The sequence below is a fragment of the Schistocerca serialis genome, chromosome 5 (assembly GCF_023864345.2).
Source record: "Schistocerca serialis cubense isolate TAMUIC-IGC-003099 chromosome 5, iqSchSeri2.2, whole genome shotgun sequence".
Taxonomy (NCBI): Eukaryota; Metazoa; Arthropoda; class Insecta; order Orthoptera; family Acrididae; genus Schistocerca; species Schistocerca serialis.
In genome coordinates, this window is record NC_064642.1 from 464,452,782 (window position 1) to 464,524,870 (window position 72,089).

Sequence of the window (72,089 nt, forward strand, 5' to 3'; positions counted from 1 at the left end):
ACAACTAATATAAAATTTAAAATGAAATATAAAATGAAAAATTACTTCGACACTTCTATATAGTGGGACGGTGCATTTACTTCTTATAAGAGGAGTGTGATAAAATACAACAGTCCTCGAGAATGAAAATGTATCACAAGTATGGTGGCAAACGGCTTTTGACAGTTCTTGATGAACAAAATAATGTGTGGTACAAAGGAAGCGATGTTGCGAAAATACTGCATTTTAAACGACCAACACAAGCAGTTAGAAAGAATGTTAACAAAGAAGATCAACAGTCATTAAAAACCCTCAATATTTCTAAGAATATGAACTTAAAAGGAATTCATAAATCGATAAAATTCATCAATAAAAGGGGACTGACATCTTTACTGTTGAAACATAGAACAGTATCTTCAGAAAAAGTTGTTGATCAGATTAGAAAAGATTTCCAGTTAAATATAGATTTACCGAATAGAACTAAAGAACAAAGATGCATTGGCGAAATAATTGAACGTTTTCCAAACGAAAATGTTGAACGGCAGTTTTATGTAAAACCATACAGGATCGACTTGTATTTAAAAAAATATAGAATTGCTGTTGAATGTGATGAAAATGGTCACAAATATCGGAATAAAGAAAAAGAATTTCAAAGACAAAAATTCATCGAAACCAAGTTAAAATGTGTGTTTATTCGCTTTAATCCAGACGACCAAAACTTTGACATTAAAGATGTTATATGTAATATAGAAACAGCAATAAAACAAACAATTCTTGACTGAAAGGGGAAAGGGGGAAAGCAACAGTCGTACACAATTTACCCTCCACCTCAAATTATGTACTGGCTTATGGAGTATAGATACGTAATCGCTAGGTTTACGTGAGTTACAGAGTCATTATTTTTAAAACATCACCTACACCTAAGCTACAGGTAAGGTAAAGCCGATTTTGCTCATTGCTAAAGAGCTACTCTAATATCGGAAAGCGTCGGCATTACTGATGCAATTTTGGAAGGTGAATTGCTATGGGCTGTAGAGAGAATCGAACGTTTGCTCGTGAACAGAGTGTTATTAGGACCATGTTATTTGGCGGCAGTCGGCTATTTCAGTTGTGGTGTAACAGCTACCGCGTTAGTCTCCCGAGCAGAAGACCCGCGTTCGAAACTCGCCATAGGCGAAATTTTAATTGAATGTTCCAACCTCCATAAATCTCGTAGATACAGGTAAGACTCAATATGTCTCAGGAACAACTACTGTATATGATTAATGCGTTGGTGATAGTGTACAACTTTCTGAATAGTGAAATAGCCTCTGGAAAGTGATAAGTCAACTCCCCAACGAACGTAAAAGTGAGTTATTTGAAAAAACGGGAACACTGTTAATGAATAAAAGAAAAAGTCGAGCTCAGTGAAACAAAACAACTAATATAAAATTTAAAATGAAATATAAAATGAAAAATTACTTCGACACTTCTATATAGTGGGATGGTGCATTTACTTCTTATAAGAGGAGTGTGATAAAATACAACAGTCCTCGAGAATGAAAATGTATCACAAGTATGGTGGCAAACGGCTTTTGACAGTTCTTGATGAACAAAATAATGTATGGTACAAAGGAAGCGATGTTGCGAAAATACTGCATTTTAAACGACCAACACAAGCAGTTAGAAAGAATGTTAACAAAGAAGATCAACAGTCATTAAAAACCCTCAATATTTCTAAGAATATGAACCTAAAAGGAATTCATAAATCGACAAAATTCATCAATAAAAGGGGACTGACATCTTTACTGTTGAAACATAGAACAGTATCTTCAGAAAAAGTTGTAGATCAGATTAGAAAAGATTTCCAGTTAAATATAGATTTACCGAAAAGAACTAAAGAACAAAGATGCATTGGCGAAATAATTGAACGTTTTCCAAACGAAAATGTTGAACGGCAGTTTTATGTAAAACCATACAGGATCGACTTGTATTTAAAAAAATATAGAATTGCTGTTGAATGTGATGAAATGGTCACAAATATCGGAATAAAGAAAAAGAATTTCAAAGACAAAAATTCATCGAAACCAAGTTAAAATGTGTGTTTATTCGCTTTAATCCAGACGACCAAAACTTTGACATGAAAGATGTTATATGTAATATAGAAACAGCAATAAAACAAACTATTCTTGACTGAAAGGGGAAAGGGGGAAAGCAACAGTCGTACACAATTTACCCTCCACCTCAAATTATATAGTGGCTTATGGAGTATAGATACGTAATCGCTAGGTTTACGTGAGTTACAGAGTCATTATTTTTAAAACATCACCTACACCTAAGCTACAGGTAAGGTAAAGCCGATTTTGCTCATTGCTAAAGAGCTACTCTAATATCGGAAAGCGTCGGCATTACTGATGCAATTTTGGAAGGTGAATTGCTATGGGCTGTAGAGAGAATCGAACGTTTGCTCGTGAACAGAGTGTTATTAGTACCATGTTAAATGGCGGCAGTCGGCTATTTCAGTTGTGGTGTAACAGCTACCGCGTTAGTCTCCCGAGCAGAAGACCCGCGTTCGAAACTCGCCATAGGCGAAATTTTAATTGAATGTTCCAACCTCCATAAATCTCGTAGATACAGGTAAGACTCAATATGTCTCAGGAACAACTACTGTATATGATTAATGCGTTGGTGATAGTGTACAACTTTCTGAATAGTGAAATAGCCTCTGGAAAGTGATCAGTCAACTCCCCAACGAACGTAAAAGTGAGTTATTTGAAAAAACGGGAACACTGTTAATGAATAAAAGAAAAAGTCGAGCTCAGAGAAACAAAACAACTAATATAAAATTTAAAATGAAATATAAAATGAAAAATTACTTCGACACTTCCATATAGTGGGACGGTGCATTTACTTCTTATAAGAGGAGTGTGATAAAATACAACAGTCCTCGAGAATGAAAATGTATCACAAGTATGGTGGCAAACGGCTTTTGACAGTTCTTGATGAACAAAATAATGTATGGTACAAAGGAAGCGATGTTGCGAAAATACTGCATTTTAAACGACCAACACAAGCAGTTAGAAAGAATGTTAACAAAGAAGATCAACAGTCATTAAAAACCCTCAATATTTCTAAGAATATGAACTTAAAACGAATTCATAAATCGACAAAATTCATCAATAAAAGGGGACTGACATCTTTACTGTTGAAACATAGAACAGTATCTTCAGAAAAAGTTGTAGATCAGATTAGAAAAGATTTCCAGTTAAGTATAGATTTACCGAAAAGAACTAAAGAACAAAGATGCATTGGCGAAATAATTGAACGTTTTCCAAACGAAAATGTTGAACGGCAGTTTTATGTAAAACCATACAGGATCGACTTGTATTTAAAAAAATATAGAATTGCTGTTGAATGTGATGAAAATGGTCACAAATATCGGAATAAAGAAAAAGAATTTCAAAGACAAAAATTCATCGAAACCAAGTTAAAATGTGTGTTTATTCGCTTTAATCCAGACGACCAAAACTTTGACATTAAAGATGTTATATGTAATATAGAAACAGCAATAAAACAAACTATTCTTGACTGAAAGGGGAAAGGGGGAAAGCAACAGTCATACACAATTTACCCTCCACCTCAAATTATATACTGGCTTATGGAGTATAGATACGTAATCGCTAGGTTTACGTGAGTTACAGAGTCATTATTTTTAAAACATCACCTACACCTAAGCTACAGGTAAGGTAAAGCCGATTTTGCTCATTGCTAAAGAGCTACTCTAATATCGGAAAGCGTCGGCATACCTGATGCAATTTTGGAAGGTGAATTGCTATGGGCTGTAGAGAGAATCGAACGTTTGCTCGTGAACAGAGTGGTATTAGTACCATGTAATTTGGCGGCAGTCGGCTATTTCAGTTGTGGTGTAACAGCTACCGCGTTAGTCTCCCGAGCAGAAGACCTGCGTTCGAAACTCGCCATAGGCGAAATTTTAATTGAATGTTCCAACCTCCATAAATCTCGTAGATACAGGTAAGACTCAATATGTCTCAGGAACAACTACTGTATATGATTAATGCGTTGGTGATAGTGTACAACTTTCTGAATAGTGAAATAGCCTCTGGAAAGTGATCAGTCAACTCCCCAACGAACGTAAAAGTGAGTTATTTGAAAAAACGGGAACACTGTTAATGAATAAAAGAAAAAGTCGAGCTCAGAGAAACAAAACAACTAATATAAAATTTAAAATGAAATATAAAATGAAAAATTACTTCGACACTTCTATATAGTGGGACGGTGCATTTACTTCTTATAAGAGGAGTGTGATAAAATACAACAGTCCTCGAGAATGAAAATGTATCACAAGTATGGTGGCAAACGGCTTTTGACAGTTCTTGATGAACAAAATAATGTGTGGTACAAAGGAAGCGATGTTGCGAAAATACTGCATTTTAAACGACCAACACAAGCAGTTAGAAAGAATGTTAACAAAGAAGATCAACAGTCATTAAAAACCCTCAATATTTCTAAGAATATGAACTTAAAAGGAATTCATAAATCGATAAAATTCATCAATAAAAGGGGACTGACATCTTTACTGTTGAAACATAGAACAGTATCTTCAGAAAAAGTTGTTGATCAGATTAGAAAAGATTTCCAGTTAAATATAGATTTACCGAAAAGAACTAAAGAACAAAGATGCATTGGCGAAATAATTGAACGTTTTCCAAACGAAAATGTTGAACGGCAGTTTTATGTAAAACCATACAGGATCGACTTGTATTTAAAAAAATATAGAATTGCTGTTGAATGTGATGAAAATGGTCACAAATATCGGAATAAAGAAAAAGAATTTCAAAGACAAAAATTCATCGAAACCAAGTTAAAATGTGTGTTTATTCGCTTTAATCCAGACGACCAAAACTTTGACATTAAAGATGTTATATGTAATATAGAAACAGCAATAAAACAAACAATTCTTGACTGAAAGGGGAAAGGGGGAAAGCAACAGTCGTACACAATTTACCCTCCACCTCAAATTATATACTGGCTTATGGAGTATAGATACGTAATCGCTAGGTTTACGTGAGTTACAGAGTCATTATTTTTAAAACATCACCTACACCTAAGCTACAGGTAAGGTAAAGCCGATTTTGCTCATTGCTAAAGAGCTACTCTAATATCGGAAAGCGTCGGCATTACTGATGCAATTTTGGAAGGTGAATTGCTATGGGCTGTAGAGAGAATCGAACGTTTGCTCGTGAACAGAGTGTTATTAGGACCATGTTATTTGGCGGCAGTCGGCTATTTCAGTTGTGGTGTAACAGCTACCGCGTTAGTCTCCCGAGCAGAAGACCCGCGTTCGAAACTCGCCATAGGCGAAATTTTAATTGAATGTTCCAACCTCCATAAATCTCGTAGATACAGGTAAGACTCAATATGTCTCAGGAACAACTACTGTATATGATTAATGCGTTGGTGATAGTGTACAACTTTCTGAATAGTGAAATAGCCTCTGGAAAGTGATAAGTCAACTCCCCAACGAACGTAAAAGTGAGTTATTTGAAAAAACGGGAACACTGTTAATGAATAAAAGAAAAAGTCGAGCTCAGTGAAACAAAACAACTAATATAAAATTTAAAATGAAATATAAAATGAAAAATTACTTCGACACTTCTATATAGTGGGATGGTGCATTTACTTCTTATAAGAGGAGTGTGATAAAATACAACAGTCCTCGAGAATGAAAATGTATCACAAGTATGGTGGCAAACGGCTTTTGACAGTTCTTGATGAACAAAATAATGTATGGTACAAAGGAAGCGATGTTGCGAAAATACTGCATTTTAAACGACCAACACAAGCAGTTAGAAAGAATGTTAACAAAGAAGATCAACAGTCATTAAAAACCCTCAATATTTCTAAGAATATGAACTTAAAAGGAATTCATAAATCGACAAAATTCATCAATAAAAGGGGACTGACATCTTTACTGTTGAAACATAGAACAGTATCTTCAGAAAAAGTTGTAGATCAGATTAGAAAAGATTTCCAGTTAAATATAGATTTACCGAAAAGAACTAAAGAACAAAGATGCATTGGCGAAATAATTGAACGTTTTCCAAACGAAAATGTTGAACGGCAGTTTTATGTAAAACCATACAGGATCGACTTGTATTTAAAAAAATATAGAATTGCTGTTGAATGTGATGAAATGGTCACAAATATCGGAATAAAGAAAAAGAATTTCAAAGACAAAAATTCATCGAAACCAAGTTAAAATGTGTGTTTATTCGCTTTAATCCAGACGACCAAAACTTTGACATGAAAGATGTTATATGTAATATAGAAACAGCAATAAAACAAACTATTCTTGACTGAAAGGGGAAAGGGGGAAAGCAACAGTCGTACACAATTTACCCTCCACCTCAAATTATATAGTGGCTTATGGAGTATAGATACGTAATCGCTAGGTTTACGTGAGTTACAGAGTCATTATTTTTAAAACATCACCTACACCTAAGCTACAGGTAAGGTAAAGCCGATTTTGCTCATTGCTAAAGAGCTACTCTAATATCGGAAAGCGTCGGCATTACTGATGCAATTTTGGAAGGTGAATTGCTATGGGCTGTAGAGAGAATCGAACGTTTGCTCGTGAACAGAGTGTTATTAGTACCATGTTAAATGGCGGCAGTCGGCTATTTCAGTTGTGGTGTAACAGCTACCGCGTTAGTCTCCCGAGCAGAAGACCCGCGTTCGAAACTCGCCATAGGTGAAATTTTAATTGAATGTTCCAACCTCCATAAATCTCGTAGATACAGGTAAGACTCAATATGTCTCAGGAACAACTACTGTATATGATTAATGCGTTGGTGATAGTGTACAACTTTCTGAATAGTGAAATAGCCTCTGGAAAGTGATCAGTCAACTCCCCAACGAACGTAAAAGTGAGTTATTTGAAAAAACGGGAACACTGTTAATGAATAAAAGAAAAAGTCGAGCTCAGAGAAACAAAACAACTAATATAAAATTTAAAATGAAATATAAAATGAAAAATTACTTCGACACTTCCATATAGTGGGACGGTGCATTTACTTCTTATAAGAGGAGTGTGATAAAATACAACAGTCCTCGAGAATGAAAATGTATCACAAGTATGGTGGCAAACGGCTTTTGACAGTTCTTGATGAACAAAATAATGTATGGTACAAAGGAAGCGATGTTGCGAAAATACTGCATTTTAAACGACCAACACAAGCAGTTAGAAAGAATGTTAACAAAGAAGATCAACAGTCATTAAAAACCCTCAATATTTCTAAGAATATGAACTTAAAAGGAATTCATAAATCGACAAAATTCATCAATAAAAGGGGACTGACATCTTTACTGTTGAAACATAGAACAGTATCTTCAGAAAAAGTTGTAGATCAGATTAGAAAAGATTTCCAGTTAAATATAGATTTACCGAAAAGAACTAAAGAACAAAGATGCATTGGCGAAATAATTGAACGTTTTCCAAACGAAAATGTTGAACGGCAGTTTTATGTAAAACCATACAGGATCGACTTGTATTTTAAAAAATATAGAATTGCTGTTGAATGTGATGAAAATGGTCACAAATATCGGAATATAGAAAAAGAATTTCAAAGACGAAAATTCATCGAAACCAAGTTAAAATGTGTGTTTATTCGCTTTAATCCAGACGACCAAAACTTTGACATGAAAGATGTTATATGTAATATAGAAACAGCAATAAAACAAACTATTCTTGACTGAAAGGGGAAAGGGGGAAAGCAACAGTCGTACACAATTTACCCTCCACCTCAAATTATATAGTGGCTTATGGAGTATAGATACGTAATCGCTAGGTTTACGTGAGTTACAGAGTCATTATTTTTAAAACATCACTTACACCTAAGCTACAGGTAAGGTAAAGCCGATTTTGCTCATTGCTAAAGAGCTACTCTAATATCGGAAAGCGTCGGCATTACTGATGCAATTTTGGAAGGTGAATTGCTATGGGCTGTAGAGAGAATCGAACGTTTGCTCGTGAACAGAGTGTTATTAGTACCATGATATTTGGCGGTAGTCGGCTATTTCACTTGTGGTGTAACAGCTACCGCGTTAGTCTTCCGAGCAGAAGACCCGCGTTCGAAACTCGCCATAGGCGAAATTTTAATTGAATGTTCCAACCTCCATAAATCTCGTAGATACAGGTAAGACTCAATATGTCTCAGGAACAACTACTGTATATGATTAATGCGTTGGTGATAGTGTACAACTTTCTGAATAGTGAAATAGCCTCTGGAAAGTGATCAGTCAACTCCCCAACGAACGTAAAAGTGAGTTATTTGAAAAAACGGGAACACTGTTAATGAATAATAGAAAAAGTCGAGCTCAGAGAAACAAAACAACTAATATAAAATTTAAAATGAAATATAAAATGAAAAATTACTTCGACACTTCCATATAGTGGGACGGTGCATTTACTTCTTATAAGAGGAGTGTGATAAAATACAACAGTCCTCGAGAATGAAAATGTATCACAAGTATGGTGGCAAACGGCTTTTGACAGTTCTTGATGAACAAAATAATGTATGGTACAAAGGAAGCGATGTTGCGAAAATACTGCATTTTAAACGACCAACACAAGCAGTTAGAAAGAATGTTAACAAAGAAGATCAACAGTCATTAAAAACCCTCAATATTTCTAAGAATATGAACTTAAAAGGAATTCATAAATCGACAAAATTCATCAATAAAAGGGGACTGACATCTTTACTGTTGAAACATAGAACAGTATCTTCAGAAAAAGTTGTAGATCAGATTAGAAAAGATTTCCAGTTAAATATAGATTTACCGAAAAGAACTAAAGAACAAAGATGCATTGGCGAAATAATTGAACGTTTTCCAAACGAAAATGTTGAACGGCAGTTTTATGTAAAACCATACAGGATCGACTTGTATTTTAAAAAATATAGAATTGCTGTTGGGTGTGATGAAAATGGTCACAAATATCGGAATAAAGAAAAAGAATTTCAAAGACAAAAATTCATCGAAACCAAGTTAAAATGTGTGTTTATTCGCTTTAATCCAGACGACCAAAACTTTGACATTAAAGATGTTATATGTAATATAGAAACAGCAATAAAACAAACTATTCTTGACTGAAAGGGGAAAGGGGGAAAGCAACAGTCGTACACAATTTACCCTCCACCTCAAATTATATACTGGCTTATGGAGTATAGATACGTAATCGCTAGGTTTACGTGAGTTACAGAGTCATTATTTTTAAAACATCACCTGCACCTAAGCTACAGGTAAGGTAAAGCCGATTTTGCTCATTGCTAAAGAGCTACTCTAATATCGGAAAGCGTCGGCATTACTGATGCAATTTTGGAAGGTGAATTGCTATGGGCTGTAGAGAGAATCGAACGTTTGCTCGTGAACAGAGTGTTATTAGTACCATGTAATTTGGCGGCAGTCGGCTATTTCAGTTGTGGTGTAACAGCTACCGCGTTAGTCTCCCGAGCAGAAGACCCGCGTTCGAAACTCGCCATAGACGAAATTTTAATTGAATGTTCCAACCTCCATAAATCTCGTAGATACAGGTAAGACTCAATATGTCTCAGGAACAACTACTGTATATGATTAATGCGTTGGTGATAGTGTACAACTTTCTGAATAGTGAAATAGCCTCTGGAAAGTGATCAGTCAACTCCCCAACGAACGTAAAAGTGAGTTATTTGAAAAAACGGGAACACTGTTAATGAATAAAAGAAAAAGTCGAGCTCAGAGAAACAAAACAACTAATATAAAATTTAAAATGAAATATAAAATGAAAAATTACTTCGACACTTCTATATAGTGGGACGGTGCATTTACTTCTTATAAGAGGAGTGTGATAAAATACAACAGTCCTCGAGAATGAAAATGTATCACAAGTATGGTGGCAAACGGCTTTTGACAGTTCTTGATGAACAAAATAATGTGTGGTACAAAGGAAGCGATGTTGCGAAAATACTGCATTTTAAACGACCAACACAAGCAGTTAGAAAGAATGTTAACAAAGAAGATCAACAGTCATTAAAAACCCTCAATATTTCTAAGAATATGAACTTAAAAGGAATTCATAAATCGATAAAATTCATCAATAAAAGGGGACTGACATCTTTACTGTTGAAACATAGAACAGTATCTTCAGAAAAAGTTGTTGATCAGATTAGAAAAGATTTCCAGTTAAATATAGATTTACCGAAAAGAACTAAAGAACAAAGATGCATTGGCGAAATAATTGAACGTTTTCCAAACGAAAATGTTGAACGGCAGTTTTATGTAAAACCATACAGGATCGACTTGTATTTAAAAAAATATAGAATTGCTGTTGAATGTGATGAAAATGGTCACAAATATCGGAATAAAGAAAAAGAATTTCAAAGACAAAAATTCATCGAAACCAAGTTAAAATGTGTGTTTATTCGCTTTAATCCAGACGACCAAAACTTTGACATTAAAGATGTTATATGTAATATAGAAACAGCAATAAAACAAACAATTCTTGACTGAAAGGGGAAAGGGGGAAAGCAACAGTCGTACACAATTTACCCTCCACCTCAAATTATATACTGGCTTATGGAGTATAGATACGTAATCGCTAGGTTTACGTGAGTTACAGAGTCATTATTTTTAAAACATCACCTACACCTAAGCTACAGGTAAGGTAAAGCCGATTTTGCTCATTGCTAAAGAGCTACTCTAATATCGGAAAGCGTCGGCATTACTGATGCAATTTTGGAAGGTGAATTGCTATGGGCTGTAGAGAGAATCGAACGTTTGCTCGTGAACAGAGTGTTATTAGGACCATGTTATTTGGCGGCAGTCGGCTATTTCAGTTGTGGTGTAACAGCTACCGCGTTAGTCTCCCGAGCAGAAGACCCGCGTTCGAAACTCGCCATAGGCGAAATTTTAATTGAATGTTCCAACCTCCATAAATCTCGTAGATACAGGTAAGACTCAATATGTCTCAGGAACAACTACTGTATATGATTAATGCGTTGGTGATAGTGTACAACTTTCTGAATAGTGAAATAGCCTCTGGAAAGTGATAAGTCAACTCCCCAACGAACGTAAAAGTGAGTTATTTGAAAAAACGGGAACACTGTTAATGAATAAAAGAAAAAGTCGAGCTCAGTGAAACAAAACAACTAATATAAAATTTAAAATGAAATATAAAATGAAAAATTACTTCGACACTTCTATATAGTGGGATGGTGCATTTACTTCTTATAAGAGGAGTGTGATAAAATACAACAGTCCTCGAGAATGAAAATGTATCACAAGTATGGTGGCAAACGGCTTTTGACAGTTCTTGATGAACAAAATAATGTATGGTACAAAGGAAGCGATGTTGCGAAAATACTGCATTTTAAACGACCAACACAAGCAGTTAGAAAGAATGTTAACAAAGAAGATCAACAGTCATTAAAAACCCTCAATATTTCTAAGAATATGAACTTAAAAGGAATTCATAAATCGACAAAATTCATCAATAAAAGGGGACTGACATCTTTACTGTTGAAACATAGAACAGTATCTTCAGAAAAAGTAGTAGATCAGATTAGAAAAGATTTCCAGTTAAATATAGATTTACCGAAAAGAACTAAAGAACAAAGATGCATTGGCGAAATAATTGAACGTTTTCCAAACGAAAATGTTGAACGGCAGTTTTATGTAAAACCATACAGGATCGACTTGTATTTAAAAAAATATAGAATTGCTGTTGAATGTGATGAAATGGTCACAAATATCGGAATAAAGAAAAAGAATTTCAAAGACAAAAATTCATCGAAACCAAGTTAAAATGTGTGTTTATTCGCTTTAATCCAGACGACCAAAACTTTGACATGAAAGATGTTATATGTAATATAGAAACAGCAATAAAACAAACTATTCTTGACTGAAAGGGGAAAGGGGGAAAGCAACAGTCGTACACAATTTACCCTCCACCTCAAATTATATAGTGGCTTATGGAGTATAGATACGTAATCGCTAGGTTTACGTGAGTTACAGAGTCATTATTTTTAAAACATCACCTACACCTAAGCTACAGGTAAGGTAAAGCCGATTTTGCTCATTGCTAAAGAGCTACTCTAATATCGGAAAGCGTCGGCATTACTGATGCAATTTTGGAAGGTGAATTGCTATGGGCTGTAGAGAGAATCGAACGTTTGCTCGTGAACAGAGTGTTATTAGTACCATGTTAAATGGCGGCAGTCGGCTATTTCAGTTGTGGTGTAACAGCTACCGCGTTAGTCTCCCGAGCAGAAGACCCGCGTTCGAAACTCGCCATAGGCGAAATTTTAATTGAATGTTCCAACCTCCATAAATCTCGTAGATACAGGTAAGACTCAATATGTCTCAGGAACAACTACTGTATATGATTAATGCGTTGGTGATAGTGTACAACTTTCTGAATAGTGAAATAGCCTCTGGAAAGTGATCAGTCAACTCCCCAACGAACGTAAAAGTGAGTTATTTGAAAAAACGGGAACACTGTTAATGAATAAAAGAAAAAGTCGAGCTCAGAGAAACAAAACAACTAATATAAAATTTAAAATGAAATATAAAATGAAAAATTACTTCGACACTTCCATATAGTGGGACGGTGCATTTACTTCTTATAAGAGGAGTGTGATAAAATACAACAGTCCTCGAGAATGAAAATGTATCACAAGTATGGTGGCAAACGGCTTTTGACAGTTCTTGATGAACAAAATAATGTATGGTACAAAGGAAGCGATGTTGCGAAAATACTGCATTTTAAACGACCAACACAAGCAGTTAGAAAGAATGTTAACAAAGAAGATCAACAGTCATTAAAAACCCTCAATATTTCTAAGAATATGAACTTAAAAGGAATTCATAAATCGACAAAATTCATCAATAAAAGGGGACTGACATCTTTACTGTTGAAACATAGAACAGTATCTTCAGAAAAAGTTGTAGATCAGATTAGAAAAGATTTCCAGTTAAATATAGATTTACCGAAAAGAACTAAAGAACAAAGATGCATTGGCGAAATAATTGAACGTTTTCCAAACGAAAATGTTGAACGGCAGTTTTATGTAAAACCATACAGGATCGACTTGTATTTAAAAAAATATAGAATTGCTGTTGAATGTGATGAAATGGTCACAAATATCGGAATAAAGAAAAAGAATTTCAAAGACAAAAATTCATCGAAACCAAGTTAAAATGTGTGTTTATTCGCTTTAATCCAGACGACCAAAACTTTGACATGAAAGATGTTATATGTAATATAGAAACAGCAATAAAACAAACTATTCTTGACTGAAAGGGGAAAGGGGGAAAGCAACAGTCGTACACAATTTACCCTCCACCTCAAATTATATAGTGGCTTATGGAGTATAGATACGTAATCGCTAGGTTTACGTGAGTTACAGAGTCATTATTTTTAAAACATCACCTACACCTAAGCTACAGGTAAGGTAAAGCCGATTTTGCTCATTGCTAAAGAGCTACTCTAATATCGGAAAGCGTCGGCATTACTGATGCAATTTTGGAAGGTGAATTGCTATGGGCTGTAGAGAGAATCGAACGTTTGCTCGTGAACAGAGTGTTATTAGTACCATGTAATTTGGCGGCAGTCGGCTATTTCAGTTGTGGTGTAACAGCTACCGCGTTAGTCTCCCGAGCAGAAGACCCGCGTTCGAAACTCGCCATAGGCGAAATTTTAATTGAATGTTCCAACCTCCATAAATCTCGTAGATACAGGTAAGACTCAATATGTCTCAGGAACAACTACTGTATATGATTAATGCGTTGGTGATAGTGTACAACTTTCTGAATAGTGAAATAGCCTCTGGAAAGTGATCAGTCAACTCCCCAACGAACGTAAAAGTGAGTTATTTGAAAAAACGGGAACACTGTTAATGAATAAAAGAAAAAGTCGAGCTCAGAGAAACAAAACAACTAATATAAAATTTAAAATGAAATATAAAATGAAAAATTACTTCGACACTTCTATATAGTGGGACGGTGCATTTACTTCTTATAAGAGGAGTGTGATAAAATACAACAGTCCTCGAGAATGAAAATGTATCACAAGTATGGTGGCAAACGGCTTTTGACAGTTCTTGATGAACAAAATAATGTATGGTACAAAGGAAGCGATGTTGCGAAAATACTGCATTTTAAACGACCAACACAAGCAGTTAGAAAGAATGTTAACAAAGAAGATCAACAGTCATTAAAAACCCTCAATATTTCTAAGAATATGAACTTAAAAGGAATTCATAAATCGACAAAATTCATCAATAAAAGGGGACTGACATCTTTACTGTTGAAACATAGAACAGTATCTTCAGAAAAAGTTGTTGATCAGATTAGAAAAGATTTCCAGTTAAATATAGATTTACCGAAAAGAACTAAAGAACAAAGATGCATTGGCGAAATAATTGAACGTTTTCCAAACGAAAATGTTGAACGGCAGTTTTATGTAAAACCATACAGGATCGACTTGTATTTAAAAAAATATAGAATTGCTGTTGAATGTGATGAAAATGGTCACAAATATCGGAATAAAGAAAAAGAATTTCAAAGACAAAAATTCATCGAAACCAAGTTAAAATGTGTGTTTATTCGCTTTAATCCAGACGACCAAAACTTTGACATGAAAGATGTTATATGTAATATAGAAACAGCAATAAAACAAACTATTCTTGACTGAAAGGGGAAAGGGGGAAAGCAACAGTCGTACACAATTTACCCTCCACCTCAAATTATATAGTGGCTTATGGAGTATAGATACGTAATCGCTAGGTTTACGTGAGTTACAGAGTCATTATTTTTAAAACATCACCTACACCTAAGCTACAGGTAAGGTAAAGCCGATTTTGCTCATTGCTAAAGAGCTACTCTAATATCGGAAAGCGTCGGCATACCTGATGCAATTTTGGAAGGTGAATTGCTATGGGCTGTAGAGAGAATCGAACGTTTGCTCGTGAACAGAGTGGTATTAGTACCATGTAATTTGGCGGCAGTCGGCTATTTCAGTTGTGGTGTAACAGCTACCGCGTTAGTCTCCCGAGCAGAAGACCTGCGTTCGAAACTCGCCATAGGCGAAATTTTAATTGAATGTTCCAACCTCCATAAATCTCGTAGATACAGGTAAGACTCAATATGTCTCAGGAACAACTACTGTATATGATTAATGCGTTGGTGATAGTGTACAACTTTCTGAATAGTGAAATAGCCTCTGGAAAGTGATCAGTCAACTCCCCAACGAACGTAAAAGTGAGTTATTTGAAAAAACGGGAACACTGTTAATGAATAAAAGAAAAAGTCGAGCTCAGAGAAACAAAACAACTAATATAAAATTTAAAATGAAATATAAAATGAAAAATTACTTCGACACTTCTATATAGTGGGACGGTGCATTTACTTCTTATAAGAGGAGTGTGATAAAATACAACAGTCCTCGAGAATGAAAATGTATCACAAGTATGGTGGCAAACGGCTTTTGACAGTTCTTGATGAACAAAATAATGTGTGGTACAAAGGAAGCGATGTTGCGAAAATACTGCATTTTAAACGACCAACACAAGCAGTTAGAAAGAATGTTAACAAAGAAGATCAACAGTCATTAAAAACCCTCAATATTTCTAAGAATATGAACTTAAAAGGAATTCATAAATCGATAAAATTCATCAATAAAAGGGGACTGACATCTTTACTGTTGAAACATAGAACAGTATCTTCAGAAAAAGTTGTTGATCAGATTAGAACAGATTTCCAGTTAAATATAGATTTACCGAAAAGAACTAAAGAACAAAGATGCATTGGCGAAATAATTGAACGTTTTCCAAACGAAAATGTTGAAAGGCAGTTTTATGTAAAACCATACAGGATCGACTTGTATTTTAAAAAATATAGAATTGCTGTTGAATGTGATGAAAATGGTCACAAATATCGGAATAAAGAAAAAGAATTTCAAAGACAAAAATTCATCGAAACCAAGTTAAAATGTGTGTTTATTCGCTTTAATCCAGACGACCAAAACTTTGACATGAAAGATGTTATATGTAATATAGAAACAGCAATAAAACAAACTATTCTTGACTGAAAGGGGAAAGGGGGAAAGCAACAGTCGTACACAATTTACCCTCCACCTCAAATTATATACTGGCTTATGGAGTATAGATACGTAATCGCTAGGTTTACGTGAGTTACAGAGTCATTATTTTTAAAACATCACCTGCACCTAAGCTACAGGTAAGGTAAAGCCGATTTTGCTCATTGCTAAAGAGCTACTCTAATATCGGAAAGCGTCGGCATTACTGATGCAATTTTGGAAGGTGAATTGCTATGGGCTGTAGAGAGAATCGAACGTTTGCTCGTGAACAGAGTGTTATTAGTACCATGTAATTTGGCGGCAGTCGGCTATTTCAGTTGTGGTGTAACAGCTACCGCGTTAGTCTCCCGAGCAGAAGACCCGCGTTCGAAACTCGCCATAGACGAAATTTTAATTGAATGTTCCAACCTCCATAAATCTCGTAGATACAGGTAAGACTCAATATGTCTCAGGAACAACTACTGTATATGATTAATGCGTTGGTGATAGTGTACAACTTTCTGAATAGTGAAATAGCCTCTGGAAAGTGATCAGTCAACTCCCCAACGAACGTAAAAGTGAGTTATTTGAAAAAACGGGAACACTGTTAATGAATAAAAGAAAAAGTCGAGCTCAGAGAAACAAAACAACTAATATAAAATTTAAAATGAAATATAAAATGAAAAATTACTTCGACACTTCTATATAGTGGGATGGTGCATTTACTTCTTATAAGAGGAGTGTGATAAAATACAACAGTCCTCGAGAATGATAATGTATCACAAGTATGGTGGCAAACGGCTTTTGACAGTTCTTGATGAACAAAATAATGTATGGTACAAAGGAAGCGATGTTGCGAAAATACTGCATTTTAAACGACCAACACAAGCAGTTAGAAAGAATGTTAACAAAGAAGATCAACAGTCATTAAAAACCCTCAATATTTCTAAGAATATGAACTTAAAAGGAATTCATAAATCGACAAAATTCATCAATAAAAGGGGACTGACATCTTTACTGTTGAAACATAGAACAGTATCTTCAGAAAAAGTTGTTGATCAGATTAGAAAAGATTTCCAGTTAAATATAGATTTACCGAAAAGAACTAAAGAACAAAGATGCATTGGCGAAATAATTGAACGTTTTCCAAACGAAAATGTTGAACGGCAGTTTTATGTAAAACCATACAGGATCGACTTGTATTTAAAAAAATATAGAATTGCTGTTGAATGTGATGAAATGGTCACAAATATCGGAATAAAGAAAAAGAATTTCAAAGACAAAAATTCATCAAAACCAAGTTAAAATGTGTGTTTATTCGCTTTAATCCAGACGACCAAAACTTTGACATGAAAGATGTTATATGTAATATAGAAACAGCAATAAAACAAACTATTCTTGACTGAAAGGGGAAAGGGGGAAAGCAACAGTCGTACACAATTTACCCTCCACCTCAAATTATATAGTGGCTTATGGAGTATAGATACGTAATCGCTAGGTTTACGTGAGTTACAGAGTCATTATTTTTAAAACATCACCTACACCTAAGCTACAGGTAAGGTAAAGCCGATTTTGCTCATTGCTAAAGAGCTACTCTAATATCGGAAAGCGTCGGCATTACTGATGCAATTTTGGAAGGTGAATTGCTATGGGCTGTAGAGAGAATCGAACGTTTGCTCGTGAACAGAGTGTTATTAGTACCATGTTAAATGGCGGCAGTCGGCTATTTCAGTTGTGGTGTAACAGCTACCGCGTTAGTCTCCCGAGCAGAAGACCCGCGTTCGAAACTCGCCATAGGCGAAATTTTAATTGAATGTTCCAACCTCCATAAATCTCGTAGATACAGGTAAGACTCAATATGTCTCAGGAACAACTACTGTATATGATTAATGCGTTGGTGATAGTGTACAACTTTCTGAATAGTGAAATAGCCTCTGGAAAGTGATCAGTCAAATCCCCAACGAACGTAAAAGTGAGTTATTTGAAAAAACGGGAACACTGTTAATGAATAAAAGAAAAAGTCGAGCTCAGAGAAACAAAACAACTAATATAAAATTTAAAATGAAATATAAAATGAAAAATTACTTCGACACTTCTATATAGTGGGACGGTGCATTTACTTCTTATAAGAGGAGTGTGATAAAATACAACAGTCCTCGAGAATGAAAATGTATCACAAGTATGGTGGCAAACGGCTTTTGACAGTTCTTGATGAACAAAATAATGTATGGTACAAAGGAAGCGATGTTGCGAAAATACTGCATTTTAAACGACCAACACAAGCAGTTAGAAAGAATGTTAACAAAGAAGATCAACAGTCATTAAAAACCCTCAATATTTCTAAGAATATGAACTTAAAAGGAATTCATAAATCGACAACATTCATCAATAAAAGGGGACTGACATCTTTACTGTTGAAACATAGAACAGTATCTTCAGAAAAAGTTGTTGATCAGATTAGAAAAGATTTCCAGTTAAATATAGATTTACCGAAAAGAACTAAAGAACAAAGATGCATTGGCGAAATAATTGAACGTTTTCCAAACGAAAATGTTGAACGGCAGTTTTATGTAAAACCATACAGGATCGACTTGTATTTTAAAAAATATAGAATTGCTGTTGAATGTGATGAAAATGGTCACAAATATCGGAATAAAGAAAAAGAATTTCAAAGACAAAAATTCATCGAAACCAAGTTAAAATGTGTGTTTATTCGCTTTAATCCAGACGACCAAAACTTTGACATTAAAGATGTTATATGTAATATAGAAACAGCAATAAAACAAACTATTCTTGACTGAAAGGGGAAAGGGGGAAAGCAACAGTCGTACACAATTTACCCTCCACCTCAAATTATATACTGGCTTATGGAGTATAGATACGTAATCGCTAGGTTTACGTGAGTTACAGAGTCATTATTTTTAAAACATCACCTGCACCTAAGCTACAGGTAAGGTAAAGCCGATTTTGCTCATTGCTAAAGAGCTACTCTAATATCGGAAAGCGTCGGCATTACTGATGCAATTTTGGAAGGTGAATTGCTATGGGCTGTAGAGAGAATCGAACGTTTGCTCGTGAACAGAGTGTTGATAGGACCATGTTATTTGGCGGCAGTCGGCTATTTCAGTTGTGGTGTAACAGCTACCGCGTTAGTCTCCCGAGCAGAAGACCCGCGTTCGAAACTCGCCATAGACGAAATTTTAATTGAATGTTCCAACCTCCATAAATCTCGTAGATACAGGTAAGACTCAATATGTCTCAGGAACAACTACTGTATATGATTAATGCGTTGGTGATAGTGTACAACTTTCTGAATAGTGAAATAGCCTCTGGAAAGTGATCAGTCAAATCCCCAACGAACGTAAAAGTGAGTTATTTGAAAAAACGGGAACACTGTTAATGAATAAAAGAAAAAGTCGAGCTCAGAGAAACAAAACAACTAATATAAAATTTAAAATGAAATATAAAATGAAAAATTACTTCGACACTTCTATATAGTGGGACGGTGCATTTACTTCTTATAAGAGGAGTGTGATAAAATACAACAGTCCTCGAGAATGAAAATGTATCACAAGTATGGTGGCAAACGGCTTTTGACAGTTCTTGATGAACAAAATAATGTATGGTACAAAGGAAGCGATGTTGCGAAAATACTGCATTTTAAACGACCAACACAAGCAGTTAGAAAGAATGTTAACAAAGAAGATCAACAGTCATTAAAAACCCTCAATATTTCTAAGAATATGAACTTAAAAGGAATTCATAAATCGATAAAATTCATCAATAAAAGGGGACTGACATCTTTACTGTTGAAACATAGAACAGTATCTTCAGAAAAAGTTGTTGATCAGATTAGAAAAGATTTCCAGTTAAATATAGATTTACCGAAAAGAACTAAAGAACAAAGATGCATTGGCGAAATAACTGAACGTTTTCCAAACGAAAATGTTGAACGGCAGTTTTATGTAAAACCATACAGGATCGACTTGTATTTTAAAAAATATAGAATTGCTGTTGAATGTGATGAAAATGGTCACAAATATCGGAATAAAGAAAAAGAATTTCAAAGACAAAAATTCATCGAAACCAAGTTAAAATGTGTGTTTATTCGCTTTAATCCAGACGACCAAAACTTTGACATTAAAGATGTTATATGTAATATAGAAACAGCAATAAAACAAACTATTCTTGACTGAAAGGGGAAAGGGGGAAAGCAACAGTCGTACACAATTTACCCTCCACCTCAAATTATATAGTGGCTTATGGAGTATAGATACGTAATCGCTAGGTTTACGTGAGTTACAGAGTCATTATTTTTAAAACATCACCTACACCTAAGCTACAGGTAAGGTAAAGCCGATTTTGCTCATTGCTAAAGAGCTACTCTAATATCGGAAAGCGTCGGCATTACTGATGCAATTTTGGAAGGTGAATTGCTATGGGCTGTAGAGAGAATCGAACGTTTGCTCGTGAACAGAGTGTTATTATTACCATGTTATTTGGCGGCAGTCGGCTATTTCAGTTGTGGTGTAACAGCTACCGCGTTAGTCTCCCGAGCAGAAGACCCGCGTTCGAAACTCGCCATAGGCGAAATTTTAATTGAATGTTCCAACCTCCATAAATCTCGTAGATACAGGTAAGACTCAATATGTCTCAGGAACAACTACTGTATATGATTAATGCGTTGTGTGATAGTGTACAACTTTCTGAATAGTGAAATAGCCTCTGGAAAGTGATCAGTCAACTCCCCAACGAACGTAAAAGTGAGTTATTTGAAAAAACGGGAACACTGTTAATGAATAAAAGAAAAAGTCGAGCTCAGAGAAACAAAACAACTAATATAAAATTTAAAATGAAATATAAAATGAAAAATTACTTCAACACTTCTATATAGTGGGACGGTGCATTTACTTTTTATAAGAGGAGTGTGATAAAATACAACAGTCCTCGAGAATGAAAATGCATCACAGGTATGGGGGTAAACGGCTTTTGGTAGTTCTTGGTGCACGGCTAGCGGCCGCTCTGTTGGCATCGCCGCGTAGCGTTCCGCTGTCGAGTTTCTCATTTTTGCGAGTTTTTTTTTGCGTAGTTGTTAAGTAACGGTTTGAAAATGGAAAACGTAAACAGATCGAACACATTGAACGTTATTTTCGACAAGGAAGCTGTACGCCCTACGGCATACGAGGCTCACGACTGGATAATTGACGAACTCGGTCTTACCGACACCGAAACGTACGGAGTCCAGTGGGACTTTATTACCGGAACCCTGTTTATGAAATTCAATGATCCGGAAATGTGCGAAAAGATCGTACAGGAAAACGGTGGAAAACGCAAGTTTAAATATCGTGACGGAAGCGTTTGCGACGTGACCGTGTGCCACGCGGGTTACGGTATTCGTCAAGTTCGTATTTTCAATCTTCCCTTTGAAATACCTACGCAAATGATCGCTCGTGGTCTCATGCCGTATGGGAATGTGCTTTCAGTGACGAATGAGAAATGGGGTAGTGGTTTCCGACTACAAGTTTACAACGTAGTAAGAAGTGTTCTTATAGAACTGAAACAGCACATCCCGTCCTTTCTAGTCATAGGCGGCTACAGGGCCTTTATATCGTACAATGGACAGCCACAGACGTGCTCGTACTGCAATGCAACCGATCACTTTCGACAAAATTGTCCGAACAGACGTCGCCCTGTGCAGCTCCCGCTCGGCGGTGATAGCGCACAAACGCAGAAAAACTCGTATGCGTCTGTAGCGTTGGGTGTTGCTCCGATTCGACCCTCGTCACTCCCTGTGACAGAGGCTGCGTGCGAATCGGCAGCGACCCCGGCAAACACGGACAATGTCATGGACATAACAGAAATTGATGAAAAAGCCGTCATTCCAGAAAATTCTCTCCGCAATAATGCGACAAACGTTACGGTTGTGGCTGACGTTCACCCAGAGCCGCCAAAAAGTGACGATACTGAATCAGAAACTTTTCCGACCAACACGCAAAATTCAGAGAGTGGACGCAGCCCTGCTGCTGTCCCCTCAGAAAAGCGTGTTTCACGTAAAGACCCCAGTCCATCCCCGAGTAGGAGATCGGTGAGCCATTCACCGAATAAATCTTCGAAAAGAAAACATCGACGCGGACGTGGAAACGGAATTTCGGATGTAAGTTCTAAATCCGATCAACAATGCCCTGTGACTGTCGCCCCTGTTGCGTCGCATGAAACAGAAGCAGATCGCCGGCGCGACGCAACTGTTCGACATCTAAGGGAATTTCTAAATAAGCAAGAGAAAGAAATCAGCGTACAACCGCTCGCAACTGAGGCTGTATTATCAGCGCCAATTAAAAGAAAGGCAGAGGAAATGCACGAATGTCGTGCTCGGCACACAGCCCACGTTCCGACGGACGACATTCGTGCCGTCCATGCCATGCAAATCGATTCGCCACATACGCACGTACCGATGGAAACCAACAATGATCCTCCCCGCTCAGATCAACAACGCAGTACTGTTTGGTCCGAAGATGTTTGAGTATAAACTCGGTTGAAAATTAGTTGCAATACTCCTCACATACAAAACAAACCATTCGCAGAATGAAATTATCTCCATTTATACCCTGTCTCCCGTAGCTAATGTTTCTCTGTTTCTTTCCCCATTTCCAATGCCGGACTGTTATACGCAAATAAAAGATTTATCTATTCTTACCTTAAATATAAATGGGATTTCTGCAGCTCACAAAATTTTATCCCTAGTTGATTTTGTACATTACAGTCGTTTTGACGTAATATTCCTTCAGGAAGTTACCGCAAACATCCTCAATAACATAAATGGATATGATGTCATTTATAACATTAACAATAATATAAAATGCGGTACCGCAATTCTATACAAAAATTCCCTACAGCCAGACAATGTCCAAACGTTGCCAAGCGGACGCGCAATTGCGTGCAATATACAAAGCATGAGATTTATCAATATTTACGCCCCCTCAGGGACAGATAATAGACGAATGCGCGCAGCATTTTTCAATCACGAGATAGTTCCCTTGTTTGATACCACACGTCCAATAATTCTCGGTGGCGATTTTAACTGCGTAACAGACACATCCGACCAGCACCCTACGGCCACTATGTGTCCTGAATTAGTGAAACTGTTGACCGCCAAAGATCTGCGAGACACGTGGCGTCTCCTCCACCCACATACAACGCAGTATACGCACATATACAATAGTGGAGCAAGCAGGATAGACCGCATATACGTCTCTCAACAGATTGCAAACAACCTAAATAGCGTAGACATCATCCCTGTCGCGTTTAGCGACCATTGCGGTTATGTTACTGCCATTCACCTACAGCGTACAAATGAAACACCTACTCCCAGGTTGTGGATGCTTAATACGAAACATCTTGCCGCGACAGACTTCCGCTCGAAAATGCAATCTGTATGGCAGCTTTGCCTGCAGAAAGAGAAAAACTACAGCTCAGCACTAGAGTGGTGGACTTTCTACGCAAAGCCGCAAATTAGGATGATTGCTCAATGTTATAGCCAGGAGGTATCCTTCTGGACGCAGCGCACAACAGAATTTTACCAACAATGCCTCAAAGACGCGTTAAACGCCCCCGTCGGACCAAATGAAAATCTCCGCCTCCGTTTAAACCGTATTAAAGCAAAGATTCTCCGTATACATAACGAAAAGGCGAAAGGAATTTTGGTCCGAAGTCGCGCCTTGTGCGCTCTGGACGACGAAGAACCGTCGTCCTATCATCTCGCGCGTGAAAAAACACGGGCAAGGCGTAAACAAGTAGAATCGATAACGACTGCGTCAGGCGAGCGCCTTACGCGGAAAACAGACATTCTCCAACATATTACAGCCCACTACACGGACTTATTTCGAGACGTTGCGACAGACGACGTAGCGCTAAATTATTTGTTATGCGACCTGCAGACTGACATTTCGAACGCAGACCGAGAACAGTTGATAGCAGAGATGACAGTACAGAACACAAAACCTATTGTACAATCGTGCTCTAAAGGAAAGTCGCCGGGACCTGATGGCCTGCCAACCGAATTCTATCAGGTCTACTGGGACATCTTTGGGCAAAAACTCACCGACATAGTAAATGAAGTAATTCGTGGCACCGATATTCCCGCAAAATTTCTGGAAGGTCGAGTTGTGCTCGTCCCAAAAACGCAACATACATGTCGTGTCCAAGATTTCCGGCCCATCACGTTACTCAATACTGACTACAAAATAGTTGCAAGGTGCCTTGCAGCAAAGATGAAGCCAGTCATGAACAAAGCTATCAGCTCTTACCAAACGTGCGGAGTAACACACCACAATATCTTCCACGCAGCGTCCTTATACCGAGACATAGTAGCCCACACGGCAGTCCATAAATTATCGACAGCTATTCTATCCATTGACTTTGCGAACGCTTTCGATCGCATTAGCCACAAATACTTGCTACAGGTCATGACAAAAATGGGATTCGGACGAGAATTTATCAAAATTATCGAAAATATTCTGACGGGAGCAAGATCAATAGTCACATTAAACGGATGGCAAACTAAACCGATCCCTATTTGCCGCTCTGTCAGGCAAGGATGTCCGCTGTCAATGTTCTTATTCGTGATCGCCATAGACCCGCTTCTCAGAACAATAGGCAGGACGTCAAAAGGTGTACAAATACACAATGCTTGTTTCAAATGTGTGGCATACGCAGATGACGTAGGCGCTTTCATTGACCACACAGCAGACATAGACTCGATACGCGCCTCCCTTCATCAGTATGAAAGTGCGTCTGGAGCAGCGATAAATACTAATAAAACTGTTCTACTTCCATTGGGTCTGCTAGCCACCGATATTGTCCGCCCATGGTATAGAATAGTAAGAGACCATCAAGTATTGGGTCTAGACATAACTGCGTGCCCACAGCATATGCAAGCACGGAATTGGAGAAGAATTCTCAACTCCATTAAAGGCCTCTGCAAATGCCACGCAACCCGGCACCTTAACTTGCACCAGAAAGTCAAATTAATCAATTGCTTTATTCTCTCAAAGGCGTGGTATATGGCGCAGCTGCTTAGCGTGCCAAAACAAATAGGACGCGCTATATCTCAGGCAGTATACTGGCTACTCTGGCGCCACGAAATTTTTAAAGTGCGAGCAGCAGTTTGTGTCTTGGACCCGTCACATGGAGGACTCGGGCTAGTAGACTTCAGTCGAAAATGTGCAGCGTTGCTTGTCAACCGCACCGCTGAAATGCAGGCCGGCTTTCCCGATGGATCGACAGCATCCCTGCTAGAAATCTATCGGCCAGAATCTGAAAGCGCCCCAGTATCGGTGGCCAACATTCCTTACCGTATGTCCTTTGTACGAGACTATATTCTAAACAAAAGCTACGTCCTCCGCACGGCCACGAATCCACACAGGACAGCACGGCAACTATATATTGAATTGATGGGACAACCCCCCCCCTAGTAAATTGGAAGTCCGCTTACCTACTGTTAACTGGAAGTAGGTGTGGTCAAATGTTAATAGCAGTATTCTGCCGTCCGATGTGTCTGCGTTATGGTATAAACTAGTCAACAACACACTGCCCACCAATCAGCGTCTAGCCGATATTCAGCTTCTTGCCTCCCCCAACTGTAGCAGATGTGGCATGCCTGACACCAGAGAACACCGCCTGCAATGCCAATCTGTTTCCGATGCGTGGAGGACTTGCCAGATAATGGTGGCTCTCATCACGCGAACTACTCCGGCGCACGTCTCAGTTGATAGTGTCATTGTACCTGATTTCAAATATTTCCCGCGGCCAAAACACAATACTGCTGTGTGGTTGTTGGGCCACACTGTTTACGCCCTCATTGACCGGCAAATACACGATGGGCTCACTTTTTTGACTCATATTTGGGACCAATATTGCAAGATCAAAAATAGTAATAAACACAAAGAATATTTTGCTAATTTCTTATCATCTGCATTGCATCATGCGTATGCGAAACAACTGTAAGATGATTCTGAGCCCCTTTTATTTGTATCAATGGTCTTTCAGTCTCGCAATTGAGTTTTGATGATACGCACACTGACCTTATTTGCGTCTTACGCGCAGGTTTACCAAAATTAAGTTTAGATATATAGTTAGTGTTAGCTCGTGAAATATAACCAGTCTCCATTCATTTGTCTATCTTTGTTATGTGCCAGCCTGTAAACAAGTATACGTAAGACTATTTTCGGAAAAGTAATAAAATGGACAAAGTTACAGGAAGACAGTAACTGAGTAATAGGATGAGGTTCCAGTATTAGTCTTCATAAAAAAAAAAAAAAAAAAAAAAAAAAAAAAAAAAAAAAAAAAAGAAATAAAAAAAAAGAAAAAAAAAAATACACCGGTTCTCGTCCGATCACCGAAGTTAAGCAACATCGGGCCCGGTTAGTACTTGGATGGGTGACCGCCTGGGAACACCGGGTGCTGTTGGCTCTATCTCATTTTTTAATTTTTGGGTCGCTACACCTGCCAGCCCTCTTTTTCATACTAACTTTCAGGTGTGACAAAGATGCTTCCACAAGCATTTTAAAGTACTGTACTAAACGTAAGACACGAAATTGCAGTAATGAACTCAGTTTGAGCAAGAATGCGCGGAGGAAGAGTGCTAGGAAGTCGTTGGAAATAACGAAACACTACGAATCGACAGATGTGTCCTTGAAATGCGTCAGAGCCAACTGTTTTGTAGCAGTGCTAAATTCGAAAAACTAACTAAATAGATAAATTAAAAAAAAAAAAAAAACAGCCGTTCTCGTCCGATCACCGAAGATAAGCAACAACGTTAGTATTCGGATTGGCGACCGCCTGGGAACTCTGGCTGTCTTCATTTTTTGCTCTTTTGCCGCTACCCCTGCCAGCTTTCTCGTGTGACAAAGATGCTTCCATACTGATTTTAAACTATCGTAAGATGCGATATTAAGGAACTCCGTTTGAAGAAGTGTGTGCCAAGGAAGATTAGCAAAGTGTGTCTGCAAATAACGAAACAGTATGAAACGACAGAAATGTTGTGAAAAAATAGATAATTAAAAAAAAAAAAAAAAAAAAAAAAAAAAAAAAAAAAAACAAATTGAATGTTCCAACCTCCATAAATCTCGTAGATACGGGTAAGACTCAATATGTCTCAGGTACAACTACTGTATATGATTAATGCGTTGGTGATAGTGTACAACTTTCTGAATAGTGAAATAGCCTCTGGAAAGTGATCAGTCAACTCCCCAACGAACGTAAAAGTGAGTTATTTGAAAAAACGGGAACACTGTTAATGAATAAAAGAAAAAGTCGAGCTCAGAGAAACAAAACAACTAATATAAAATTTAAAATGAAATATAAAATGAAAAATTACTTCGACACTTCCATATAGTGGGACGGTGCATTTACTTCTTATAAGAGGAGTGTGATAAAATACAACAGTCCTCGAGAATGAAAATGTATCACAAGTATGGTGGCAAACGGCTTTTGACAGTTCTTGATGAACAAAATAATGTATGGTACAAAGGAAGCGATGTTGCGAAAATACTGCATTTTAAACGACCAACACAAGCAGTTAGAAAGAATGTTAACAAAGAAGATCAACAGTCATTAAAAACCCTCAATATTTCTAAGAATATGAACTTAAAAGGAATTCATAAATCGACAAAATTCATCAATAAAAGGGGACTGACATCTTTACTGTTGAAACATAGAACAGTATCTTCAGAAAAAGTTGTAGATCAGATTAGAAAAGATTTCCAGTTAAATATAGATTTACCGAAAAGAACTAAAGAACAAAGATGCATTGGCGAAATAATTGAACGTTTTCCAAACGAAAATGTTGAACGGCAGTTTTATGTAAAACCATACAGGATCGACTTGTATTTTAAAAAATATAGAATTGCTGTTTAAAAAGAATTTCAAAGACAAAAATTCATCGAAACCAACTTAAAATGTGTGTTTATTCGCTTTAATCCAGACGACCAAAACTTTGACATTAAAGGTGTTATATGTAATATAGAAACAGCAATAAAACAAACTATTCTTGACTGAAAGGGGAAAGGGGGAAAGCAACAGTCGTACACAATTTACCCTCCACCTCAAATTATATACTGGCTTATGGAGTATAGATACGTAATCGCTAGGTTTACGTGAGTTACAGAGTCATTATTTTTAAAACATCACCTGCACCTAAGCTACAGGTAAGGTAAAGCCGATTTTGCTCATTGCTAAAGAGCTACTCTAATATCGGAAAGCGTCGGCATTACTGATGCAATTTTGGAAGGTGAATTGCTATGGGCTGTAGAGAGAATCGAACGTTTGCTCGTGAACAGAGTGTTATTAGTACCATGTTATTTGGCGGCAGTCGGCTATTTCAGTTGTGGTGTAACAGCTACCGCGTTAGTCTCCCGAGAAGAAGACCCGCGTTCGAAACTCGCCATTGGCGAAATTTTAATTGAATGTTCCAACCTCCATAAATCTCGTAGATACAGGTAAGACTCAATATGTCTCAGGAACAACTACTGTATATGATTAATGCGTTGTGTGATAGTGTACAACTTTCTGAATAGTGAAATAGCCTCTGGAAAGTGATCAGTCAACTCCCCAACGAACGTAAAAGTGAGTTATTTGAAAAAACGGGAACACTGTTAATGAATAAAAGAGAAAGTCGAGCTCAGAGAAACAAAACAACTAATATAAAATTTAAAATGAAATATAAAATGAAAAATTACTTCAACACTTCTATATAGTGGGACGGTGCATTTACTTCTTATAAGAGGAGTGTGATAAAATACAACAGTCCTCGAGAATGAAAATGCATCACAGGTATGGGGGTAAACGGCTTTTGGTAGTTCTTGGTGCACGGCTAGCGGCCGCTCCGTTGGCATCGCCGCGTTGCGTTCCGCTGTCGAGTTTCTCATTTTTGCGCGTTTTTTTTGCGTAGTTGTTAAGTAACGGTTTGAAAATGGAAAACGTAAACAGATCGAACACATTGAACGTTATTTTCGACAAGGAAGCTGTACGCCCTACGGCATACGAGGCTCACGACTGGATTATTGACGAACTCGGTCTTACCGACACCGAAACGTACGGAGTCCAGTGGGACTTTATTACCGGAACCCTGTTTATGAAATTCAATGATCCGGAAATGTGCGAAAAGATCGTACAGGAAAACGGTGGAAAACGCAAGTTTAAATATCGTGACGGAAGCGTTTGCGACGTGACCGTGTGCCACGCGGGTTACGGTATTCGTCAAGTTCGTATTTTCAATCTTCCCTTTGAAATACCTACGCAAATGATCGCTCGTGGTCTCATGCCATATGGGAACGTCCTTTCAGTGACGAATGAGAAATGGGGTAGTGGTTTCCGACTACAAGTTTACAACGGAGTAAGAAGTGTTCTTATTGAACTGAAACAGCACATCCCGTCCTTTCTAGTCATAGGCGGCTACAGGGCCTTTATATCGTACAATGGACAGCCACAGACGTGCTCGTACTGCAATGCAACCGATCACTTTCGACAAAATTGTCCGAACAGACGTCGCCCTGTGCAGCTCCCGCTCGGCGGTGATAGCGCACAAACGCAGAAAAACTCGTATGCATCTGTAGCGTTGGGTGTTGCTCCGATTCGACCCTCGTCACTCCCTGTGACAGAGGCTGCGTGCGAATCGGCAGCGACCCCGGCAAACACGGACAATGTCATGGACGTAACAGAAATTGATGAAAAAGCCGTCATTCCAGAAAATTCTCTCCGCAATAATGCGACAAACATTACGGTCGTGGCTGACGTTCACCCAGAGCCGCCAAAAAGTGACGATACTGAATCAGAAATTTTTCCGACCAACACGCAAAATTCAGAGAGTGGACGCAGCCCTGCTACTGTCCCCTCAGAAAAGCGTGTTTCTCGTAAAGACCCCAGTCCATCCTTGAGTAGGAGATCGGTGAGCCATTCACCGAATAAATCTTCGAAAAGGAAACATAGACGCGGCCGTGGAAACGGAATCTCGGATGCAACTTCTAAATCCGATCAACAATGCCCTGTGACAGTCGTCCCTGTTGCGTCGCATGAAACAGAAGCAGATCGCCGGCGCGAGGCAACTGTTCAACATCTAAGGGAATTTCTAAATAAGCAAGAGAAAGAAATCAGCGTACAACCGCTCGTAACTGAGGCTGTATTATCAGCGCCAATTAAAAGAAAGGCAGAGGAAATGCACGAGTGTCGTGCTCGGCACACAGCCCACGTCCCGACGGATGACATTCGTGCTGTCCATGCCATGCAAATCGATCCGCCACATATGCACGTACCGATGGAAACCAACAATGATCCTCCCCGCTCAGATCAACAACGCAGTACTGTTTGGTCCGAAGATGTTTGAGTATAAACTCGGTTGAAAATTTAGTTGCAATACTCGTCACATACAAAACAAACCATTCGCAGAATGAATTATCTCCATTTATACCCCGTCTCCCTTAGCTAATGTTTCTCTGTTTCTTTCTCCACTTCCAATGCCTGCCTGTTATACGCAAATAAAAGATATATCTATCCTTACCTTAAATATAAACGGGATTTCTGCAGCTCACAAAATTTTATCCCTAGTCGATTTTATACATTACAGTCGTTTTGACGTAATACTCCTTCAGGAAGTTACCGCAAACATCCTCAATAACATAAGTGGATATGATGTTATTTATAACATTAACAATAATATAAAATGCGGTACCGCGATATTATATAAAAATTCCCTAGAGCCAGACAATGTCCAAACGTTGCCAAGCGGACGCGCAATTGCGTGCAATATACAAAGCATGAGATTTATCAATATTTACGCCCCCTCAGGGACAGATAATAGACGAATGTGCGCAGCATTTTTCAATCACGAGGTAGTTCCCTTGTTTGTTACCACACGTCCAATAATTCTCGGTGGCGATTTTAACTGTGTAACACACTCATCCGACCAGCACCCTACGGCCACTATGTGTCCTGAATTAGTGAAACTGTTGACCGCCAAAGATCTGCGAGACACGTGGCGTCTCCTCCACCCACACACAACGCAGTATACGCACATATACAATAGTGGAGCAAGCAGAATAGACCGCATATACGTCTCTCAACAGATTGCAAAGAACCTAAATAGTGTAGACATCATCCCTGTCGCGTTCAGCGACCACTGCGGTTATGTTGCTGCCATCCACCTACAGCGTACAAATGAAACACCTACTCCCAGGTTGTGGAAGCTTAATACAAAACATCTTGCCGCGAGAGACTTCCGCTCGAAAATGCAATCTGTATGGCAGCTTTGCCTGCAGAAAGAGAAAAACTACAGCTCAGCACTAGAGTGGTGGACTTTCTACGCAAAGCCGCAAATTAGGATGATTGCTCAATGTTATAGCCAGGAGGTATCCTTCTGGACGCAGCGCACAACAGAATTTTACCAACAATGCCTCAAAGACGCGTTAAACGCCCCCGTCGGACCAAATGAAAATCTCCGCCTCCGCTTAAATCGTATTAAAGCAAAGATTCTCCGTATACATAACGAAAAGGCGAAAGGAATTTTAGTCCGAAGTCGCGCCTTGTGCGCTCTGGACGACGAAGAACCGTCGTCCTATCATCTCGCGCGTGAAAAAACACGGGCAAGACGCAAACACGTAGAATCGATAACGACTGCGTCAGGCGAGCGCCTTACGCGGAAAACAGACATTCTCCAACATATTACAGCCCACTACACGGACTTATTTCGAGACGTTGCGACAGACGACGTAGCGCTAAATTATTTGTTATGCGACCTGCAGACTGACATTTCGAACGCAGACCGAGAACAGTTGATAGCAGAGATGACAGTACAGAACACAAAACCTATTGTACAATCGTGCTCTAAAGGAAAGTCGCCGGGACCCGATGGCCTGCCAACCGAATTCTATCAGGTCTACTGGGACATCTTTGGGCAAAAACTCACCGACATAGTAAATGAAATAATTCGTGGCACCGATATTCCCGCAAAATTTCTGGAAGGTCGAGTTGTGCTCGTCCCAAAAACGCAACATACATGTCGTGTCCAAGATTTCCGGCCCATCACGTTACTCAATACTGACTACAAAATAGTTGCAAGGTGCCTTGCAGCAAAGATGAAGCCAGTCATGAACAAAGCTATCAGCTCTTACCAAACGTGCGGAGTAACACACCACAATATTTTCCACGCAGCGTCCTTATACCGAGACATAGTAGCTCACACGGCAGTCCATAAATTATCGACAGCTATTCTATCCATTGACTTTGCGAACGCTTTCGATCGCATAAGCCACAAATACTTGCTACAGGTCATGACAAAAATGGGATTCGGACGAGAATTTATCAAAATTATCGAAAATATTCTGACGGGAGCAAGATCAATAGTCACATTAAACGGATGGCAAACTAAACCGATCCCTATTTGCCGCTCTGTCAGGCAAGGATGTCCGCTGTCAATGTTCTTATTCGTGATCGCCATAGACCCGCTTCTCAGAACAATAGGCAGGACGTCAAAAGGTGTACAAATACACAATGCTTGTTTCAAATGTGTGGCATACGCAGATGACGTAGGCGCTTTCATTGACCACACAGCAGACATAGACTCGATACGCGCCTCCCTTCATCAGTATGAAAGTGCGTCTGGAGCAGCGATAAATACTAATAAAACTGTTCTACTTCCACTGGGTCTGCTAGCCACCGATATTGACCGCCCATGGTATAGAATAGTGAGAGACCATCAAGTATTGGGTCTAGACATAACTGCGTGCCCACAGCATATGCAAGCACGGAATTGGAGAAGAATTCTCAACTCCATTAAAGGCCTCTGCAAATGCCACCCAACCCGGCACCTTAACTTGCACCAGAAAGTCAAATTAATCAATTGCTTTATTCTCTCAAAGGCGTGGTATATGGCGCAGCTGCTTAGCGTGCCAAAACAAATAGGACGCGCTATATCTCAGGCAGTATACTGGTTACTCTGGCGCCACGAAATTTTTAAAGTGCGAGCAGCAGTTTGTGTCTTGGACCCGTCACATGGAGGACTCGGGATAGTAGACTTCAGTCGAAAATGTGCAGCGTTGCTCGTCAACCGCACCGCTGAAATGCAGGCTGGCTTTCCCGATGGATCGACAGCATCCCTGCTAGAACTCTATCGGCCAGAATCTGAAAGCGCCCCAGTATCGGTGGCCAACATTCCTTACCGTATGTCCTTTGTACGAGACTATATTCTAAATAAAAGCTACGTCCTCCGCACGGCCACGAATCCACACAGGACAGCACGGCAACTCTATATTGAATTGATGGGACAACCACCCCCTAGTAAATTGGAAGTCCGCTTACCTACTGTTAACTGGAAGCAGGTGTGGTCAAATGTTAATAGCAGTATTCTGCCGTCCGATGTGTCTGCGTTGTGGTATAAACTAGTCAACAACACACTGCCCACCAATCAGCGTCTAGCCGATATTCAGCTTCTTGCCTCCCCCAACTGTAGCAGATGTGGCATGCCTGACACCAGAGAACACCGCCTGCAATGCCAATCTGTTTCCGATGCGTGGAGGACTTGCCAGATAATGGTGGCTCTCATCACGCGAACTACTCCGGCGCACGTCTCAGTTGATAGTGTCATTGTACCTGATTTCAAATATTTCCCGCGGCCAAAACACAATACTGCTGTGTGGTTGTTGGGCCACACTGTTTACGCCCTCATTGACCGGCAAATACACGATGGGCTCACTTTTTTGACTCATATTTGGGACCAATATTGCAAGATCAAAAATAGTAATAAACACAAAGAATATTTTGCTAATTTCTTATCATCTGCATTGCATCATGCGTATGCGAAACAACTGTAAGATGATTCTGAGCCCCTTTTATTTGTATCAATGGTCTTTCAGTCTCGCAATTGAGCTTTGATGATACGCACACTGACCTTATTTGCGTCTTACGCGCAGGTTTACCAAAATTAAGTTTAGATATATAGTTAGTGTTAGCTGGTGAAATATAACCAGACTCCATTCATTTGTCTATCTTTGTTATGTGCCAGTCTGTAAACTAGTATACGTAAGACTATTTTTCAAAAAAAAAAAAATAAAATGGACCAAGTTACAGAAAGAGAGTAACTGAGTAATAGGATGAGGTTCCAGTTTTAGTCTTCAATAATAAAAGAATAAAAAAGAAGAAATAAAAGAAGAAAAAAACAAAAAAAAAAATACAAAAAAAAAAAAAAGGAAAAGCAAAAAAAAAAGAAAAAAAAATACACCGGTTCTCGTCCGATCACCGAAGTTAAGCAACATCTTAAAAAAAAAAAAAAAAAAAAACTCGCCATAGGCGAAATTTTAATTGAATGTTCCAACCTCCATAAATCTCGTAGATACAGGTAAGACTCAATATGTCTCAGGAACAACTACTGTATATGATTAATGCGTTGTGTGATAGTGTACAACTTTCTGAATAGTGAAATAGCCTCTGGAAAGTGATCAGTCAACTCCCCAACGAACGTAAAAGTGAGTTATTTGAAAAAACGGGAACACTGTTAATGAATAAAAGAAAAAGTCGAGCTCAGAGAAACAAAACAACTAATATAAAATTTAAAATGAAATATAAAATGAAAAATTACTTCAACACTTCTATATAGTGGGACGGTGCATTTACTTCTTATAAGAGGAGTCCTCGAGAATGAAAATGCATCACAGGTATGGGGGTAAACGGCTTTTGGTAGTTCTTGGTGCACGGCTAGCGGCCGCTCCGTTGGCATCGCCGCGTTGCGTTCCGCTGTCGAGTTTCTCATTTTTGCGCGTTTTTTTTGCGTAGTTGTTAAGTAACGGTTTGAAAATGGAAAACGTAAACAGATCGAACACATTGAACGTTATTTTCGACAAGGAAGCTGTACGCCCTACGGCATACGAGGCTCACGACTGGATTATTGACGAACTCGGTCTTACCGACACCGAAACGTACGGAGTCCAGTGGGACTTTATTACCGGAACCCTGTTTATGAAATTCAATGATCCGGAAATGTGCGAAAAGATCGTACAGGAAAACGGTGGAAAACGCAAGTTTAAATATCGTGACGGAAGCGTTTGCGACGTGACCGTGTGCAACGCGGGTTACGGTATTCGTCAAGTTCGTATTTTCAATCTTCCCTTTGAAATACCTACGCAAATGATCGCTCGTGGTCTCATGCCATATGGGAACGTCCTTTCAGTGACGAATGAGAAATGGGGTAGTGGTTTCCGACTACAAGTTTACAACGGAGTAAGAAGTGTTCTTATTGAACTGAAACAGCACATCCCGTCCTTTCTAGTCATAGGCGGCTACAGGGCCTTTATATCGTACAATGGACAGCCACAGACGTGCTCGTACTGCAATGCAACCGATCACTTTCGACAAAATTGTCCGAACAGACGTCGCCCTGTGCAGCTCCCGCTCGGCGGTGATAGCGCACAAACGCAGAAAAACTCGTATGCGTCTGTAGCGTTGGGTGTTGCTCCGATTCGACCCTCGTCACTCCCTGTGACAGAGGCTGCGTGCGAATCGGCAGCGACCCCGGCAAACACGGACAATGTCATGGACGTAACAGAAATTGATGAAAAAGCCGTCATTCCAGAAAATTCTCTCCGCAATAATGCGACAAACATTACGGTCGTGGCTGACGTTCACCCAGAGCCGCCAAAAAGTGACGATACTGAATCAGAAATTTTTCCGACCAACACGCAAAATTCAGAGAGTGGACGCAGCCCTGCTACTGTCCCCTCAGAAAAGCGTGTTTCTCGTAAAGACCCCAGTCCATCCTTGAGTAGGAGATCGGTGAGCCATTCACCGAATAAATCTTCGAAAAGGAAACATAGACGCGGCCGTGGAAACGGAATCTCGGATGCAACTTCTAAATCCGATCAACAATGCCCTGTGACAGTCGTCCCTGTTGCGTCGCATGAAACAGAAGCAGATCGCCGGCGCGACGCAACTGTTCGACATCTAAGGGAATTTCTAAATAAGCAAGAGAAAGAAATCAGCGTACAACCGCTCGTAACTGAGGCTGTATTATCAGCGCCAATTAAAAGAAAGGCAGAGGAAATGCACGAGTGTCGTGCTCGGCACACAGCCCACGTCCCGACGGACGACATTCGTGCTGTCCATGCCATGCAAATCGATCCGCCACATATGCACGTACCGATGGAAACCAACAATGATCCTCCCCGCTCAGATCAACAACGCAGTACTGTTTGGTCCGAAGATGTTTGAGTACAAACTCGGTTGAAAATTTAGTTGCAATACTCGTCACATACAAAACAAACCATTCGCAGAATGAATTATCTCCATTTATACCCCGTCTCCCGTAGCTAATGTTTCTCTGTTTCTTTCTCCACTTCCAATGCCTGCCTGTTATACGCAAATAAAAGATTTATCTATTCTTACCTTAAATATAAACGGGATTTCTGCAGTGCACAAAATTTTATCCCTAGTCGATTTTGTACATTACAGTCGTTTTGACGTAATATTCCTTCAGGAAGTTACCGCAAACATCCTCAATAACATAAATGGATATGATGTTATTTATAACATTAACAATAATATAAAATGCGGTACCGCGATTTTATATAAAAATTCCCTACAGCCAGACAATGTCCAAACGTTGCCAAGCGGACGCGCAATTGCGTGCAATATACAAAGCATGAGATTTATCAATATTTACGCCCCCTCAGGGACAGACAATAGACGAATGCGCGCAGCATTTTTCAATCACGAGATAGTTCCCTTGTTTGATACCACACGTCCAATAATTCTCGGTGGCGATTTTAACTGTGTAACAGACCCATCCGACCAGCACCCTACGGCCACTATGTGTCCTGAATTAGTGCAACTGTTGACCGCCAAAGACCTGCGAGACACGTGGCGTCTCCTCCACCCACATACAACGCAGTATACGCACATATACAATAGTGGAGCAAGCAGAATAGACCGCATATACGTCTCTCAACAGATTGCAAACAACCTAAATAGTGTAGACATCATCCCTGTCGCGTTCAGCGACCACTGCGGTTATGTTGCTGCCATCCACCTACAGCGTACAAATGAAACACCTACTCCCAGGTTGTGGAAGCTTAATACAAAACATCTTGCTGCGAGAGACTTCCGCTCGAAAATGCAATCTGTATGGCAGCTTTGCCTGCAGAAAGAGAAAAACTACAGCTCAGCACTAGAGTGGTGGACTTTCTACGCAAAGCCGCAAATTAGGATGATTGCTCAATGTTATAGCCAGGAGGTATCCTTCTGGACGCAGCGCACAACTGAATTTTACCAACAATGCCTCAAAGACGCGTTAAACGCCCCCGTCGGACCAAATGAAAATCTCCGCCTCCGCTTAAACCGTATTAAAGCAAAGATTCTCCGTATACATAACGAAAAGGCGAAAGGAATTTTGGTCCGAAGTCGCACCTTGTGCGCTCTGGACGACGAAGAACCGTCGTCCTATCATCTCGCGCGTGAAAAAATACGGGCAAGGCGTAAACACGTAGAATCGATAACGACTGCGTCAGGCGAGCGCCTTACGCGGAAAACAGACATTCTCCAACATATTACAGCCCACTACACGGACTTATTTCGAGACGTTGCGACAGACGACGTAGCGCTAAATTATTTGTTATGCGACCTGCAGACTGACATTTCGAACGCGGACCGAGGACAGTTGATAGCAGAGATGACAGTACAGAACACAAAACCTATTGTACAATCGTGCTCAAAAGGAAAGTCGCCGGGACCTGATGGCCTGCCAACCGAATTCTATCAGGTCTACTGGGACATCTTTGGGCAAAAACTCACCGACATAGTAAATGAAGTAATTCGTGGCACCGATATTCCCGCAAAATTTCTGGAAGGTCGAGTTGTGCTCGTCCCCAAAACGCAACATACATGTCGTGTCCAAGATTTCCGGCCCATCACGTTACTCAATACTGACTACAAAATAGTTGCAAGGTGCCTTGCAGCAAAGATGAAGCCAGTCATGAACAAAGCTATCAGCTCTTACCAAACGTGCGGAGTAACACACCACAATATTTTCCACGCAGCGTCCTTATACCGAGACATAGTAGCTCACACGGCAGTCCATAAATTATCGACAGCTATTGTATCCATTGACTTTGCGAACGCTTTCGATCGCATAAGCCACAAATACTTGCTACAGGTCATGACAAAAATGGGATTCGGACGAGAATTTATCAAAATTATCGAAAATATTCTGACGGGAGCAAGATCAATAGTCACATTAAACGGATGGCAAACTAAACCGATCCCTATTTGCCGCTCAGTCAGGCAAGGATGTCCGCTGTCAATGTTCCTAATCGTGATCGCCATAGACCCGCTTCTCAGAACAATAGGCAGGACATCAAAAGGTGTACAAATACACAATGCTTGTTTCAAATGTGTGGCATACGCAGATGACGTAGGCGCTTTCATTGACCACACAGCAGACATAGACTCGATACGCGCCTCCCTTCATCAGTATGAGAGTGCGTCTGGAGCAGCGATAAATACTAATAAAACTGTTCTACTTCCACTGGGTCTGCTAGCCACCGATATTGTCCGCCCATGGTATAGAATAGTGAGAGACCATCAAGTATTGGGTCTAGACATAACTGCGTGCCCACAGCATATGCAAGCACGGAATTGGAGAAGAATTCTCAACTCCATTAAAGGCCTCTGCAAATGCCACGCAACCCGGCACCTTAACTTGCACCAGAAAGTCAAATTAATCAATTGCTTTATTCTCTCAAAGGCGTGGTATATGGCGCAGCTGCTTAGCGTGCCAAAACAAATAGGATGCGCTATATCTCAGGCAGTATACTGGTTACTCTGGCGCCACGAAATTTTTAAAGTGCGAGCAGCAGTTTGTGTCTTGGACCCGTCACATGGAGGACTCGGGCTAGTAGACTTCAGTCGAAAATGTGCAGCGTTGCTCGTCAACCGCACCGCTGAAATGCAGGCCGGCTTTCCCGATGGATCGACAGCATCCCTGCTAGAAATCTATCGGCCAGAATCTGAAAGCGCCCCAGTATCGGTGGCCAACATTCCTTACCGTATGTCCTTTGTACGAGACTATATTCTAAACAAAAGCTACGTCCTCCGCACGGCCACGAATCCACACAGGACAGCACGGCAACTATATATTGAATTGATGGGACAACCCCCCCTAGTAAATTGGAAGTCCGCTTACCTACTGTTAACTGGAAGCAGGTGTGGTCAAATGTTAATAGCAGTATTCTGCCGTCCGATGTGTCTGCGTTATGGTATAAACTAGTCAACAACACACTGCCCACCAATCAGCGTCTAGCCGATATTCAGCTTCTTGCCTCCCCCAACTGTAGCAGATGTGGCATGGCTGACACCAGAGAACACCGCCTGCAATGCCAATCTGTTTCCGATGCGTGGAGGACTTGCCAGATAATGGTGGCTCTCATCACGCGAACTACTCCGGCGCACGTCTCAGTTGATAGTGTCATTGTACCTGATTTCAAATATTTCCCGCGGCCAAAACACAATACTGCTGTGTGGTTGTTGGGCCACACTGTTTACGCCCTCATTGACCGGCAAATACATGATGGGCTCACTTTTTTGACTCATATTTGGGACCAATATTGCAAGATCAAAAATAGTAATAAACACAAAGAATATTTTGCTAATTTTTTATCATCTGCATTGCATCATGCGTATGCGAAACAACTGTAAGATGATTCCGAGCCCCTTTTATTTGTATCAATGGTCTTTCAGTCTCGCAATTGAGCATTGATGATACGCACACTGACCTTATTTGCGTCTTACGCGCAAGTTTATCAAAATTAAGTTTAGATATATAGTTAGTGTTTGCTGGTGAAATATAACCAGTTTCCATTCATTTGTCTATCTTTGTTATGTGCCAGTCTGTAAACTAGTATACGTAAGACTATTTTTCGAAAAAAAAAAAATAAAATGGACCAAGTTACAGAAAGAGAGTAACTGAGTAATAGGATGAGGTTCCAGTTTTAGTCTTCAATAAAAAATAAAAGTAACAAAAAAAGAAAAAGAAAAAATCGAAGAAAAAAAAAACAAAAAAATAAAAAAACAGAAAAAAAAATATGTCTCAGGAACAACTACTGTATATGATTAATGCGTTGGTGATAGTGTACAACTTTCTGAATAGTGAAATAGCCTCTGGAAAGTGATCAGTCAACTCCCCAACGAACGTAAAAGTGAGTTATTTGAAAAACCGGGAACACTGTTAATGAATAAAAGAAAAAGTCGAGCTCAGAGAAACAAAACAACTAATATAAAATTTAAAATGAAATATAAAATGAAAAATTACTTCGACACTTCTATATAGTGGGACGGTGCATTTACTTCTTATAAGAGGAGTGTGATAAAATACAACAGTCCTCGAGAATGAAAATGTATCTCAAGTATGGTGGCAAACGGCTTTTGACAGTTCTTGATGAACAAAATAATGTATGGTACAAAGGAAGCGATGTTGCGAAAATACTGCATTTTAAACGACCAACACAAGCAGTTAGAAAGAATGTTAACAAAGAAGATCAACAGTCATTAAAAACCCTCAATATTTCTAAGAATATGAACTTAAAAGGAATTCATAAATCGACAAAATTCATCAATAAAAGGGGACTGACATCTTTACTGTTGAAACATAGAACAGTATCTTCAGAAAAAGTTGTAGATCAGATTAGAAAAGATTTCCAGTTAAATATAGATTTACCGAAAAGAACTAAAGAACAAAGATGCATTGGCGAAATAATTGAACGTTTTCCAAACGAAAATGTTGAACGGCAGTTTTATGTAAAACCATACAGGATCGACTTGTATTTTAAAAAATATAGAATTGCTGTTGAATGTGATGAAAATGGTCACAAATATCGGAATAAAGAAAAAGAATTTCAAAGACAAAAATTCATCGAAACCAAGTTAAAATGTGTGTTTATTCGCTTTAATCCAGACGACCAAAACTTTGACATTAAAGATGTTATATGTAATATAGAAACAGCAATAAAACAAACTATTCTTGACTGAAAGGGGAAAGGGGGAAAGCAACAGTCGTACACAATTTACCCTCCACCTCAAATTATATAGTGGCTTATGGAGTATAGATACGTAATCGCTAGGTTTACGTGAGTTACAGAGTCATTATTTTTAAAACATCACCTACACCTAAGCTACAGGTAAGGTAAAGCCGATTTTGCTCATTGCTAAAGAGCTACTCTAATATCGGAAAGCGTCGGCATTACTGATGCAATTTTGGAAGGTGAATTGCTATGGGCTGTAGAGAGAATCGAACGTTTGCTCGTGAACAGAGTGTTATTAGTACCATGTATATTGGCGGCAGGCGGCTATTTCAGTTGTGGTGTAACAGCTACCGCGTTAGTCTCCCGAGCAGAAGACCCGCGTTCGAAACTCGCCATACGCGAAATTTTAATTGAATGTTCCAACCTCCATAAATCTCGTAGATACAGGTAAGACTCAATATGTCTCAGGAACAACTACTGTATATGATTAATGCGTTGGTGATAGCGTACAACTTTCTGAATAGTGAAATAGCCTCTGGAAAGTGATCAGTCAACTCCCCAACGAACGTAAAAGTGAGTTATTTGAAAAAACGGGAACACTGTTAATGAATAAAAGAAAAAGTCGAGCTCAGAGAAACAAAACAACTAATATAAAATTTAAAATGAAATATAAAATGAAAAATTACTTCGACACTTCTATATAGTGGGACGGTGCATTTACTTCTTATAAGAGGAGTGTGATAAAATACAACAGTCCTCGAGAATGAAAATGTATCACAAGTATGGTGGCAAACGGCTTTTGACAGTTCTTGATGAACAAAATAATGTATGGTACAAAGGAAGCGATGTTGCGAAAATACTGCATTTTAAACGACCAACACAAGCAGTTAGAAAGAATGTTAACAAAGAAGATCAACAGTCATTAAAAACCCTCAATATTTCTAAGAATATGAACTTAAAAGGAATTCATAAATCGACAAAATTCATCAATAAAAGGGGACTGACATCTTTACTGTTGAAACATAGAACAGTATCTTCAGAAAAAGTTGTAGATCAGATTAGAAAAGATTTCCAGTTAAATATAGATTTACCGAAAAGAACTAAAGAACAAAGATGCATTGGCGAAATAATTGAACGTTTTCCAAACGAAGATGTTGAACGGAAGTTTTATGTAAAACCATACAGGATCAAATTGTATTTTAAAAAATATAGAATTGCTGTTGAATGTGATGAAAATGGTCACAAATATCGGAATAAAGAAAAAGAATTTCAAAGACAAAAATTCATCGAAACCAAGTTAAAATGTGTGTTTATTCGCTTTAATCCAGACGACCAAAACTTTGACATTAAAGATGTTATATGTAATATAGAAACAGCAATAAAACAAAATATTCTTGACTGAAAGGGGAAAGGGGGAAAGCAACAGTCGTACACAATTTACCCTCCACCTCAAATTATATACTGGCTTATGGAGTATAGATACGTAATCGCTAGGTTTACGTGAGTTACAGAGTCATTATTTTTAAAACATCACCTACACCTAAGCTACAGGTAAGGTAAAGCCGATTTTGCTCATTGCTAAAGAGCTACTCTAATATCGGAAAGCGTCGGCATTACTGATGCAATTTTGGAAGGTGAATTGCTATGGGCTGTAGAGAGAATCGAACGTTTGCTCGTGAACAGAGTGTTATTAGTCCCATGTAAGTTGGCGGCAGTCGGCTATTTCACTTGTGGTGTAACAGCTACCGCGTTAGTCTCCCGAGCAGAAGACCCGCGTTCGAAACTCGCCATAGACGAAATTTTAATTGAATGTTCCAACCTCCATATATCTCGTAGATACAGGTAAGACTCAATATGTCTCAGGAACAACTACTGTATATGATTAATGCGTTGTGTGATAGTGTACAACTTTCTGAATAGTGAAATAGCCTCTGGAAAGTGATCAGTCAACTCCCCAACGAACGTAAAAGTGAGTTATTTGAAAGAACGGGAACACTGTTAATGAATAAAAGAAAAAGTCGAGCTCAGAGAAACAAAACAACTAATATAAAATTTAAAATGAAATATAAAATGAAAAATTACTTCGACACTTCTATATAGTGGGACGGTGCATTTACTTCTTATAAGAGGAGTGTGATAAAATACAAGTCCTCGAGAATGAAAACGTTTCACAAGTATGGTGGCAAACGGCTTTTGACAGTTCTTGATGAACAAAATAATGTATGGTACAAAGGAAGCGATGTTGCGGAAATACTGCATTTTAAACGACCAACACAAGCAGTTAGAAAGAATGTTAACAAAGAAGATCAACAGTCATTAAAAACCCTCAATATTTCTAAGAATATGAACTTAAAAGGAATTCATAAATCGACAAAATTCATCAATAAAAGGGGACTGACATCTTTACTGTTGAAACATAGAACAGTATCTTCAGAAAAAGTTGTAGATCAGATTAGAAAAGATTTCCAGTTAAATATAGATTTACCGAAAAGAACTAAAGAACAAAGATGCATTGGCGAAATAATTGAACGTTTTCCAAACGAAGATGTTGAACGGAAGTTTTATGTAAAACCATACAGGATCGACTTGTATTTTAAAAAATATAGAATTGCTGTTGAATGTGATGAAAATGGTCACAAATATCGGAATAAAGAAAAAGAATTTCAAAGACAAAAATTCATCGAAACCAAGTTAAAATGTGTGTTTATTCGCTTTAATCCAGACGACCAAAACTTTGACATTAAAGATGTTATATGTAATATAGAAACAGCAATAAAACAAAATATTCTTGACTGAAAGGGGAAAGGGGGAAAGCAACAGTCGTACACAATTTACCCTCCACCTCAAATTATATACTGGCTTATGGAGTATAGATACGTAATCGCTAGGTTTGCGTGAGTTACAGAGTCATTATTTTTAAAACATCACCTACACCTAAGCTACAGGTAAGGTAAAGCCGATTTTGCTCATTGCTAAAGAGCTACTCTAATATCGGAAAGCGTCGGCATTACTGATGCAATTTTGGAAGGTGAATTGCTATGGGCTGTAGAGAGAATCGAACGTTTGCTCGTGAACAGAGTGTTATTAGTACCATGATATTTGGCGGTAGTCGGCTATTTCACTTGTGGTGTAACAGCTACCGCGTTAGTCTTCCGAGCAGAAGACCCGCGTTCGAAACTCGCCATAGGCGAAATTTTAATTGAATGTTCCAACCTCCATAAATCTCGTAGATACAGGTAAGACTCAATATGTCTCAGGAACAACTACTGTATATGATTAATGCGTTGTGTGATAGTGTACAACTTTCTGAATAGTGAAATAGCCTCTGGAAAGTGATCAGTCAACTCCCCAACGAACGTAAAAGTGAGTTATTTGAAAAAACGGGGACGCTGTTAATGAATAAAAGAAAAAGTCGAGCTCAGAGAAACAAAACAACTAATATAAAATTTAAAATGAAATATAAAATGAAAAATTACTTCGACACTTCTATATAGTGGGACGGTGCATTTACTTCTTATAAGAGGAGTGTGATAAAATACAACAGTCCTCGAGAATGAAAATGCATCACAGGTATGGGGGTAAACGGCTTTTGGCAGTTCTGGATGCACGGCTAGCGGCCTCTCTGTTGGCATCTCCGCGTTGCGTTCCGCTGTTGAGTTTCTCATTTTCGCGCGTTTTTGCGTAGTTGTTAAGTAACGGTTTGAAAATGGAAAACGTAAACAGATCGAACACACTGAACGTTATTTTCGACAAAGAAGCTGTACGCCCTACGGCATACGAAGCTCACGACTGGATTATTGACGAACTCGGTCTTACCGACACCGAAACGTATGGAGTCCAGTGGGACTTTATTACCGGAACCCTGTTTATGATATTCAATGATCCGGAAATGTGCGAAAAGATTGTAAATGAAAACGGTGGAAAACGCAAGTTTAAATATCGTGACGGAAGCGTTTGCGACGTGACCGTGTGCCACGCGGGTTATGGTATTCGTCAAGTTCGTATTTTCAATCTTCCCTTTGAAATACCTACGCAAATGATCGCTCGTGGTCTCATGCCGTATGGGATGTGCTTTCAGTGACGAATGATAAATGGGGTAGTGGTTTCCGGCTACAAGTTTACAACGGAGTAAGAAGTGTTCTTATTGAACTGAAACAGCACATCCCGTCTTTTCTTGTCATAGGCGGTTACAGGGCTTTTATATCATACAATGGACAGCCACAGACGTGCTCGTACTGCAATGCAACCGATCATTTTCGACAAAATTGTCCGAACAGATGTCGCCCTAGGCAGCTCCCGCTTGGCGGTGATAGCGCACAAGCGCAGAAAAACTCGTATGCGTCTGTAGCGTTGGGTGTTGCTCCGATTCGACCCTCGTCACTCCCTGCGACTGAGGCTGCGTGCGAATCGGCTACGACCCCGGCGAACACGGACAATGTCATGGAAATAACAGAAATTGATGAAAAAGCCGTCATTCCAGAAAATTCTCTCCGCAATAATGCGACAAACGTTACGGTTGTGGCTGATGTTCACCCAGAGCCGCCAAAAAGTGTCGATACTGAATCAGATATTTTTCCGACCAACACGCAAAATTCAGAGAGTGGACGCAGCCCTGCTGCTGTCCCCTCAGAAAAGCGTGTTTCACGTAAAGACCCCAGTCCATCCCCGAGCAGGAGATCGGTGAGCCATTCACCGAATAAATCTTCGAAAAGAAAACATCGACGCGGCCGTGGAAACGGAATTTCGGATGTAAGTTCTAAATCCGATCAACAATGCCCTGTGACAGTCGTCCCTGTTGCGTCGCATGAAACAGAAGCAGATCGCCGGCGCGAGGCAACTGTTCGACATCTAAGGGAATTTCTAAATAAGCAAGAGAAAGAAATCAGCGTACAACCGCTCGCAACTGAGGCTGTATTATCAGCGCCAATTAAAAGGAAAGCAGACGATATGCACGAGTGTCGTGCTCGGCACACAGCCCACGTCCCGACGGACGACATTCGTGCCGTCCATGCTATGCAAATCGATTCGCCACATATGCACGTACCGATGGAAACCAACAATGGTCCCCCCCCCCCCTCAGATCAACAACGCAGTACTGTTTGGTCCGAAGATGTTTGAGTATAAACTCGGTTGAAAATTTAGTTGCAATACTCGTCACATACAAAACAAACCATTCGCAGAATGAATTATCTCCATTTATACCCCGTCTCCCGTAGCTAATGTTTCTCTGTTTCTTTCTCCACTTCCAATGCCTGCCTGTTATACGCAAATAAAAGATTTATCTATTCTTACTTTAAATATAAACGGGATTTCTGCAGTGCACAAATTTTTATCCCTAGTCGATTTTGTACATTACAGTCGTTTTGACATAATATTCCTTCAGGAAGTTACCGCAAACATCCTCAATAACATAAGTGGATATGATGTTATTTATAACATTAACAATAATATAAAATGCGGTACCGCGATTTTATACAAAAATTCCCTACAGCCAGACAATGTCCAAACGTTGCCAAGCGGACGCGCAATTGCGTGCAATATACAAAGCATGAGATTTATCAATATTTACGCCCCCTCAGGGACAGATAATAGACGAATGCGCGCAGCATTTTTCAATCACGAGGTAGTTCCCTTGTTTGATACCACACGTCCAATAATTCTCGGTGGCGATTTTAACTGTGTAACAAACCCATCCGACCAGCACCCTACGGCCACTATGTGTCCTGAATTAGTGAAACTGTTGACCGCCAAAGATCTGCGAGACACGTGGCGTCTCCTCCACCCACATACAACGCAGTATACGCACATATACAATAGTGGAGCAAGCAGAATAGACCGCATATACGTCTCTCAACAGATTGCAAACAACCTAAATAGTGTAGACATCATCCCTGTCGCGTTCAGCGACCACTGCGGTTATGTTGCTGCCATCCACCTACAGCGTACAAATGAAACACCTACTCCCAGGTTGTGGAAGCTTAATACAAAACATCTTGCCGCGAGAGACTTCCGCTCGAAAATGCAATCTGTATGGCAGCTTTGCCTGCAGAAAGAGAAAAACTACAGCTCAGCACTAGAGTGGTGGACTTTCTACGCAAAGCCGCAAATTAGGATGATTGCTCAATGTTATAGCCAGGAGGTATCCTTCTGGACGCAGCGCACAACTGAATTTTACCAACAATGCCGCAAAGACGCGTTAAACGCCCCCGTCGGACCAAATGAAAATCTCCGCCTCCGCTTAAATCGTATTAAAGCAAAGATTCTCCGTATACATAACGAAAAGGCGAAAGGAATTTTGGTCCGAAGTCGCGCCTTGTGCGCTCTGGACGACGAAGAACCGTCGTCCTATCATCTCGCGCGTGAAAAAACACGGGCAAGACGCAAACACGTAGAATCGATAACGACTGCGTCAGGCGAGCGCCTTACGCGGAACACAGACATTCTCCAACATATTACAGCGCACTACACGGACTTATTTCGAGACGTTGCGACAGACGACGTAGCGCTAAATTATTTGTTATGCGACCTGCAGACTGACATTTCGAACGCAGACCGAGAACAGTTGATAGCAGAGATGACAGTACAGAACTCAAAACCTATTGTACAATCGTGCTCTAAAGGAAAGTCGCCGGGACCTGATGGCCTGCCAACCGAATTCTATCAGGTCTACTGGGACATCTTTGGGCAAAAACTCACCGACATAGTAAATGAAATAATTCGTGGCACCGATATTCCCGCAAAATTTCTGGAAGGTCGAGTTGTGCTCGTCCCAAAAACGCAACATACATGTCGTGTCCAAGATTTCCGGCCCATCACGTTACTCAATACTGACTACAAAATAGTTGCAAGGTGCCTTGCAGCAAAGATGAAGCCAGTCATGAACAAAGCTATCAGCTCTTACCAAACGTGCGGAGTAACACACCACAATATTTTCCACGCAGCGTCCTTATACCGAGACATAGTAGCTCACATGGCAGTCCATAAATTATCGACAGCTATTGTATCCATTGATTTTGCGAACGCTTTCGATCGCATAAGCCACAAATACTTGCTACAGGTCATGACAAAAATGGGATTCGGACGAGAATTTATCAAAATTATCGAAAATATTCTGACGGGAGCAAGATCAATAGTCACATTAAACGGATGGCAAACTAAACCGATCCCTATTTGCCGCTCTGTCAGGCAAGGATGTCCGCTGTCAATGTTCTTATTCGTGATCGCCATAGACCCGCTTCTCAGAACAATAGGCAGGACGTCAAAAGGTGTACAAATACACAATGCTTGTTTCAAATGTGTGGCATACGCAGATGACGTAGGCGCTTTCATTGACCACACAGCAGACATAGACTCGATACGCGCCTCCTTTCATCAGTATGAAAGTGCGTCTGGAGCAGCGATAAATACTAATAAAACTGTTCTACTTCCACTGGGTCTGCTAGCCACCGATATTGTCCGCCCATGGTATAGAATAGTGAGAGACCATCAAGTATTGGGTCTAGACATAACTGCGTGCCCACAGCATATGCAAGCACGGAATTGGAGAAGAATTCTCAACTCCATTAAAGGCCTCTGCAAATGCCACGCAACCCGGCACCTTAACTTGCACCAGAAAGTCAAATTAATCAATTGCTTTATTCTCTCAAAGGCGTGGTATATGGCGCAGCTGCTTAGCGTGCCAAAACAAATAGGACGCGCTATATCTCAGGCAGTATACTGGTTACTCTGGCGCCACGAAATTTTTAAAGTGCGAGCAGCAGTTTGTATCTTGGACCCGTCACATGGAGGACTCGGGCTAGTAGACTTCAGTCGAAAATGTGCAGCGTTGCTCGTCAACCGCACCGCTGAAATGCAGGCCGGCTTTCCCGATGGATCGACAGCATCCCTGCTAGAAATCTATCGGCCAGAATCTGAAAGCGCCCCAGTATCGGTGGCCAATATTCCTTACCGTATGTCCTTTGTACGAGACTATATTCTAAACAAAAGCTACGTCCTCCGCACGGCCACGAATCCACACAGGACAGCACGGCAACTATATATTGAATTGATGGGACAACCCCCCCCTAGTAAATTGGAAGTCCGCTTACCTACTGTTAACTGGAAGCAGGTGTGGTCAAATGTTAATAGCAATATTCTGCCGTCCGATGTGTCTGCGTTATGGTATAAACTAGTCAACAACACACTGCCCACCAATCAGCGTCTAGCCGATATTCAGCTTCTTGCCTCCCCCAACTGTAGCAGATGTGGCATGCCTGACACCAGAGAACACCGCCTGCAATGCCAATCTGTTTCCGATGCGTGGAGGACTTGCCAGATAATGGTGGCTCTCATCACGCGAACTTCTCCGGCGCACGTCTCAGTTGATAGTGTCATTGTACCTGATTTCAAATATTTCCCGCGGCCAAAACACAATACTGCTGTGTGGTTGTTGGGCCACACTGTTTACGCCCTCATTGACCGGCAAATACACGATGGGCTCACTTTTTTGACTCATATTTGGGACCAATATTGCAAGATCAAAAATAGTAATAAACACAAAGAATATTTTGCTAATTTCTTATCATCTGCATTGCATCATGCATATGCGAAACAACTGTAAGATGATTCTGAGCCCCTTTTATTTGTATCAATGGTCTTTCAGTCTCGCAATTGAGCTTTGATGATCCGCACACTGACCTTATTTGCGTCTTACGCGCAGGTTTACCAAAATTAAGTTTAGATATATAGTTAGTGTTAGCTGGTGAAATATAACCAGTCTCCATTCATTTGTCTATCTTTGTTATGTGCCAGCCTGTAAACAAGTATACGTAAGACTATTTTTGAAAAAGTAATAAAATGGACAAAGTTACAGGAAGACAGTAACTGAGTAATAGGATGAGGTTCCAGTTTTAGTCTTCATTAAAAAAAAAAAAAAAAAAGATAGCAATAAAAAAAAAAACAAACAAAACCAAAAACAAGATAAAAAAAAGAAAAAAAAAGAAGAAAACAAAATAAAAAATAAAAACAAAAAACAAAACACAAAAAAAAGAAAAACAAAGAAAAAAAACAAAAAATAAAAAATAAAAAAAATAAAAAAAAAAAGAAAAAAAAAATTGAATGTTCCAACCTCCATAAATCTCGTAGATACAGGTAAGACTCAATATGTCTCAGGAACAACTACTGTATATGATTAATGCGTTGTGTGATAGTGTACAACTTTCTGAATAGTGAAATAGCCTCTGGAAAGTGATCAGTCAACTCCCCAACGAACGTAAAAGTGAGTTATTTGAAAAAACGGGAACACTGTTAATGAATAAAAGAAAAAGTCGAGCTCAGAGAAACAAAACAACTAATATAAAATTTAAAATGAAATATAAAATGAAAAATTACTTCGACACTTCTATATAGTGGGACGGTGCATTTACTTCTTGTAAGAGGAGTGTGATAAAATACAACAGTCCTCGAGAATGAAAATGCATCACAGGTATGGGGGTAAACGGCTTTTGGTAGTTCTTGGTGCACGGCTAGCGGCCGCTCTGTTGGCATCGCCGCGTTGCGTTCCACTGTCGAGTTTCTCATTTTCGCGCGTCTTTTGCGTAGTTCTTAAGTAACGGTTCGGAAATGGAAAACGTAAACAGATCTAACACATTGAACGGTACTTTCGACAAGGAAGCTGTACGCCCTACGGCATACGAAGCTCACGACTGGATTATTGACGAACTCGTTCTTACCGATACCGAAACGTACGGAGTCCAGTGGGACTTAATTACCGGAACCCTGTTCATGAAATTCAATGATGCGGAAATGTGCGAAAAAATCGTAAATGAAAACGGTGGAAAACGCAAGTTAAAATATCGTGACGGAAGCGTTTGCGACGTGACCGTGTGCCACGCGGTTTACGGTATTCGTCAAGTTCGTATTTTTAATCTTCCCTTTGAAATACCTACGCAAATGATCGCTCGTGGTCTCATGCCGTACGTGAATGTGCTTTCAGTGACGAATGAAAAATGGGGTAGTGGTTTCCGCCTACAAGTCTACAACGGAGTAAGAAGTGTTCCTATTGAACTGAAATAGCACATCCCGTCCTTTCTAGTCATAGGCGGCTACAGGGCCTTTATATCGTACAATGGACAGCCACAGACGTGCTCGTACTGCAATGCAACCGATCATTTTCGACAAAATTGTCCGAACAGACGTCGCCCTGTGCAGCTGCCGCTCGGCGGTGATAGCGCACAAACGCAGAAAAATTCGTATGCGTCTGTAGCGTTGGGTGTCGCTCCGATTCCGCCCTCGTCACTCCCTGTGACAGAGGCTGCGTGCGAATCGTCTGTGACCCCGGCGAACACGGACAATGTGATGGACGTAACAGAAATTGATGAAAAAGCCGTCATTCCAGAAAATTCTCTCGGCAATAATGCGACAAACGTCACGGTTGTGGCTGATGTTCACCCAGAGCCGCCAAAAAGTGACGATACTGAGTCAGATATTTTTCCGACCAACACGCAAAATTCAGAGAGTGGACGCAGCCCTGCTGCTGTCCCCTCAGAAAAGCGTGTTTCACGTAAAGACCCCAGTCCATCCCCGAGTAGGAGATCGGTGAGCCATTCACCGAATAAATCTTCGAAAAGAAAACATCGACGCGGCCGTGGAATAGGAAGTTCGGATGCAACTTCTAAATCCGATCAACAATGCCCTGTGACAGTCGTCCCTGTTGCGTCGCATGAAACAGAAGCAGATCGCCGGCGCTTGGCAACTGTTCGACATCTAAGGGAATTCCTAAATAAGCAAGAGAAAGAAATCAGCGTACAACCGCTCGTAACTGAGGCTGTATTGTCAGCGCCAATTAAAAGAAAAGCAGACGAAATGCACGAGTGTTGTGCTCGGCACACAGCCCACGTCCCGACGGACGACATTCGTGCCGTCCATGCCATGCAAATCGATTCGCCACATATGCACGTACCGATGGAAACCAACAATGATCCTCCCCGCTCAGATCAACAACGCAGTACTGTTTGGTCTGAAGATGTTTGAGTATAAACTCGGTTGAAAATTAGTTGCAACACTCGTCACATACAAAACAAACCATTCGCAGAATGAAATTATCTCCATTTATACCCCGTCTCCCGTAGCTAATGTTTCTCTGTTTCTTTCTCCACTTCCAATGCCTGTCTGCTATACGCAAATAAAAGATTTATCTATTCTTACCTTAAATATAAACGGGATTTCTGCAGTTCACAAAATTGTATCCCTAGTCGATTTTGTACATTACAGTCGTTTTGACGTAATATCCCTTCAGGAAGTTACCGCAAACATCCTCAATAACATAAAAGGATATGATGTTATTTCTAACATTAACAATAATATAAAATGCGGTACCGCAATTTTATACAAAAATTCCCTAGAGCCAGACAATGTCCAAACGTTGCCAAGCGGACGCGCAATTGCGTGCAATATACAAAGCATGAGATTTATCAATATTTACGCCCCCTCTGGGACAGATAATAGACGAATGCGCGCAGCATTTTTCAATCACGAGATAGTTCCCTTGTTTGACACCACACGTCCAATAATTCTCGGTGGCGATTTTAACTGTGTAACAAACCCATCCGACCAGCACCCTACGGCCACTATGTGTCCTGAATTAGTGAAACTGTTGACCGCCAAAGATCTGCGAGACACGTGGCGTCTCCTCCACCCACATACAACGCAGTATACGCACATATACAATAGTGGAGCAAGCAGAATAGACCCCATATACGTCTCTCAACAGATTGCAAACAACCTAAATAGTGTAGACATCATCCCTGTCGCGTTTAGCGACCACTGCGGTTATGTTGCTGCCATCCACCTACAGCGTACAAATGAAACACCTACTCCCAGGTTGTGGATGCTTAATACGAAACATCTTGCCGCGACAGACTTCCGCTCGAAAATGCAATCTGTATGGCAGCTTTGCCTGCAGAAAGAGAAAAACTACAGCTCAGCACTAGAGTGGTGGACTTTCTACGCAAAGCCGCAAATTAGGATGATTGCTCAATGTTATAGCCAGGAGGTATCCTTCTGGACGCAGCGCACAACAGAATTTTACCAACAATGCCGCAAAGACGCGTTAAACGCCCCCGTCGGACCAAATGAAAATCTCCGCCTTCGCTTAAATCGTATTAAAGCAAAGATTCTCCGTATACATAACGAAAAGACAAAAGGAATTTTGGTCCGAAGTCGCGCCTTGTGCGCTCTGGACGACGAAGAACCGTCGTCCTATCATCTCGCGCGTGAAAAAACACGGGCAAGGCGTAAACATGTAGAATCGATAACGACAGCGTCAGGCGAGCGCCTTACGCGGAAAACAGACATTCGCCAACATATTACAGCCCACTACACGGACTTATTCGAGACGTTGCGACAGACGACATAGCGCTAAATTATTTGTTATGCGACCTGCAGACTGACATTTCGAACGCGGACCGAGAACAGTTGATAGCAGAGATGGCAGTACAGAACACAAAACCTATTGTACAATCGTGCTCTAAAGGAAAGTCGCCGGGACCTGATGGCCTGCCAACCGAATTCTATCAGGTCTACTGGGACATCTTTGGGCAAAAACTCACCGACATAGTAAATGAAGTAATTCGTGGCACCGATATTCCCGCAAAATTTCTGGAAGGTTGAGTTGTGCTCGTCCCAAAAACGCAACATACATGTCGTGTCCAAGATTTCCGGCCCATCACGTTACTCAATACTGACTACAAAATCTTTGCAAGTTGCCTTGCAGCAAAGATGAAGCCAGTCATGAACAAAGCTATCAGCTCTTACCAAACGTGTGGAGTAACACACCACAATATTTTCCACGCAGCGTCCTTATACCGAGACATAGTAGCTCACACGGCAGTCCATAAATTAGCGACAGCTATTCTATCCATTGACTTTGCGAACGCTTTCGATCGCATAAGCCGCAAATACTTGCTACAGGTCATGACAAAAATGGGATTCGGACGAGAATTTATCAAAATTATTGAAAATATTCTGACGGGAGCAAGATCAATAGTCACATTAAACGGATGGCAAACTAAACCGATCCCTATTTGCCGCTCTGTCAGGCAAGGATGTCCGCTGTCAATGTTCTTATTCGTGATCGCTATAGACCCGCTTCTCAGAACAATAGGCAGGACGTCAAAAGGTGTACAAATACACAATGCTTCCTTTAAATGTGTGGCATACGCAGATGACGTAGGCGCTTTCATTGACCACACAGCAGACATAGACTCGATACGCGCCTCCCTTCATCAGTATGAAAGTGCGTCTGGAGCAGCGATAAATACTAATAAAACTGTTCTACTTCCACTGGGTCTGCTAGCCACCGATATTGTCCGCCCATGGTACAGAATAGTGAGAGACCATCGAGTATTGGGTCTAGACATAACTGCGTGCCCACAGCATATGCAAGCACGAAATTGGAGAAGAATTCTCAACTCCATTAAGGGCCTCTGCAAATGCCACGCAACCCGGCACCTTAACTTGCACCAGAAAGTCAAACTAATCAATTCCTTTATTCTCTCCAAGGCGTGGTATATGGCGCAGCTGCTTAGCGTGCCAAAACAAATAGGACGCGCAATATCTCAGGCAGTATACTGGTTACTCTGGCGCCACGAAATTTTTAAAGTGCGAGCAGCAGTTTGTGTCTTGGACCCGTCACATGGAGGACTCGGGCTAGTAGACTTCAGTCGCAAATGTGCAGCGTTGCTCGTCAACCGCACCACTGAAATGCAGGCCGGCTTTCCCGATGGATCGACAGCATCCCTGCTAGAAATCTATCGGCCAGAATCTGAAAGCGCCCCAGTATCGGTGGCCAACATCCCTTACCGTATGTCCTTTGTACGAGACTATATTCTAAATAAAAGCTACGTCCTCCGCACGGCCACGAATCCACACAGGACAGCACGGCAACTCTATATTGAATTGATGGGACAACCCCCCCCTAGTAAATTGGAAGTCCGACTACCTACTGTTAACTGGAAGCAAGTGTGGTCAAATGTTAATAGCAGTATTCTGCCGTCCGATGTGTCTGCGTTGTGGTACAAACTAGTCAACAACACACTGCCCACCAATCAGCGTTTAGCCGATATTCAGCTTCTTGCCTCCCCCAACTGTAGCAGATGTGGCATGCCTGACACCAAAGAGCACCGTCTGCAATGCCAAGCTGTTTCCGATGTGTGGAGGACTTGCCAGATAATGGTGGCTCTCATCACGCGAACTACTCCGGTGCACGTCTCAGATGATAGTGTCATTGTACCTGATTTCAAATATTTCCCGCGGCCAAAACACAATACTGCTGTGTGGTTGTTGGGCCACACTGTTTACGCCCTCATTGACCGGCAAATTCACGATGGGCTCACCTTTTTGACTCACATTTGGGACCAATATTGTAAGATAAAAAATAGTAATAAACACAAAGAATATTTTGCTAATTTCTTATCATCTGCATTGCATCATGCGTATGCGAAACAACTGTAAGATGATTCAGAGCCCCTTTTATTTGTATCAATGGTCTTTCAGTCTCACAATTGAGCTTCGATGATACGCACACTGACCTTATTTGCGTCTTACGCGCAGGTTTATCAAAAATAAGTTTAGATATATAGTTAGTGTTAGCTGGTGAAATATAACCAGTCTCCATTCATTTGTCTATCTTTGTTATGTGCAAGCCTGTCAACTAGTATACATAAGACCATTTTTTTTTTGGATAAAAAGTAATAAAATGGACAAAGTTACAGAAAGAGAGTAACTGAGTAATAGGATGAGGTTCCAGTTTTACTCAACTGAAAGAAAAAAAAAGAAAAAAAATAGAAAAAAAATAACAATAAAAAAAGATAAAAAAGAAAAAAAACAAAAAAATAACGGAAAAACAAAAAAAATAAAGAATAAAAAGAATAAAAAAAATTGTGGTGTAACAGCTACCGCGTTAGTCTCCCGAGCAGAAGACCCGCATTTGAAACTCGCCATAGGCGAAATGTTAATGGAATGTTCCAACCTCCATAAATCTCGTAGATACAGGTACGACTCAATATGTCTCAGGAACAACTACTGTATATGATTAATGCGTTGTGTGATGGTGTACAACTTTCTGAATAGTGAAATAGCCTCTGGAAAGTGATCAGTCAACTCCCCAACGAACGTAAGAGTGAGTTATTTGAAAAAACGGGAACACTGTTAATGAATAATAGAAAAAGTCTAGCTCAGAGAAACAAAACAACTAATATAAAATTTAAAATGAAATATAAAATGAAAAATTACTTCGACACTTCTATATAGTGGGACAGTGCATTTACTTCTTATAAGAGGAGTGTGATAAAATACAAGTCCTCGAGAATGAGAATGTTCCACAAGTATGGTGGCAAACGGCTTTTGACAGTTCTTGATGAACAAAGTAATGTATGGTACAAAGGAAGCGATGTTGCGGAAATACTGCATTTTAAACGACTAACACAAGCAGTTAGAAAGAATGTTAACAAAGAAGATCAACAGTCATTAAAAACAATCAATATTTCTAAGAATATGAACTTAAAAGAAATTCATAAATCGACAAAATTCATCAATAAAAGGGGACTGACATCTTTACTGTTGAAACATAGAACAGTATCTTCAGAAAAAGTTGTAGATCAGATTAGAAAAGATTTCCAGTTAAATATAGATTTACCGAAAAGAACTAAAGAACAAAGATGCATTGGCGAAATAATTGAACGTTTTCCAAACGAAAATGTTGAATGACAGTTTTATATAAAACCATACAGGATCGACATGTATTTTAAAAAATATAGAATTGCTGTTGAATGTGATCAAAATGGTCACAAATATCGGAATAACGAAAAAGAATTTCAAAGACAAAAATTCATCGAAACGAAGTTAAAATGTGTGTTTATTCGCTTTAATCCAGACGACCAAAACTTCGACATTAAAGATGTTATATGTAATATAGAAACAGCAATACAACAAAAAATTCTTGACTGAAAGGGGAAAGGGGGAAAGCAACAGTCGTACACAATTTACAGTCCACCTCAAATTATATACTGGCTTATGGAGTATAGATACGTAATCGCTAGGTTTACGTGAGTTACAGAGTCATTATTTTTAAAACATCACCTACACCTAAGCTACAGGTAAGGTGAAGCCGATTTTGCTCATTGCTAAAAAGAGCAACTCTAATATCGGTAAACGTCGCCATTACCGATGCAATTTTGGAAGGTGAATTTCTATGGGCTGTAGAGAGAATCGAATGTTTGCTCATGAACAGAGTGTTATTAGTACATTGTAATTCGGCGGTAGTCGGCCATTTCAGTTGTGGTGTAACAGCTACCACGTTAGTCTCCCGAGCAGAAACCCGCGTTCGAAACTCGCCATAGGCGAAATTTTAATTGAATGTTCCAACCTCCATAAATCTCGTAGATACGGGTAAGACTCAATATGTCTCAGGAACAATTACTTATATGATTAATGCGTTGTGTGATAGTGTACAACATTCTGAATAGTGAAATAGCCTCTGGAAAGTGATCAGTCAACTCCCCAACGAACGTAAGAGTGAGTTATTTGAAAAAACGGGAACGCTGTTAATGAATAAAAAAAAAGTCGAGTTCAGAGAAACAAAACAACTAATATAAAATTTAAAATGAAATATAAAACGAAAAATTACTTCGACACTTCTATGTAGTGGGACGGTGCATTTACTTCTTATAAGAGGAGTGTGATAAAATACAACAGTCCTCGAGAATGAAAATGTATCACAAGTATGGTGGCAAACGGCTTTTGACAGTTCTTGATGAACAAAATAATGTATGGTACAAAGGAAGCGATGTTGCGGAAATACTGCATTTTAAACGACCAACACAAGCAGTTAGAAAGAATGTTAACAAAGAAGATCAACAGTCATTTAAAACCCTCAATATTTCTAAGAATATGAACTTAAAAGGAATTCATAAATCGACAAAATTCATCAATAAAAGGGGACTGACATCTTTACTGTTGAAACATAGAACAGTATCTTCAGAAAAAGTTAAAGATCAGATTAGAAAAGATTTCCAGTTAAATATAGATTTACCGAAAAGATCTAAAGAACAAAGATGCATTGGCGAAATAATTGAACGTTTTCCAAACGAAAATGTTGAATGGCAGTTTTATGTAAAACCATACAGGATCGACTTGTATTTTAAAAAATATAGAATTGCTGTTGAATGTGATAAAAATGGTCACAAATATCAGAATAACGAAAAAGAATTTCAAAGACAAAAATTCATCGAAACCAAGTTAAAATGTGTGTTTATTCGCCTTAATCCAGTTGACCAAAACTTCGACACTAAAGATGTTATATGTAATATAGAAACAGCAATACAACAAAAAATTCTTGACTGAAAGGGGAAAGGGGGAAAGCAACAGTCGTACACAATTTACACTCCACCTCAAATTATATACTGGCTTATGGAGTATAGATACGTAATCGCTAGGTTTACGTGAGTCACAGAGACATTATTTTTAAAACATCACCTACACCTAAGCTACAGGTAAGGTGAAGCCGATTTTGCTCATTGCTAAAGAGCTACTCTAATATCGGTAAACGTCGGCATTACTGATGCAATTTTGGAAGGTGAATTGCTATGGGCTGTAGAGAGAATCGAATGTTTGCTCGTGAACAGAGTGTTATTAGTACCATGTAATTTGGCGGCAGTCGGCTATTTCAGTTGTGGTGTAACAGCTACTGCGTTAGTCTCCCAAGCAGAAGACCCGCATTTGAAACTCGCCATAGGCGAAATTTTAATGGAATGTTCCAACCTCCATAAATCTCGTAGATACAGGTAAGACTCAATATGTCTCAGGAACAACTACTGTATATGATTAATGCGTTGTGTGATAGTGTACAACTTTCTGAATAGTGAAATAGCCTCTGGAAAGTGATCAGTCAACTCCCCAACGAACGTAAGAGTGAGTTATTTGAAAAAACGGGAATACTGTTAATGAATAATAGAAAAAGTCTAGGTCAGAGAAACAAAACAACTAATATAAAATTTAAAATGAAATATAAAATGAAAAATTACTTCGACACTTCTATATAGTGGGACAGTGCATTTACTTCTTATAAGAGGAGTGTGATAAAATACAAGTCCTCGAGAATGAAAATGTTTCACAAGTATGGTGGCAAACGGCTTTTGACAGTTCTTGATGAACAAAATAATGTATGGTACAAAGGAAGCAATGTTGCGGAAATACTGCATTTTAAATGACCAACACAAGCAGTTAGAAAGAATGTTAACAAAGAAGATCTACAGTCATTAAAAACCCTCAATATTTCTAAGAATATGAACTTAAAAGAAATTCATAAATCGACAAAATTCATCAATAAAAGGGGACGGACATCTTTACTGTTGAAACATAGAACAGTATCTTCAGAAAAAGTTGTAGATCAGATTAGAAAAGATTTCCAGTTAAATATAGATTTACCGAAAAGAACTAAAGAACAAAGATGCATTGGCGAAATAATTGAACGTTTTCCAAACGAAAATGTTGAACGACAGTTTTATGTAAAACCATACAGGATCGACTTGTATTTTAAAAAATATAGAATTGCTGTTGAATGTGATGAAAATGGTCACAAATATCGGAATAACGAAAAAGAATTTCAAAGACAAAAATTCATCGAAACCAAGTTAAAATGTGTGTTTATTCGCCTTAATCCAGTTGACCAAAACTTCGACATTAAAGATGTTATATGTAATATAGAAACAGCAATACAACAAAAAATTCTTGACTGAAAGGGGAAAGGGGGAAAGCAACAGTCGTACACAATTTACACTCCACCTCAAAATATATACTGGCTTATGGAGTATAGATACGTAATCGCTAGGTTTACGTGAGTTACAGAGTCATTATTTTTAAAACATCACCTACACCTAAGCTACAGGTAAGGTGAAGCCGATTTTGCTCATTGCTAAAGAGCTACTCTAATATCGGTAAACGTCGGCATTACTGATGCAATTTTGGAAGGTGAATTGCTATGGGCTGTAGAGAGAATCGAATGTTTGCTCGTGAACAGAGTGTTATTAGTACCATGTAATTTGGCGGCAGTCGGCTATTTCAGTTGTGGTGTAACAGCTACCGCGTTAGTCTCCCGAGCAGAAGACCCCTATTTGAAACTCGCCATAGGCGAAATTTTAATGGAATGTTCCAACCTCCATAAATCTCGTAGATACAGGTAAGACTCAAAATGTCTCAGGAACAACTACTGTATATGATTAATGCGTTGTGTGATAGTGTACAACTTTCTGAATAGTGAAATAGCCTCTGGAAAGTGATCAGTCAACTCCCCAACGAACGTAAGAGTGAGTTATTTGAAAAAACGGGAACACTGTTAATGAATAATAGAAAAAGTCTAGCTCAGAGAAACAAAACAACTAATATAAAATTTAAAATGAAATATAAAATGAAAAATTACTTCGACACTTCTATATAGTGGGACAGTGCATTTAGTTCTTATAAGAGGAGTGTGATAAAATACAAGTCCTCGAGAATGAAAATGTTTCACAAGCATGGTGGCAAACGGCTTTTGACAGTTCTTGATGAACAAAATAATGTATGGTACAAAGGAAGCGATGTTGCGGAAATACTGCATTTTAAACGACCAACACAAGCAGTTAGAAAGAATGTTAACAAAGAAGATCAACAGTCATTAAAAACCCTCAATATTTCTAAGAATATGAACTTAAAAGAAATTCATAAATCGTCAAAATTCATCAATAAAAGGGGACTGACATCTTTACTGTTGAAACATAGAACAGTATCTTCAGAAAAAGTTGTAGATCAGATTAGAAAAGATATCCAGTTAAATATAGATTTACCGAAAAGAACTAAAGAACAAAGATGCATTGGCGAAATAATTGAACGTTTTCCAAACGGAAATGTTGAACGACAGTTTTATGTAAAACCATACAGGATCGACTTGTATTTTACAAAATATAGAATTGCTGTTGAATGTGATGAAAATGGTCACAAATATCGGAGTAACGAAAAAGAATTTCAAAGACAAAAATTCATCGAAACCAAGTTAAAATGTGTGTTTATTCGCTTTAATCCAGACGACCAAAATTCGACATTAAAGATGTTATATGTAATATAGAAACAGCAATACAACAAAAAAATCTTGACTGAAAGGGGAAAGGGGGAAAGCAACAGTCGTACACAATTTACAGTCCACCTCAAATTATATACTGGCTTATGGAGTATAGATACGTAATCGCTAGGTTTACGAGAGTTACAGAGTCATTATTTTTAAAACACCACCTACACCTAAGCTACAGGTAAGGTGAAGCCGATTTTGCTCATTGCTAAAGAGCAACTCTAATATCGGTAAACGTCGGCATTACCGAAGCAATTTTGGAAGGTGAATTGCTATGGGCTGTAGAGAGAATCGAATGTTTGCTCATGAACAGTGTTATCAGTACATTGTAATTCGGCGGTAGTCGGCTGTTTCAGTTGTGGTGTAACAGCTACCGCGTTAGTCTCCCGAGAAGAAGATCAGCGTTCGAAACTCGCCATAGGCGAAATTTTAATTGAATGTTCCAACCTCCATAAATCTCGTAGATACGGGTAAGACTCAATATGTCTCAGGAACAACTACTGTATATGATTAATGCGTTGTGTGATAGTGTACAACTTTCTGAATAGTGAAATAGCCTCTGGAAAGTGATCAGTCAACTCCCCAACGAACGTAAGAGTGAGTTATTTGAAAAAACGGGAACACTGTTAATGAATAATAGAAAAAGTCTAGCTCAGAGAAACCAAACAACTAATATAAAATTTAAAATGAAATATAAAATGAAAAATTACTTCGACACTTCTATATAGTGGGACAGTGCATTTACTTCTTATAAGCGGAGTGTGATAAAATACAAGTCCTCGAGAATGAAAATGTTTCACAAGTATGGTGGCAAACGGCTTTTGACAGTTCTTGATGAACAAAATAATGTATGGTACAAAGGAAGCAATGTTGCGGAAATACTGCATTTTAAATGACCAACACAAGCAGTTAGAAAGAATGTTAACAAAGAAGATCTACAGTCATTAAAAACCCTCAATATTTCTAAGAATATGAACTTAAAAGAAATTCATAAATCGACAAAATTCATCAATAAAAGGGGACGGACATCTTTACTGTTGAAACATAGAACAGTATCTTCAGAAAAAGTTGTAGATCAGATTAGAAAAGATTTCCAGTTAAATATAGATTTACCGAAAAGAACTAAAGAACAAAGATGCATTGGCGAAATAATTGAACGTTTTCCAAACGAAAATGTTGAACGACAGTTTTATGTAAAACCATACAGGATCGACTTGTATTTTAAAAAATATAGAATTGCTGTTGAATGTGATGAAAATGGTCACAAATATCGGAATAACGAAAAAGAATTTCAAAGACAAAAATTCATCGAAACCAAGTTAAAATGTGTGTTTATTCGCCTTAATCCAGTTGACCAAAACTTCGACATTAAAGATGTTATATGTAATATAGAAACAGCAATACAACAAAAAATTCTTGACTGAAAGGGGAAAGGGGGAAAGCAACAGTCGTACACAATTTACACTCCACCTAAAAATATATACTGGCTTATGGAGTATAGATACGTAATCGCTAGGTTTACGTGAGTTACAGAGTCATTATTTTTAAAACATCACCTACACCTAAGCTACAGGTAAGGTGAAGCCGATTTTGCTCATTGCTAAAGAGCTACTCTAATATCGGTAAACGTCGGCATTACTGATGCAATTTTGGAAGGTGAAATGCTATGGGCTGTAGAGAGAATCGAATGTTTGCTCGTGAACAGAGTGTTATTAGTACCATGTAATTTGGCGGCAGTCGGCTATTTCAGTTGTGGTGTAACAGCTACTGCGTTAGTCTCCCGAGCAGAAGACCCGCATTTGAAACTCGCCATAGGCGAAATTTTAATGGAATGTTCCAACCTCCATAAATCTCGTAGATACAGTTAAGACTCAATATGTCTCAGGAACAACTACTGTATATGATTAATGCGTTGTGTGATAGTGTACAACTTTCTGAATAGTGAAATAGCCTCTGGAAAGTGATCAGTCAACTCCCCAACGAACGTAAGAGTGAGTTATTTGAAAAAACGGGAATACTGTTAATGAATAATAGAAAAAGTCTAGGTCAGAGAAACAAAACAACTAATATAAAATTTAAAATGAAATATAAAATGAAAAATTACTTCGACACTTCTATATAGTGGGACAGTGCATTTACTTCTTATAAGAGGAGTGTGATAAAATACAAGTCCTCGAGAATGAAAATGTTTCACAAGTATGGTGGCAAACGGCTTTTGACAGTTCTTGATGAACAAAATAATGTATGGTACAAAGGAAGCAATGTTGCGGAAATACTGCATTTTAAATGACCAACACAAGCAGTTAGAAAGAATGTTAACAAAGAAGATCTACAGTCATTAAAAACCCTCAATATTTCTAAGAATATGAACTTAAAAGAAATTCATAAATCGACAAAATTCATCAATAAAAGGGGACGGACATCTTTACTGTTGAAACATAGAACAGTATCTTCAGAAAAAGTTGTAGATCAGATTAGAAAAGATTTCCAGTTAAATATAGATTTACCGAAAAGAACTAAAGAACAAAGATGCATTGGCGAAATAATTGAACGTTTTCCAAACGAAAATGTTGAACGACAGTTTTATGTAAAACCATACAGGATCGACTTGTATTTTAAAAAATATAGAATTGCTGTTGAATGTGATGAAAATGGTCACAAATATCGGAATAACGAAAAAGAATTTCAAAGACAAAAATTCATCGAAACCAAGTTAAAATGTGTGTTTATTCGCCTTAATCCAGTTGACCAAAACTTCGACATTAAAGATGTTATATGTAATATAGAAACAGCAATACAACAAAAAATTCTTGACTGAAAGGGGAAAGGGGGAAAGCAACAGTCGTACACAATTTACACTCCACCTCAAAATATATACTGGCTTATGGAGTATAGATACGTAATCGCTAGGTTTACGTGAGTTACAGAGTCATTATTTTTAAAACATCACCTACACCTAAGCTACAGGTAAGGTGAAGCCGATTTTGCTCATTGCTAAAGAGCTACTCTAATATCGGTAAACGTCGGCATTACTGATGCAATTTTGGAAGGTGAATTGCTATGGGCTGTAGAGAGAATCGAATGTTTGCTCGTGAACAGAGTGTTATTAGTACCATGTAATTTGGCGGCAGTCGGCTATTTCAGTTGTGGTGTAACAGCTACCGCGTTAGTCTCCCGAGCAGAAGACCCCTATTTGAAACTCGCCATAGGCGAAATTTTAATGGAATGTTCCAACCTCCATAAATCTCGTAGATACAGGTAAGACTCAAAATGTCTCAGGAACAACTACTGTATATGATTAATGCGTTGTGTGATAGTGTACAACTTTCTGAATAGTGAAATAGCCTCTGGAAAGTGATCAGTCAACTCCCCAACGAACGTAAGAGTGAGTTATTTGAAAAAACGGGAACACTGTTAATGAATAATAGAAAAAGTCTAGCTCAGAGAAACAAAACAACTAATATAAAATTTAAAATGAAATATAAAATGAAAAATTACTTCGACACTTCTATATAGTGGGACAGTGCATTTAGTTCTTATAAGAGGAGTGTGATAAAATACAAGTCCTCGAGAATGAAAATGTTTCACAAGCATGGTGGCAAACGGCTTTTGACAGTTCTTGATGAACAAAATAATGTATGGTACAAAGGAAGCAATGTTGCGGAAATACTGCATTTTAAATGACCAACACAAGCAGTTAGAAAGAATGTTAACAAAGAAGATCAACAGTCATTAAAAACCCTCAATATTTCTAAGAATATGAACTTAAAAGAAATTCATAAATCGACAAAATTCATCAATAAAAGGGGACTGACATCTTTACTGTTGAAACATAGAACAGTATCTTCAGAAAAAGTTGTAGATCAGATTAGAAAAGATTTCCAGTTAAATATAGATTTACCGAAAAGAACTAAAGAACAAAGATGCATTGGCGAAATAATTGAACGTTTTCCAAACGAAAATGTTGAACGACAGTTTTATGTAAAACCATACAGGATCGACTTGTATTTTACAAAATATAGAATTGCTGTTGAATGTGATGAAAATGGTCACAAATATCGGAATAACGAAAAAGAATTTCAAAGACAAAAATTCATCGAAACCAAGTTAAAATGTGTGTTTATTCGCTTTACTCCAGACGACCAAAACTTCAACATTAAAGATGTTATATGTAATATAGAAACAGCAATACAACAAAAAATTCTTGACTGAAAGGGGAAAGGGGGAAAGCAACAGTCGTACACAATTTACACTCCACCTCAAATTATATACTGGCTTATGGAGTATAGATACGTAATCGCTAGGTTTACGTGAGTTACAGAGTCATTATTTTTAAAACATCACCTACACCTAAGCTACAGGTAAGGTGAAGCCGATTTTGCTCATTGCTAAAGAGCTACTCTAATATCGGTAAACGTCGGCATTACTGATGCAATTTTGGAAGGTGAATTGCTATGGGCTGTAGAGAGAATCGAATGTTTGCTCGTGAACAGAGTGTTATTAGTACCATGTAATTTGGCGGCAGTCGGCTATTTCAGTTGTGGTGTAACAGCTACCGCGTTAGTCTCCCGAGCAGAAGACCCGCATTTGAAACTCGCCATAGGCGAAATTTTAATGGAATGTTCCAACCTCCATAAATCTCGTAGATACAGGTAAGACTCAATATGTCTCAGGAACAACTACTGTATATGATTAATGCGTTGTGTGATAGTGTACAACTTTCTGAATAGTGAAATAGCCTCTGGAAAGTGATCAGTCAACTCCCCAACGAACGTAAGAGTGAGTTATTTGAAAAAACGGGAATACTGTTAATGAATAATAGAAAAAGTCTAGGTCAGAGAAACAAAACAACTAATATAAAATTTAAAATGAAATATAAAATGAAAAATTACTTCGACACTTCTATATAGTGGGACAGTGCATTTAGTTCTTATAAGAGGAGTGTGATAAAATACAAGTCCTCGAGAATGAAAATGTTTCACAAGTATGGTGGCAAACGGCTTTTGACAGTTCTTGATGAACAAAATAATGTATGGTACAAAGGAAGCAATGTTGCGGAAATACTGCATTTTAAATGACCAACACAAGCAGTTAGAAAGAATGTTAACAAAGAAGATCTACAGTCATTAAAAACCCTCAATATTTCTAAGAATATGAACTTAAAAGAAATTCATAAATCGACAAAATTCATCAATAAAAGGGGACTGACATCTTTACTGTTGAAACATAGAACAGTATCTTCAGAAAAAGTTGTAGATCAGATTAGAAAAGATTTCCAGTTAAATATAGATTTACCGAAAAGAACTAAAGAACAAAGATGCATTGGCGAAATAATTGAACGTTTTCCAAACGAAAATGTTGAACGACAGTTTTATGTAAAACCATACAGGATCGACTTGTATTTTAAAAAATATAGAATTGCTGTTGAATGTGATGAAAATGGTCACAAATATCGGAATAACGAAAAAGAATTTCAAAGACAAAAATTCATCGAAACCAAGTTAAAATGTGTGTTTATTCGCCTTAATCCAGTTGACCAAAACTTCGACATTAAAGATGTTATATGTAATATAGAAACAGCAATACAACAAAAAATTCTTGACTGAAAGGGGAAAGGGGGAAAGCAACAGTCGTACACAATTTACACTCCACCTCAAAATATATACTGGCTTATGGAGTATAGATACGTAATCGCTAGGTTTACGTGAGTTACAGATCCATTATTTTTAAAACATCACCTACACCTAAGCTACAGGTAAGGTGAAGCCGATTTTGCTCATTGCTAAAGAGCTACTCTAATATCGGTAAACGTCGGCATTACTGATGCAATTTTGGAAGGTGAATTGCTATGGGCTGTAGAGAGAATCGAATGTTTGCTCGTGAACAGAGTGTTATTAGTACCATGTAATTTGGCGGCAGTCGGCTATTTCAGTTGTGGTGTAACAGCTACCGCGTTAGTCTCCCGAGCAGAAGACCCCTATTTGAAACTTGCCATAGGCGACATTTTAATGGAATGTTCCAACCTCCATAAATCTCGTAGATACAGGTAAGACTCAAAATGTCTCAGGAACAACTACTGTATATGATTAATGCGTTGTGTGATAGTGTACAACTTTCTGAATAGTGAAATAGCCTCTGGAAAGTGATCAGTCAACTCCCCAACGAACGTAAGAGTGAGTTATTTGAAAAAACGGGAACACTGTTAATGAATAATAGAAAAAGTCTAGCTCAGAGAAACAAAACAACTAATATAAAATTTAAAATGAAATATAAAATGAAAAATTACTTCGACACGTCTATATAGTGGGACAGTGCATTTAGTTCTTATAAGAGGAGTGTGATAAAATACAAGTCCTCGAGAATGAAAATGTTTCACAAGCATGGTGGCAAACGGCTTTTGACAGTTCTTGATGAACAAAATAATGTATGGTACAAAGGAAGCGATGTTGCGGAAATACTGCATTTTAAACGACCAACACAAGCAGTTAGAAAGAATGTTAACAAAGAAGATCAACAGTCATTAAAAACCCTCAATATTTCTAAGAATATGAACTTAAAAGAAATTCATAAATCGACAAAATTCATCAATAAAAGGGGACTGACATCTTTACTGTTGAAACATAGAACAGTATCTTCAGAAAAAGTTGTAGATCAGATTAGAAAAGATTTCCAGTTAAATATAGATTTACCGAAAAGAACTAAAGAACAAAGATGCATTGGCGAAATAATTGAACGTTTTCCAAACGGAAATGTTGAACGACAGTTTTATGTAAAACCATACAGGATCGACTTGTATTTTACAAAATATAGAATTGCTGTTGAATGTGATGAAAATGGTCACAAATATCGGAGTAACGAAAAAGAATTTCAAAGACAAAAATTCATCGAAACCAAGTTAAAATGTGTGTTTATTCGCTTTAATCCAGACGACCAAAATTCGACATTAAAGATGTTATATGTAATATAGAAACAGCAATACAACAAAAAATTCTTGACTGAAAGGGGAAAGGGGGAAAGCAACAGTCGTACACAATTTACAGTCCACCTCAAATTATATACTGGCTTATGGAGTATAGATACGTAATCGCTAGGTTTACGAGAGTTACAGAGTCATTATTTTTAAAACACCACCTACACCTAAGCTACAGGTAAGGTGAAGCCGATTTTGCTCATTGCTAAAGAGCAATTCTAATATCGGTGAACGTCGGCATTACTGATGCAATTTTGGAAGGTGAATTGCTATGGGCTGTAGAGAGAATCGAATGTTTGCTCGTGAACAGAGTGTTATTAGTATATTGTAATTCGTTGGCAGTCGGCTATTTCAGTTGTGGTGTAGCAGCTACCGCGTTAGTCTCCCGAGCAGAAGACCCGCGTTCGTAACTCGCCATAGGCGAAATTTTAATTGAATGTTCCAACCTCCATAAATCTCGTAGATACGGGTAAGACTCAATATGTCTCAGGAACAATTACTTATATGATTAATGCGTTGTGTGATAGTGTACAACTTTCTGAATAGTGAAATAGCCTCTGGAAAGTGATCAGTCAACTCCCCAACGAACGTAAGAGTGAGTTATTTGAAAAAACGGGAACGCTGTTAATGAATAAAAAAAAAAGTCGAGCTCAGAGAAACAAAACAACTAATATAAAATTTAAAATGAAATATAAAATGAAAAATTACTTCGACACTTCTATATATTGAGACAGTGCATTTACTTCTTATAAGAGGAGTGTGATAAAATACTACAGTCCTCGAGAATGAAAATGTTTCACAAGTATGGTGGCAAACGGCTTTTGACAGTTCTTGATGAACAAAATAATGTATGGTACAAAGGAAGCGATGTTGCGGAAATACTGCATTTTAAACGACCAACACAAGCAGTTAGAAAGAATGTTAACAAAGAAGATCAACAGTCATTAAAAACCCTCAATATTTCTAAGAATATGAACTTAAAAGAAATTCATAAATCGACAAAATTCATCAATAAAAGGGGACTGACATCTTTACTGTTGAAACATAGAACAGTATCTTCAGAAAAAGTTGTAGATCAGATTAGAAAAGATTTCCAGTTAAATATAGATTTACCGAAAAGAACTAAAGAACAAAGATGCATTGGCGAAATAATTGAACGTTTTCCAAACGAAAATGTTGAACGACAGTTTTATGTAAAACCATACAGGATCGACTTGTATTTTACAAAATATGGAATTGCTGTTGAATGTGATGAAAATGGTCACAAATATCGGAATAACGAAAAAGAATTTCAAAGACAAAAATTCATCGAAACCAAGTTAAAATGTGTGTTTATTCGCTTTAATCCAGACGACCAAAACTTCAACATTAAAGATGTTATATGTAATATAGAAACAGCAATACAACAAAAAATTCTTGACTGAAAGGGGAAAGGGGGAAAGCAACAGTCGTACACAATTTACACTCCACCTCAAAATATATACTGGCTTATGGAGTATAGATACGTAATCGCTAGGTTTACGTGAGTTACAGAGTCATTATTTTTAAAACATCACCTACACCTAAGCTACAGGTAAGGTGAAGCCGATTTTGCTCATTGCTAAAGAGCTACTCTAATATCGGTAAACGTCGGCATTACTGATGCAATTTTGGAAGGTGAATTGCTATGGGCTGTAGAGAGAATCGAATGTTTGCTCGTGAACAGAGTGTTATTAGTACCATGTAATTTGGCGGCAGTCGGCTATTTCAGTTGTGGTGTAACAGCTACCGCGTTAGTCTCCCGAGCAGAAGACCCCTATTTGAAACTCGCCATAGGCGAAATTTTAATGGAATGTTCCAACCTCCATAAATCTCGTAGATACAGGTAAGACTCAAAATGTCTCAGGAACAACTACTGTATATGATTAATGCGTTGTGTGATAGTGTACAACTTTCTGAATAGTGAAATAGCCTCTGGAAAGTGATCAGTCAACTCCCCAACGAACGTAAGAGTGAGTTATTTGAAAAAACGGGAACACTGTTAATGAATAATAGAAAAAGTCTAGCTCAGAGAAACAAAACAACTAATATAAAATTTAAAATGAAATATAAAATGAAAAATTACTTCGACACTTCTATATAGTGGGACAGTGCATTTAGTTCTTATAAGAGGAGTGTGATAAAATACAAGTCCTCGAGAATGAAAATGTTTCACAAGCATGGTGGCAAACGGCTTTTGACAGTTCTTGATGAACAAAATAATGTATGGTACAAAGGAAGCGATGTTGCGGAAATACTGCATTTTAAACGACCAACACAAGCAGTTAGAAAGAATGTTAACAAAGAAGATCAACAGTCATTAAAAACCCTCAATATTTCTAAGAATATGAACTTAAAAGAAATTCATAAATCGTCAAAATTCATCAATAAAAGGGGACTGACATCTTTACTGTTGAAACATAGAACAGTATCTTCAGAAAAAGTTGTAGATCAGATTAGAAAAGATATCCAGTTAAATATAGATTTACCGAAAAGAACTAAAGAACAAAGATGCATTGGCGAAATAATTGAACGTTTTCCAAACGGAAATGTTGAACGACAGTTTTATGTAAAACCATACAGGATCGACTTGTATTTTACAAAATATAGAATTGCTGTTGAATGTGATGAAAATGGTCACAAATATCGGAGTAACGAAAAAGAATTTCAAAGACAAAAATTCATCGAAACCAAGTTAAAATGTGTGTTTATTCGCTTTAATCCAGACGACCAAAATTCGACATTACAGATGTTATATGTAATATAGAAACAGCAATACAACAAAAAAATCTTGACTGAAAGGGGAAAGGGGGAAAGCAACAGTCGTACACAATTTACAGTCCACCTCAAATTATATACTGGCTTATGGAGTATAGATACGTAATCGCTAGGTTTACGAGAGTTACAGAGTCATTATTTTTAAAACACCACCTACACCTAAGCTACAGGTAAGGTGAAGCCGATTTTGCTCATTGCTAAAGAGCAACTCTAATATCGGTAAACGTCGGCATTACCGAAGCAATTTTGGAAGGTGAATTGCTATGGGCTGTAGAGAGAATCGAATGTTTGCTCATGAACAGTGTTATTAGTACATTGTAATTCGGCGGTAGTCGGCTGTTTCAGTTGTGGTGTAACAGCTACCGCGTTAGTCTCCCGAGCAGAAGATCCGCGTTCGAAACTCGCCATAGGCGAAATTTTAATTGAATGTTCCAACCTCCATAAATCTCGTAGATACGGGTAAGACTCAAAATGTCTCAGGAACAACTACTGTATATGATTAATGCGTTGTGTGATAGTGTACAACTTTCTGAATAGTGAAATAGCCTCTGGAAAGTGATCAGTCAACTCCCCAACGAACGTAAGAGGGAGTTATTTGAAAAAACGGGAACACTGTTAATGAATAATAGAAAAAGTCTAGCTCAGAGAAACAAAACAACTAATATAAAATTTAAAATGAAATATAAAATGAAAAATTACTTCGACACTTCTATACAGTGGGACAGTGCATTTACTTCTTATAAGAGGAGTGTGATAAAATACAAGTCCTCGAGAATGAAAATGTTTCACAAGTATGGTGGCAAACGGCTTTTGACAGTTCTTGATGAACAAAATAATGTATGGTACAAAGGAAGCAATGTTGCGGAAATACTGCATTTTAAATGACCAACACAAGCAGTTAGAAAGAATGTTAACAAAGAAGATCAACAGTCATTAAAAACCCTCAATATTTCTAAGAATATGAACTTAAAAGAAATTCATAAATCGACAAAATTCATCAATAAAAGGGGACTGACATCTTTACTGTTGAAACATAGAACAGTATCTTCA